This window comes from Triticum dicoccoides, chromosome 2B, assembly GCF_002162155.2.
Source record: "Triticum dicoccoides isolate Atlit2015 ecotype Zavitan chromosome 2B, WEW_v2.0, whole genome shotgun sequence".
NCBI lineage: Eukaryota > Viridiplantae > Streptophyta > Magnoliopsida > Poales > Poaceae > Triticum > Triticum dicoccoides.
In genome coordinates, this window is record NC_041383.1 from 663,845,346 (window position 1) to 663,907,479 (window position 62,134).

The following is a 62,134-nucleotide window of genomic DNA, read 5'->3' on the forward strand; positions in this document are numbered from 1 at the left end:
CGTAGGCAGGTAGCCACCACTCCCCCCCTCCCTCTTCCCTCATCCCCCTCCCTCCTTCCTCTTGCATCCTCTGTTCAATTTTTTTCCTGATTTTTTTAGTGGATGAGTACTTGATGTAGATTCGATACTGTGGGAATATAATGATAGTTATTTCTTGCTTGCTGCGTGATTTTAAGTTTTCCGAGGGAACAGTTTAATCAGTGTGCAGGGCTCAGACTTAATATTTTGCTATGATGATTGCAGCCAATATTAGTAAGTAACTATTGCATTGTGAGGTTTTTGGATTAACTAACAGGTTTAAGTTCAGAGCCAAACAGTAGAGGTCAGTAATCATAATTATTTTATTCCAAACTGCAACCAAGCTAAGGTAGTATCTTAGCAAGCATTTGATGCCTTTGATTATTGAAAGGAGTCAAACTGTCATTTTTGCCCATTTCTGTGGTTATTGGAGTAGCATCCTTTGCTTTCTCTTACCAGCAGAGCATGACTGTTACTGCATGTTTCTCAAGATATACATGCTGAAGTTTCTGTAACAATCAAGGAGAACATCTGGAAACAAAATATGATTTAAGATACACAACAAGTAGCAGGTAACATCACAAATTAGGATTTTTCTACTAGCTAGTATGCTGAAGCAGGTTGCAGGGGCCAGATTTCTACTGCCACAAAGTTAAAGTAAATGCCATTTTTAGTTCTGATGATGGGTGACAGGAAGCTGCACTTTGAGATGCAGGGCTGTACATTTGAGAGTAAATTAGGATTATTTTGGACAATGAGTAGAGCTTAGGTAAGGAAATGTTCTTTATTAGTTAAGTATATGTGCTGCTGCTCATGTTGCTGCTGGTGCTTTGGGTGATTCGACAGGCTGAAGCTATATTAGTTAAGTATATAGAGCACCACCCAAGATGTATGTACATACCCAGCTATCATCAGTAACTTAAACAAAATAGTTGGATGTTCTTGGAGTTTCTTTGTTGAATCTCAAACTGCAACAAACAAATCGGGACAAATTCCTTTTTTTACAAAAGATCGATCGGTCGAAGTTTTGGTTGCCGCTCTATCTAGTGTGAACAGTTTACAGCATGCTTCAGACTTACTTTGATGGTTGCAATATAACTTTTGATCCATCTTTGGTACTAATATCAAAGAGGTATACAGGTGGTGAGTACAGGAGCTAAGAGTCTCAGGATCAGATCAATTTGCCTATGTTGCTTCCAAGGAGTTGTTCTCTGTCTAGTCCAATTCTGCATGGGGGCTATCCAGCATGCATCAAGTGTATTAAGTTCATGATAAAACGGAGTGATGCAATTAGAATGATGACATGATGTAGACGAGATCCGTTTATCTATTGCGGCAGATATAGATCTCATCTTGTTATCCTTAGTAGCAATGATACATACGTGTCGGTTCCCCTTATATCACTGGGATCAAGCACCGTAAGATCGAACCCACTACAAAGCACCTCTTCCCATTGCAAGATAAATAGATCAAGTTGGCCAAACAAAAACCCAAATATCGGAGAAGAAATACGAGGCTATAAGCAATCATGCATATAAGAGATCAAAGAAGACTCAAATAACTTTCATGGATAAAAACATAGATCTGATCATAAACTCAAAGTTCATCGGATCCCACCAAACACGCGGCTAAAAGACTTACATCATATGGATCTCCAAGAGACCATTGTATTGATAATCAAGAGAGAGATATAGAGAGGAAGTCATCTAGCTACTAACTACAGACCCATAGGTTTACAAAGAACTACTCACGCATCATAGAAGAGGCACCAATGGAAGTGGTGAACCCCTCCATGACGGTGTCTAGATTGGATCTGGTGGTTCTGGACTCTGCACCTGCTGGTTCGATATTTCATCGACTCCCCTAGGGTTTCTGGAATATTGTGGTATTTATAGAGCAAAGAGGCGGTTCAGGGGGCACCCGAGGTGGGCACAACCCCCCAGGGCGCGCCTGGGCCTCCTGGCGTGCCCTGGTGGGTGCTGCTCCCCTAGAGCAGCCCCTCAGGTGCTTCCTTGGCCCATTGGCTTTCTTCTGGCCCAAAAAAATTCCTCCAGGAGTTGCGTTACGTTTGGACTTCGTTTGATATTGATTTCGTGCGATGTAGAAAACATGCACAAAACAGCAACTGGCACTGGGCACTATGTCAATAGGTTAGTATCAAAAAATGATATAAAATGACTATAAAATGACTATAAAACATCCAAGAATGATAATATAACAGCATGGGACAATGAAAAATTATAGATACATTGGATACATATCGATACCCTGTGTTTCGTCGAACCGCTTGTGGATGCGGTCGAGTTCCTCATCTGCCACCTGCAGCCTCCGATTGAGTTCGGAAACTTCTGCGGCCTGGGCGGTTGCTGCTAACATGGAGGCATGTTACAATAACAGCACCGTATGTTACTCTCCTGAATACTATGTGGATCCTCTGTCTGATAATTTAGGCAGCATCATATTCTCATGAACATTAGAATCATTACCAAGAAACGAAAGTACCTAAAAATTTAATTGGCGTGCGCGAGCTCTAGTAATTGGTCTAGTATATGTAGCAGTAGGGGCTATGGGTGTAACAATGGTATTGAAGTCCTCATCATCCTCCCCTTCTTGAAATGAAGTCATCCTCGATGGAAGCTCATCTTCCTCACCCAAATAAGGCTTCAAATCTGCAATGTTAAAAGTTGGACTAACCCCAAAATCTGCAGACAGCTCAAGTTTATATGCATTGTCATTTATTTTCTCTGACACCTTAAAAGGACCATCACACGTGGCATTAGCTTTGATTTGTGCAAATTAGGAAACCTATACTTACGCAAATGTAACCAAACAAGATCTCCAGGTGCAAAGACAACATGTTTTCTACCCTTATCTCCAGCAAGTCTATACTTAGCATTCATACGCTCAATGTTTTCCTTAGTTAACTCATGCATTTTAAAGATGAATTCAGCATGTTGTTTAGCATCAAATTTAACCTTCTCCGAAGATGGAAGAGGCAACAAACCAATAGGTGCACGAGGTAGAAAATCATACACAATTTCAAAAGGGCACATCTTAGTAGTAGAATGCAATGAACGATTATAAGCAAATTCAATATGAGGCAAGCATTCTTCCCACATTTTCTTATTATCCTTCAGAATAGCCCTAAGCATAGTAGACAGTGTTCTATTGACTACTTCAGTTTGTCCATCAGTTTGGGGGTGACAAGTAGTACTAAAAAGCAGTTTAGTCCACAACTTAGCCCATAAACATCTCCAGAAGTGGCTAAGAAATTTAGTATCACGGTCTAAAACAATAGTATTTGGCACATCATGCAAGCGAATAATTTCACGAATGTACAAATCAGCAACATTAACAACATCATCGCTTTGACATGGTATAAAGTGTGCCATTTTCGAGAATCTATCCACGACAACAAATATGTTATCCCTCCCCTTCTTTGTTTGAGGTAAACCTAAAACAAAGTCCATAGATATATCCTCCCAAGGAACACTAGGTACAGGCAAAGGCATATAGAAACCATGAGGATTGAGTCGTGACTTAGCTTTTTGACATGTAGTGCAGTGAGCAACAAAACGCTCAACATCCCGTCTCATCTTTGGCCAAAAGAAATGTGTAGCAAGTATATCCTCCGTCTTCTTCATGCCAAAGTGTCCCATTAATCCTCCTCCATGCGCCTCCTGCAACCATAAAAAACGAATGGAGCTAGCTGGAATGCATAGCTTGTTAGCACGAAACACACATCCATCGTTAACGACGAACTTGTTCCATGTTCTCCCTTCTTTACAATTCTGCAATACATCTTTAAATTCAGCATCATGCACATATAGATCTTTGATAGTCTCCAAACCAAATATTTTAAAGTCAAGTTGTGAAAGCATAGTATAACGACAAGACAATGCATTAGCAATAACATTTTCTTTACCCTTCTTGTGTTTAATGACATAAGGAAAGGTCTCTATGAATTCAACCCATTTAGCATGTCTACGATTCAGTTTGGCTTGACTGTTAATATGTTTCAAAGATTCATGATCAGAATGTATAACAAATTCCTTAGGCCATAAATAATGTTGACATGTTTCTAAAGTCCGAACAAGAGCATATAATTCTTTATCGTAAGTAGAATAGTTCAGACTAGGCCCACTCAATTTTCCAGAAAAGTATGCAACAGGCTTGCCATCTTGAAATAACACACCTCCTAATCCAATTCCACCAGCATCACATTCGAGCTCAGAAGTCTTATTAAAATCAGGAAGTTGGAGTAAAGGATCATGTGTCAACTTATCTTTCAACACCGTGAAGGCTTCTTCCTGTGCGGTACCCCAAACAAAAGGCACATCCTTCTTTGTAAGCTCATTGAGAGGTGCAGCAATGGTGCCAAAATCTCTCACAAAACGCCTATAGAAACCAGTGAGTCCAAGAAAACTCCTCACTTTTGTGTCCGTTTTGGGTTGCGGCCAACTCTCAATAGCTTCAATCTTGGCTTTATCAACTTCAATTCCCTGTGGAGTAACAACATAGCCAAGAAAAGATACTCAGTCGGTGCAAAACATGCACTTCCCAAGGTTACCAAACAAACGTGCATCACGTAGAGCAATAAAAACAACACGTAAATGTTCCAAATGTTCCTCCAAAGATCTTCTATAAATCAGTATATCATCAAAGTAAACTACCACAAATCGTCCAATGAAAGCACGTAAAACTTCGTTCATTAATATCATGAAAGTACTAGGTGCATTAGTTAACCCAAAAGGCATGACTAACCACTCATATAATCCAAACTTAGTTTTAAATGTTGTTTTTCATTCATCTCCCAATTTCATACGAATTTGATGGTATCCACTATGCAAATCAACTTTGGAGAATATTGTCGAGCCACTCAATTCATCAAGCATATCATCTAGCCTAGGAATAGGATGACGATAATGAATAGTAATATTATTACCTCTACAATCAACACACATACGCGATGTACCTGATACGTCTCCAACTTATCTACTTTTCCTAACGCTTTTCCTCTTGTTTTGGACTCTAATTTGCATGATTTGAATGAAACTAACCCCGGACTGACGATCTTTTCAGCAGAACTACCATGGTGTTATTTTTGTGCAAAAATAAAAGTTCTCAGAATGGAACGAAACTTTGCGAGGATTTTTTATATCAAATAAGAGAATTTCTGGAGCCAGAAGGGACCTGGGAGGGCACCTGGGTGGGCACAACCCACCAGGGCGGGCCATCCCCCCCAGGCGCGCCTTGGTGGGTGCTTCCCACCTGGTGGCCCCGCTGACCCTCAAACCGACGCTATAAAATCCCATATTTCTAGAAAAAATGAGGGAGAAAGAATTATCGCATTTCACGAGACGAAGCCGCCGCCAAGCCCTGTTCTTCCTCAAGAGGGCAGATCTGGAGTCCATTTGGGACTCCGGAGAGGGGGATCTTTGATCTACGTCGTTACCAACACATCTCCATCGCCAATTCCATGATGCTCCCCACCGAGAGTGAGTAATTCCTTCGTAGGCTTGCTGGTCGGTGAGAAGTTGGATGAGATTCATCATGTAATCGAGTTAGTTTTGTTAGGGCTTGATCCCTAGTATCCACTATGTTTTGAGATTGATGTTGTTATGACTTTGACATGCTTAATGCTTGTCACTTTGGGCCTGGGTGCCATGATTTCAGATCTGAACCATTTATGTTATCACCATTATATACATGTTCTAGATTCGATCTTGCAAGTTATAGTCACTACTACGTGTTATGATCCAGCAACCCCAGAGTGACAATAGTCGGGACCACTCCCGGTGATGACCGTAGTTTGAGGAGTTCATGTATTCACCGTGTGTTAATTCTTTGTTCCGGTTCTCTGTTAGAAGGAGGCCTTAATATCCCTTAGTTTCCAATAGGACCCCACTGCCACGAGAGGGTAGGACAAAAGATGTCGTGCAAGTTCTTTCCATAAGCACGTATGACTATTTACGGAATACATGCCTACATTGTATTTATGAATTGGAGCTAGTGCCGTATCGCCCTAGGTTATAACTGTCTCATGATGAATATCATCCAACGAGTCACTGATCCAATGCCTACAAATTTATCATATATTGTTCTTGCTAAGTTACTACTGTTGCTACTGCTATCGTTACTGCTACAATATCACTGCTATCACTGTTACCATTACTATTACTACTGCAGCTATCATCAAAACTATCATACTACTGTGCTACTAATCACTTTGCCGCAGATAATTAATCTCCAGGTGTGGTTGAATTGAGAACTCACCTGCTAATACCTTCAAATATTCTTTGGCTCCTCTTGTGTCAAATCTATAAATTTGGTTTGAATACTCTACCCTCGAAAACTGTTGTGATCCCCTATACTTGTGGGTTATCAGTACCATCCTTTTTTGGCACTAGTATGATAGGAACAACACAAGGACTAAGAGATTCACACATATAACCTTTGTCAAGAAGCTCCTATACTTGATGCATAATCTCCTTCGTCTCCTATGGATTGGTACGATATGGTGCACGGTTGGGTAGTGATGCACCGGGAATTAAGTCAATCTGATGCTCAATCCCTCGAATAGGTGGTAATCTCAGTGGCACGTCTTGTGGAAAGACGTCAGCAAACTCCTGCAAAATGTTAGTGACAACAGGAGGCAAAGAGGAAGGCACGTCTTCGAATGAAAATAAAGCCTCTTTACACACAAAAGCATAGCAAATAGGATTGCTGAAATCTAGCTCATCAATATCAGATTTGGTGGCAAGTAACATGCACTTTTCAATTTATATCAGAAATAACAGTAGATGGTTTATTATTAGGCTTCATTTGTTTCTCAAATTCTTTTGCCACAATCTGATTTTCACTCTTATTTTTCTCCTGTTTGCTTTATTAGCTCTATTAATATCATCTTTCAAAATGGAATCAGGAGTCATAGGAAGCAAAGTAATATGTTTATCCTTATGAACAAGAGTATACTGATTGTTTCTACCATGGTGTACATATTTTTTATCAAATTGCCATGGTCTACCAAGTAATAAGGAACATGCTTGCATGGGTACCACATCACAATCAACATAATCAGCATATGTAGCAATACTAAAATGCACACGAACAATACGTGTTACCTTAACCTTGCCGCTGTTGTTGAACCATTGGATGTAGTAAGGGTGTGGATGTGGTCTTGTGGTGAAAGATAGCTTCTCCACCATCTCCATGCTAGCCAAGTTGTCGCAGATCCCTCCATCTATAATGACGCAAACAGAACATTCCTTCACAACTCCCTTTGTATGGAACAAATTATGTCTCTGATTTTGCTCAGCTTGTGTGACCTGCACACTCAAAACACGTTGAGCAACTAAACTTTCATACCTGTTAGCATCTTCAGCAGCCATGTATTGTGTCTCATGATCAGAATCATCTCCACCGTGTTCTTCACTTGTAATAAGAGCCAAAGTCTCCTCATCATAGTCACTAGTGGACTCATACCCACCATCCTCAGTAGCAATCATCACACGCTTAGATGGACATTTTCTCGCCTAGTGACCTCCACCCTTGCAACGACGACAAATAATATCATGTGTTTGTCCTGTTGATGCCATGGATGAAGAAGAGCTCTGTGCAGGCCCAGAAGGTGTGCTCTTTGCGGACGGTGGTGGTGGTGCATGTTTTCTTGTATCTTGAATGGAGTTGGAGGATGAAGTAGGCGGTGTTGCAATAGGACGGGTGGAAGGAGAAGATGTACGTGGCGTCCATGATAAAGATCGTCCTGCAGAAAAATTAGTTCACGCCAATGCCTGTCGATCCTGCACTTCACATTCAGCTTTGCAAGCAAGATGGAATAAATGAGTGATATTATTATACTCCTTATACTCGAGAATAGTCTGATTCTCTTTATTTAATCCACCCATAAAACATGCAAGCATAGCCTCATCATCCTCAACAATACCACATCTAATCATGCAGTTTTGTAATTCCTGATAATACTCCTCTACATAATTTTTTCCTTGTCTCAAACGCTGCAGTTTTTGAAGTAATTCACATTGATAATATGGTGGAACCCAACGAGTACACATAGAAGTTTTCAAAGCAGCCCAAGTAGCTGGAATAGGATATAATCTACAACGTTCAGACCACCATACACATGCAAAACTAGTGAAAGCACAAACAACAACAGCAACCCGTCTCTCCTCGGGATATTGTAAACATGTAAAACATTTTTCAGTTTCTAACTCCCAAGTAAGATATATATCAGGAACATATCTACCCTCAAATGGTGGAATATTCAATTTCAGTTCAGGAATATGGTCATGATCTCGTACCTGAGGTGGTGGTGCAGGCCTACCATTGCGATTATTTGCATGTGGACGACCTGGTGCTAGTGCTGGCGGTTGCACGTAGTTCTGATTTTGATTAACCTCATCCTCATAATCGCCCATGTAATCGTCCTCCTCCGCAGCAGCAGCAGCATGATCCACAGAAGCATCAACAGCAGTAGTAGCGACACCAGAAGTTTGGCCATGCTCAAGAGGAACACGACTCGCTCAGCGGAGGGCTATTTTGCGACGTGGGGGTGGTTGTTGTTGTTGTTGTTGTTGCAATGGTGCAGGAGGGGCAGCTTGAAAGAATGAGGATGTCTCCTAGAGGGGGGTGAATAGGCGCTTTAAAATAATTATGATTTAGGCTTGAACAAATGCGGAATAAACCTAGCGGTTAATTTGTCAAGCACAAAACCTACAACAACTAGGCTCACCTATGTGCACCAACAACTTATGCTAAGCAAGATAAGCAACTATGTGATAGCAAGATATATGACAAAGAACAATATGGCTATCACAAAGTAAAGTGCATAAGTAAATGGGCTCGGGTAAGAGATAACTGAGGCACGCGGAGACGACGATGTATCCCGAAGTTCACACCCTTGCGGATGCTAATCTCCGTTTGGAGCGGTGTGGAGGCACAATGCTCCCCAAGAAGCCACTAGGGCCACCGTAATCTCCTCACGCCCTCGCACAATGCAAGATGCCGTGATTCCACTAAGGGGCCCTTGAGGGCGGTCACCAAACCCGTACAAATGGCGACCCTTGGGGGCGGTTACCGAACCCGTACACTTTGGCAACCCTTGGGGGCGGTCACCGGTACCCGTCAAATTGCTCAGGGCGATCTCCACAACCTAATTGGAGACCCCGACGCTTGCCCGGAGCTTTACACCACAATGATTGAGCTCCGAACACCACCAACCGTCTAGGGCACCAAGGCAACCAAGATGAACAAGCTCTAGGGTGCCCAAACACCCAAGAGTAATAAGCTTCTCAAACTTCACTTCCACGTATCACCGTGGAGAACTCAAACCGATGCACCAAATGCAATGGCAAGGGCACACGGAGTACCCAAGTCCTTCTCTCCCAAATCCCACCAAAGCAACTAATGCTAGGGAGGAAATGAGAGGAAGAACGAAAGAAGAACACGAAGAACTCCAAGATCTAGATCCAAGGGGTTCCCCTCACTTAGAGGAGAAAGTGATTGGTGGAAACGTGGATCTAGATCTCCTCTCTCTTTTCCCTCAAGAACTAGCAAGAATCCATGGAGGGATTGAGAGTTAGCAAGCTCGAAGAAGGTCAACAATGGGGGAAGAACACAAGCTCAAAGGATTAGGTTCATTGGGGAAGAAGACCCCCTTTTATAAGACCTCCCGAATCCAACCGTTATGTGCTCAGGTCGTGCACAAGCGGTACTACCGCTTGGAGGAGCGGTACTACCGCTTAGCATGGTCAAAACAGCCCAAACGAGAGAGAAAACACGAGATTTTGGTCCGGGGCGGTACTACCGCTTAGGAGCCACGGTAGTACTGCTCTGGAGCGGTACTACCGCTCAGGAGCAGTGGTAGTACCGCTCTGGAGCGGTAGTAAAAAAATTGCATCCGCTCTAGTCGCGGTAGTACCGCTGCAGCCTTTACCAAAACAGCCACAACTTTTGCAAACGGACTCCGAATTCAATGAAACCAAGTTTGTTGGAAAGCTAACGACATGGGCTAACACAATATTGATAGAAATATCAAGAATAAGCAAATGAGAAAAGTCCCATAAGAAAATGGTGAGAACCCTTCATCGGATAAGACCGGTAAAACCTCCAACACCGAAAACATCATAGAAGACGCATGCGAACTCCGTTTTCGATGAACTCAAGCTTGTCATCAAGATGACCAAGAGATCTAAGACTCACAAAGATAACCAAACAAGAACCAAGAAACATGATGCAAGGATGCAATGGTTTGAGCTCTCTACTAACGATACGATCAAGCTACCAACTTGAGAGCCCCCCTTGATAGTACGGCAAACGATCCAATAACTCGGTCTCCCAACTACCACCACAAGACCGGTAAAATAGAAAACCTATCAAGGGAAAACCTTTGCCTTGCACATGGTCCACTTGAGCTAGATGAAGACGATCTTGACTCCCTCAAGTTGGACCACCTTTCTTGATTGCGTTGGCTCGATGAAGATTAGATGATTGCTCCCCCATAGTTCACTATGGGTGAGCCACTCTTCGGCACATCTTCACAAGTCCATTGACACCACAATGGATGGCAAGATTCAAGCACTTGATCTCTTCGTGATGCTCCACTTGAACTTGCACACGGTAATCTTGATGACGATCACCACTTGATGTCATCCTTTCCATGGGTTGTATGATATCTTCCTCTTGACGCAAGCCCATGGATACGTACCAAATCCCACATACAACTCTCACATAGACCATGGGTTAGTACATAAAGTGTAATGGACAACGCTTACCATACCATGGGATCACTTGATCCCTCTCGGTACATCTTCTATGCTTTGTGAGTTGATCAACTTGATTCACTCTTGACTTAGTCTTGATCAACCTTGAATCTTTGCAACTCTCTTCATTTGGATGATGTCTTGAAGGTAAACATGAATGATCACACAACCTTCTTCTTCAAGACATGCTTGCAATAAGCTCAACACTCGCATGACCAATCTTTGGATAACTCCTTAATAGCACCTTGGTCAACTCAAAAACTCCTTGAAACCAACACATGGACTTCAAGAAAAGCCTATGGACAAATCCTTCAAATACAACTCAAGACAACCATTAGTCCATAGAGATTGTCATCAATTACCAAAACCAAACATGGGGGCACCGCATGTTCTTTCAATCTCCCCCATTTTGGTAATTGATGACAATCACTTTCAAGAGAGTTTATATAAGGAATTATGCATCACCATGCAATGCAACAACTAATAGTGCATGCGAATGAGATGCAAATGCTAAGGAACAAAAACAAAGCAAGAAGAGATAACTCTCTAAACTTCTCCACAAAACTCTCTGAAACTTCTCCCCCATTGGCATCGATTGCCAAAATGGGCGAAAAACTAAGAAGGCCAATATAAATTGTGGTCCTCCATAAATTTTGTATTTCTCAACAAGAGAGTGGAATGCAATACACATACCCAACTGCCAATACTTGGAGGAAGACAAACTATATTGATGCCCAAAGATTGCAACAAAAAGATATGCCACAAAGACATAACAAAGAGAGACACTAGCAATTAGAAGATACCAATTGAAGCAAGCAATCAACGGATGTCAATTGAACTAACTAGACCAATGATCCTACATGCCACAAGAATAAAGATATTATGAAAACCGCAAAGGAGTGTTCTAAGGAAACTAGAGAAGCTCCCCATGATTTGTGCACACATAAGAATTTTTGTATTTGAATACAAAGTGCACAAAATAGGATCATTGCTCCCCCAAAATCAGTAGAAACTCACATCCAGTGCAAGTGAGCATATAGGAAACAAAGCCTAGCGCTTGCAACAAGCACATGGTTGAGTAACATGTAAAAGAGGCAACTTAAGAATAGGCTCAACCAAAATGATGTGTGTGAGTCATGGCGAAGCACTTGAGAAGAGTAAGATTAGGATGAGCATTAAGCATCAACATAGTCTTGAAAGAATGAGGCACACGGTGCAAGGCCTATCATTCCCACACATAACTGGCAAATGGGTTCACAAGCTTACTAATAAGCAAAAGAGAACCTATGCTTGTGACAACCCGTGGTGAAGATAGACGAGGGGAGGCTCATCAAGACGAGGGATACCAATTAAGATGGCAAAAACCTCATAAAGATAAGCAAGAGGAAAATAATATTCACCACACAAGAGTGCAACAAGATGCAACGATAGAGGACATGCACTCAAGGCAAAAGATTTCACGGAGCCACCAAAGAAATAACATAAGAAAGACAAGGTGGACGTGAAAGAAAAGATATCAACTAGAGATGTAATTTCTCTCAAGTGTATAAGGTTCTATGTAGACGAAATCATGATGATATATATATCTACAAAGAAGGATGTACACCCGAAATAGTTACAACACGAAGGAACAAGATATCCACAAGGAAGTCATAAATATACCAATAAGATATTTGCTTGAAAGCATAGCACTTGGATAGATATGGTCTTATTGTATATAAATGAAGTCCAAACACACATCCATCAAAGGCATCACAACTAGCAACAAGAGATCATCGTTGGGATGCTTTGAGAAAGGAAACAAGTATCACAAGATATGAAATGAATATCATGCCAAGATGCAACCTACACAAGGTTGAATGCAAGAGGAGAAATCATGAATAGATACTTGTTACCGAGATATCATTGGAAGGATGTAGTAGATACCAATTGAAGGTAGATAGTAGTTCATTGATCATCCTTGCTTGACTCCAAAATGGACATGGTGACAACACCTTCCTTGTGAGTGAGCCGAGCATCCAATGCATCTCCAAATGTTCCTAGAAGAACAACACAAACTAAACGGTACCCAAACTCATCGGGACCAAATAGTTAGAAACACCAATACATAGGACAAACTCCACATAAATATGTGCATATAGATATGAAAATGAATTTCATGCACAACTCATCCAAATTGAGACTAGGTGGAGTTTCCCCTATATATTAAGTCAAAGAAAGAAAGCATGCCAAATGAAATACATGAAGTAAACATGCATGCTCAAGACTTTCAAAACCCGAAACCAAAAACAAAGAAATGCCAAGTGAAAAGGATACCAAATGGAGAAATCATCACTTGGAAGATATCATTAAAGATACATCAAGGAATGAGATATCCATTGATACACACTAAACTAAAGATGTCAAACTCCCAAAGAGAGGATGGTTCCAAACAAACCAGGCTCTCAACAAAGTTTCATGATGGCACAAAGTACCAAAAAGAAATGGCTTGCCTTCCACCAAAACACACTTGATAAGGATCACAAGAAGAGTGTTCTAAAGAAAATAGGATAGCTCCCCCACGAGTTGTGCATTATATAGGATTTGCATTTGAATACAAAATGCACAAGGTGGGATCACTACTTTCACTATATCTAGAAAACACTAGACAAGAACAAGAAATAAACAAGATCCACAAGTGGTAGGGAAGACATCGGGAGTTGACACAAACCTTGGCAAGATAAAAGGAAAATAAAAACAAAAGCCAAGGTAAAGATGATCAACAAATTCTACCACACATAAGTGACTACCAATTGTCAAAGACAAGAAGTATTTGGAAATAATTCCCGGTGGTAGATAACAAGGACATCCAACATCATCCTCACAACAAACACAAGCAAATTGCAACTTGTAGAGCTAACATGCCACCTAGGAACAAGATAATCTACAATATCAATTCTAGGTGACAATATCTCAATGTACACATTTTCTAGGCTTGTAATATGCACTTAGCATATTACTCCCCCATAATGTGATACCAATAAGAACTTAACAAGAGGCAATAAGAGGAACAAACAAGAGATAATTAATGGACCATTTAGAATTTGAATTTCTCATGAGAGATATACCACCTAGCGACTAGATAAACTTGTAATATCAATACTAGATGGTATTCCTCATGTACACACATTTATAGGATTGTGAGGTGCATAAAGCACATCACTCCCCCAAAATGGGATGTTCCATTAATCTCTCACACGAGCCAACTAGGATACAAACAAGAAGCATAAAGGCTCAACGCACGACACACACGTACATGGTGTGCAAACCAACACACACATACTTGATTGCTCAAGATAAGCAAGTTGGAATCACAACATATACAAACACATGCAAGGAACAAAACCAAAACATGCAAGGGGTCAAGTAACTTTCAATGTAAGCAATTTTAAGTACAAGTTACTGCAAGGAGGCACATTGGATATAAGATATAAACTTGATGATTCGATTGACTTGGCTTGAGACAATAAGAGTGATGAAGTCCCCTTAATTCTTCATAATGTAGCCAAGTCTCCAATGCCCTCCAACAACACCTATTGATCAAGTTTGAGCTTGTTGGTCCCCAACCAAGTTGGGTCCTAAGAGGTTAGTCACAATAGGTTTGGCTACCCAAATGGTTCTTTGCTTGACACCACTTTGAGTACCAACAAACTTGGCAAACACATTGCCAACCTTATCCTTACCAAGAAAATAGATATCATCAATAATAATTGGGTTGGATAAGTTACCACTAGTGCATGAAGAAGCGACATGACCTTTCTCACGACATAAGTAGCAACGTCTACTCTTCACTTTCTTCTCACTTGATTTCTCAATTTGAGAAGCATTAACTTGAGTCTTCTTGGGAAGAGGCCTTTCTTCAATTTGATGTTTACCATGAGATTGAACTTGTGCCCTCTTCCCTTGTTGCTTGACACTAATGGCCTTCTTCTTCAATGGGCAAGATCTAACATGATGCCCTTCGACTTTGCACTTGAAGCAAACAATCTTGGCCGAATTCTTGACTTGTTCTTGGCCCTTCTTCTTGTTCAACTTGGACTTCTTCTTCTTGTTGGAGTTGAATCCAAGTCCACCTTTGTCATTGGGGGATTTTTGCACACTCAAGATATTGTTGAGTGTGGCCTTCCCTTCATGACACTTTTCCAAGTCTTTCTTCAAAGAAGTGACTTGGGCCTTGAGCTCTTTGATTTCCTCTACATGGTTAGTCTCAACACAAGTACTAGAGGAAGTATAAGCTTCATCGTTAGAGCAACAAGGCAAGGAAAGCAATTCATCACAAGATGTACCAACATTGTGAGCAGATGAATTACAAGGACTAGCACATGGCAATATACTATTTTGACTAGAAGTAGTGCTAGTATCCACATGAGGCTCACTAGATGTTACCTTAGCAATCATGGCCTCATGAGCTATCTTTAGCACACTATGGGATACTAGAAGATCATCATGAGAGCTTGAGAGCTTTTCATGACTTTCTTCCAATTTCTCATAATTGCAAGATAGCACCTCAAGTTGAGCCCGTAGCTCAACATTCTCCTTCAAAATGGATGCTTCACAAGTAATAGAATTAGTAGCACAAGCATCATCATTAACAACAAGAGGAGAAGGCAACTTGGCAAGCTCTTTTAAATAAGAAGCTTCAAGTTGGGCATGAGACTCGGTGAGTTTGACGAGCTCACCCTTGATGACCCTTGAGCCATTTTCGAGGTGCTCAAAATCCTCAAGGAGTCTAGCATGAGAAACTTCAAGCTTAGCATTTTTAGTTTTGAAATCGTTGGCCACCTCAAGAGATCTATCATGAGATTCCCTCACTCTAGATAATTCTAGAGCAAAAGTCTCCTCAAGAGATTCGGAGGTGGTTTGTTCATGTTCAAGAGCTTGAGATAGCTCCGCGATCTCATTTGCGTAATCACGCCCATGAGATTCCATTTTCTCAATGGTGACCTCATGCTCCTCGAGATGAGATTCCAACTCCTCAATATATTTCTTGCCCTTAATGGCAATGGACATAATTTCCATGAAGTTGGAACGAGCAATTTTATTTTTATGAAGAGCTTTAAAAATCATCTCCCCCTTAGTTTTTAAGGAGGCAACATTATCATTCTCTTCATCATTATCCTCAACATCATTAGCATCGACATCATCATCAAGAGACATATTGGGGTACAAAGTAGGAGATACCTTTGACGCCTTAGCCATAAGGCAAAAAAACAATAGATGATGATGTAGGATCCCTTGAGGCACCATTAAACACCACATCTTGTTCCATGGAGTGTTTGGTTTCCTCTACATTGTTAGCACAACAATTCGAGGAAATAGATGCATTTTTATCATGGCAACAAGACATAGCAAGCATATCATCATGAGATTTAGTCAAGCAATTTCTACATGATATGCAAGGACTATCAACACAAGCATGTGAAACATTTGGAGTGCTCGAAGTGTTAAAGACCAAAGAAGGAGCATTGCAATAATATAGTGATGAAGGATCATCCACAATAAGCATACTATCACCATTGCAATGACCAACACTACTCACCATATCATTACCTTGTGGCAAACCACATGTAGGTGAAGTAGAAGAAGTTGAGAAGACTATACGACCGGAGGTGGAGGGGAAACAATCATCCCCACAAATATTGGACACACCATATTTATCTTGAAGCTTTGTCCACAACTCATGAGCATCCCGGAACGGCATGAGTTGAAAAATAACTACATTGCTCAAAGCATCAAAAAGCACATTAGAAGCTTGAGCATTGAGATAAGAGTTTTTCTCATCCTCTAAAGATAATATTTGGGGATCCTTTGGAGGAGAAAAACCCATATCTACAATTCGCTCTAAATTTGGGTCCATGACCCTAAAGAGATTAAGCATGCGAATTACCCAAACATCAAAATTTGTGCCATCGAAACTAAGAGTGTCAGAGAATCCTAATCCCCTAGTCGACATCTTTACTCTATAGGCGGTTAAGCCTAAAAAAGAGAGACGTGGCTCTGATACCAATTGAAAGAACGAGGATGTCGCCTAGAGGGGGGGTGAATAGGCACTTTAAAATAATTACGGTTTAGGCTTGAACAAATGCGGAATAAACCTAGCGGTTAATTTGTCAAGCACAAAACCTACAACAACTAGGCTCACCTATGTGCACCAACAACTTATGCTAAGCAAGAAAAGCAACTATGTGATAGCAAGATATATGACAAAGAACAATATGGCTATCACAAAGTAAAGTGCATAAGTAAAGGGGCTCGGGTAAGAGATAACCGAGGCACGCGGAGACGACGATGTATCCCGAAGTTCACACCCTTGCGGATGCTAATCTCCGTTTGGAGCGGTGTGGAGGCACAATGCTCCCCAAGAAGCCACTAGGGCCACCATAATCTCCTCACGCCCTCGCACAATGCAAGATGCCGTGATTCCACTAAGGGACCCTTGAGGGCGGTCACCGAACCCGTACAAATGGCGACCCTTGGGGGCGGTTACCGAACCCGTACACTTTGGCAACCCTTGGGGGCGGTCACTGAAGGAAATATGCCCTAGAGGCAATAATAAAGTTATTATTTATTTCCTCATATCATGATAAATGTTTATTATTCATGCTAGAATTGTATTAACCGGAAACATGATACATGTGTGAATACATAGACAAACATATAGTCACTAGTATGCCTCTACTTGACTAGCTCATTAATCAAAGATGGTTATGTTTCCTAACCATAGACATGTGTTGTCATTTGATTAATGGGATCACATCATTAGGAGAATGATGTGATTGACATGACCCATTCCGTTAGCCTAGCACTTGATCGTTTAGTATATTGCTATTGCTTTCTTCATGACTTATACATGTTCCTATAACTATGAGATTATGCAACTCCCATTTACCGGAGGAACACTTTGGGTACTACCAAACGTCACAACGTAACTGGGTGATTATAAAGGAGTACTACAGGTGTCTCCGAAGGTACATGTTGAGTTGGCGTATTTCGAGATTAGGTTTTGTCACTCCGATTGTGGGAGAGGTATCTCTGGGCCCTCTCGGTAATGCACATCACTATAAGCAATGTAACCAATGAGTTGGTTACGGGATGATGCATTACGTAACGAGTAAAGAGACTTGCCGGTAACGAGATTGAACTAGGTATTGGATACCGATGATCAAATCTCGGGCAAGTAACATACCGATGACAAAGGGAACAACGTATGTTGTTATGCGGTTTGACCAATAAAGATCTTCGTAGAATATGTAGGAACCAATATGGGCATCTAGGTTCCGCTATTGGTTATTGACCGAGAATAGTTCTAGGTCATGTCTACATAGTTCTCGAACCCGTAGGGTCCGCACACTTAACGTTACGATGACAGTTTTATTATGAGTTTATAAGTTTTGATGTACCAAAGTTTGTTCGGAGTCCCGGATGTGATCACGGACATAATGAGGAGTCTCTAAATGGTCGAGACATAAAGATTGATATATTGGACGACTATATTCGGACACCGGAAGTGTTCCGGGTGATTTCGGAGAAAACCGGAGTGCCGGAGGGTTACCGGAACCCCCCCGGGAGAGTTAATGGGCCACATGGGCCTTGGTGGGAAGAGAGAGGGGCGGCCAGGGTGGGCCACACGCCACCTCTCCCTCTGGTCCGAATTGGACTAGGAGGGGGGGCGTCCCCCTCTTTCCTTCCCCCTCTCCCCCTTCCTTTTCCCCTCCTAGTAGGAGTAGGAAAGGGGGAGTCCTACTCCTACTAGGAGGAGGACTCCTCCTTCTTGGCGCGCCCCAAGGGGCCGGCCGGCCTCCCCCTTGCTCCTTTATATATGGGGGCAGGGGGGCACCCTAGGACACACAAGTTGATCTACGGATCGTTCCTTATCCGTGTGCGGTGCCCCCCTCCACCATATTCCACCTCGGTCATATCATCGCGGAGTTTAGGCGAAGCCCTGCACCGGTAGAGCATCATCATCGTCACCACGCCATCGTGTTGACGGAACTCATCCCCGAAGCTTTGCTGGATCGGAGCCCGGGGATCGTCATCGAGCTGAACGTGTGCTGAACTCGGAGGTGCCGTACGTTTGGTACTTGGATCGGTCGGATCGTGAAGACGTACGACTACATCAACCGCGTTGTCATAACACTTCCGCTTACGGTCTACGAGGGTACGTGGACAACACTCTCCCCTCTCGTTGCTATGCCATCACCATGATCTTGCGTGTACGTAGGAATTTTTTTGAAATTACTACGTTCCCCAATAGTGGCATCCAAGCCAGGTTTTATGCGTAGATGTCATATGCACGAGTAGAACACAAGTGAGTTGTGGGTGATACAAGTCATACTGCTTACCAGCATGTCATACTTTGGTTCGGCGGTATTGTGAGATGAAGCGGCCCGGACCGACATTACGTGTACGCTTACGCGAGACTGGTTTCACCGTTACGAGCACTCGTGCTTAAAGGTGACTGGCGGGTGTCTGTCTCTCTCACTTTAGCTGAATCGAGTGTGGCTACGCCCGGTCCTTGCGAAGGTTAAAACAGTACTAACTTGACGAACTATCGTTGTGGTTTTGATGCGTAGGTAAGAACGGTTCTTGCTAAGCTCGAAGCAGCCACGTAAAATTTGCAACAACAAAGTAGAGGACGTCTAACTTGTTTTTGCAGGGCATGTTGTGATGTGATATGGTCAAGACGTGATGCTATATTTTATTGTATGAGATGATCATGTTTTGTAACCGAAGTTATCGGCAACTGGCAGGAGCCATATGGTTGTCGTTTTATTGTATGAAATGCAAACGCCCTGTAATTGCTTTACTTTATCACTAAGCGGTAGCGATAGTCGTAGAAGCAATAGATGGCATAACGACAACGATGCTACGATGGAGATCAAGGTGTCGCGTCGGTGACGATGGTGATCACGACGGTGCTTCGAAGATGGAGATCACAAGCACAAGATGATGATGGCCATATCATATCACTTATATTGATTGCATGTGATGTTTATCCTTTATGCATCTTATCTTGCTTTGATTGACGGTAGCATTTTAAGATGATCTCTCACTAATTATCAAGAAGTGTTCTCCCTGAGTATGCACCGTTGTGAAAGTTCTTCGTGCTGAGACACCACGTGATGATCGGGTGTGATAGGCTCTACTTTCAAATACAACGGGTGCAAAACAGTTGCACACGCGGAATACTCGGGTTGAACTTGACGAGCCTAGCATATACAAATATGGCCTCGGAACACGGAGACCGAAAGGTCGAGCGTGAATCATATAGTAGATATGATCAACATAATGATGTTCACCATTGAAACTACTCCATCTCACGTGATGATCGGACATGGTTTAGTTGATTTGGATCACGTGATCACTTAGATGACTAGAGAGATGTCTGTCTAAGTGGGAGTTCTTAAGTAATATGATTAATTGAACTTAAATTTATCATGAACTTAGTACCTGATAGTATTTTGCTTGTCTATGTTTGTTGTAGATAGATGGCTCGTGTTGTTGTTCCGTTGAATTTTAATGCGTTCCTTGAGAAAGCAAAGTTGAAAGATGATGGTAGCAATTACACGGACTGGGTCCGTAACCTGAGGATTATCCTCATTGCTGCACAGAAGAATTACGTCCTGGAAGCACCGCTGGGTGCCAGGCCTGCTGCTGATGCAACTGACGACGTTAAGAACGTCTGGCAGAGCAAAGCTGATGACTACTCGATAGTTCAGTGTGCCATGCTTTACGGCTTAGAACCGGGTCTTCAACGACGTTTTGAATGTCATGGGGCATATGAGATGTTCCAGGAGTTGAAGTTAATATTTCAAGCAAATGCCCGGATTGAGAGATATGAAGTCTCCAATAAGTTCTATAGCTGCAAGATGGAAGAGAATAGTTCTGTCAGTGAACACATACTCAAAATGTCTGGGTATAATAATCACTTGATTCAACTGGGAGTTAATCTTCCTGATGATAGTGTCATTGACAGAATTCTCCAATCACTGCCATCAAGCTACAAGAGCTTCGTGATGAACTATAACATGCAAGGGATGGACAAGACTATTCCCGAGCCTTCGCAATGCTAAAAGCCATGGAGGTAGAAATCAAGAAGGAGCATCAAGTGTTGATGGTTAACAAGACCACCAGTTTCAAGAAAAAGGGCAAAGGGTGGAAGAAGGGGAACTTCAAGAAGAACAGCAAACAAGTTGCTGCTCAAGAGAAGAAACCCAAGTCTGGACCAAAGCCTGAAACTGAGTGCTTCTACTGCAAGCAGACTGGGCACTGGAAGCGGAACTGCCCCAAGTATTTGGCGGATAAGAAGGATGGCAAAGTGAACAAAGGTATATGTGATATACATGTTATTGATGTCTACCTTACTAATGCTCGCAGTAGTACCTGGGTATTTGATACTGGTTCTGTTGCTAATATTTGCAACTCGAAACAGGGACTACGGATTAAGCGAAGATTGGCTAAGGACGAGGTGACGATGCGCGTGGGAAATGGTTCCAAAGTCGATGTGATCGCGGTCGGCACGCTACCTCTATATCTACCATCGGGATTAGTTTTAGACCTAAATAATTGTTATTTGGTGCCAGCATTAAGCATGAACATTATATCTGGATCTTGTTTGATGCGAGACGGTTATTCATTTAAATCAGAGAATAATAGTTGTTCTATTTATATGAGTAATATCTTTTATGGTCATGCACCCTTGAAGAGTGGTCTATTTTTATTGAATCTCGATAGTAGTGATACACATATTCATAGTGTGGAAACCAAAAGATGCAGAGTTGATAATGAAAGTGCAACTTATTTATGGCACTGCCGTTTAGGACATATCGGTGTAAAGCGCATGAAGAAACTCCATACTGATGGGCTTTTGGAATCACTTGATTATGAATCACTTGGTACTTGCGAACCGTGCCTTATGGGCAAGATGACTAAAACGCCGTTCTCCGGAACTATAGAGCGAGCAACTGATTTGTTGGAAATCATACATAGTGATGTTTGTGGGCCAATGAATGTTGAAGCTCGCGGCGGGTATCGTTATTTTCTCACCTTCATAGATGACTTGAGCAGATATGGGTATATCTACTTGATGAAACACAAGTCTGAAACATTTGAAAAGTTCAAAGAATTTCAGAGTGAAGTGGAAAATCATCGTAACAAGAAAATAAAGTTTCTACGATCTGATCGTGGAGGAGAATATTTGAGTTACAAGTTTGGTTTACATTTGAAACAATACGGAATAGTTTCGCAACTCACGCCACCCGGAACACCACAACGAAATGGTGTGTCCGAACGTCGTAATCGTACTTTACTAGATATGGTGCAATCTATGATGTCTCTTACTGATTTACCGCTATCGTTTTGGGGTTATGCTTTAGAGACGGCCGCATTCACGTTAAATAGGGCACCATCAAAATCCGTTGAGACGACGCCTTATGAACTGTGGTTTGGCAAGAAACCAAAGTTGTCGTTTCTTAAAGTTTGGGGCTGCGATGCTTATGTGAAGAAACTTCAACCAGATAAGCTCAAACCTAAATCGGAGAAATGTGTCTTCATAGGATGCCCAAAAGAGACCATTGGGTACACCTTCTATCACAGATCTGAGGGCAAGATTTTTATTGCTAAAATCGGATCCTTTCTAGAGAAGGAGTTTCTCTCAAAAGAAGTGAGTGGGAGGAAAGTAGAACTTGATGAGATAACTGTATCTACTCCCTTGTTGGAAAGTAGTTCATCACAAGAACCGGTTCCTGTGACAACTACACCAATTAGTGAGGAAGCTAATGATATTGATCATGAAACTTCAGATCAAGTTTCTACTGAACCTCGTAGGTCTACCAGAGTAAGATCCGCACCAGAGTGGTACGGTAATCCTATTCTGGAAGTCATCTTACTTGACCATGATGAACCTACGAACTATGAGGAAGCGATGATGAGCCCAGATTCCGCAAAATGGCTAGAGGCCATGAAATCTGAGATGGGATCCATGTATGAGAACAAAGTATGGACTTTGGTTGACTTGCCCGATGATCGGCAAGCCATTGAGAATAAATGGATCTTTAAGAAGAAGGCTGACGCTGATGGTAATGTAACTGTCTATAAAGCTCGACTTGTTGCGAAAGGTTTTCGACAAGTTCAAGGGGTTGACTACGATGAGACTTTCTCACCCGTAGCGATGCTTAAGTCTGTCTGAATCATGTTAGCTATTGCTGCATTTCATGATTATGAAATCTGGCAAATGGATGTCAAAACTGCATTCTTGAATGGATTTCTGGAAGAAGAGTTGTATATGATGCAGCCAGAAGGTTTTGTTGATCCAAAAGGTGCTAACAAAATGTGCAAGCTCCAGCGATCCATTAATGGACTGGTGCAAGCATCTCGGAGTTGGAATAAATGCTTTGATAGTGTGATCAAAGCATATGGTTTTATACAGACTTTTGGAGAAGCCTGTATTTACAAGAAAGTGAGTGGGAGCTCTGTAGCATTTTTGATATTATATGTAGATGACATATTATTAATTGGAAATGATATAGAATTTCTGGATAACATAAAGGGATACTTGAATAAAAGTTTTTCAATGAAAGATCTAGGTGAAGCTGCTTACATATTGGGCATCAAGATCTATAGAGATAGATCAAGACGCTTAATAGGACTTTCATAAAGCACATACCTTGATAAAATTTTGAAAAAGTTCAAAATGGATCAGGCAAAGAAAGGGTTCTTGCCCGTGCTTCAAGGTGTGAAGTTGAGTCAAACTCAATGCCCGACCACAGCAGAAGATAGAGAGAAAATGAAAGATATTCCCTATGCTTCAGCCATAGGCTCTATCATGTATGCAATGCTGTGTACCAGACCTGACGTATGCTTAGCAATAAGTTTGGCAGGGAGGTACCAAAGTAATCCAGGAATACCTGAAAAGGACTAAGGATATGTTTCTTGTATATGGAGGTGACAAAAAGCTAGTCGTAAATGGTTACGTCGATGCAAGCTTTGACACTGATCCGGACGATTCTAAATCGCAAACCGGATACGTGTTTTTATTAAACGGTGGAGCTGTAAGTTGGTGCAGTTCTAAACAAAGCGTCGTGGCGGGATCTACATGTGAAGCTGAGTACATAGCTGCTTCGGAAGCAGCAAATGAAGGAGTCTGGATGAAGGAGTTCATTTCTGATCTAGGTGTCATACCTAGTGCATCGGGACCAATGAAGATCTTCTGTGACAATACTGGTGCAATTGCTTTGGCAAAGGAATCCAGATTTCACAAGAGGACCAAGCACATCAAGAGACGCTTCAATTCCATCCGGGACCAAGTCCAAGTGGGAGACATAGAAATTTGCAAGATACATACGGATCTGAATGTTGCAGACCCATTGACTAAGCCTCTCTCACGAGCAAAACATGATCAACACCAAGACTCCATGGGTGTTAGAATCATTACTATGTAATCTAGATTATTGACTCTAGTGCAAGTGGGAGACCGAAGGAAATATGCCCTAGAGGCAATAATAAAGTTATTATTTATTTCCTCATATCATGATAAATGTTTATTATTCATGCTAGAATTGTATTAACCGGAAACATGATACATGTGTGAATACATAGACAAACATATAGTCACTAGTATGCCTCTACTTGACTAGCTCATTAATCAAAGATGGTTATGTTTCCTAACCATAGACATGTGTTGTCATTTGATTAATGGGATCACATCATTAGGAGAATGATGTGATTAACATGACCCATTCCGTTAGCCTAGCACTTGATCGTTTAGTATATTGCTATTGCTTTCTTCATGACTTATACATGTTCCTGTAACTATGAGATTATGCAACTCCCGTTTATCGGAGGAACACTTTGGGTACTACCAAACGTCACAACGTAACTGGGTGATTATAAAGGAGTACTACAGGTGTCTCCGAAGGTACATGTTGAGTTGGCGTATTTCGAGATTAGGTTTTGTCACTCCGATTGTCGGAGAGGTATCTCTGGGCCCTCTCGGTAATGCACATCACTATAAGCCTTGCAAGCAATGTAACCAATGAGTTGGTTACGGGATGATGCATTACGTAACGAGTAAAGAGACTTGCCGGTAACAAGATTGAACTAGGTATTGGATACCGACGATCAAATCTCGGGCAAGTAACATACCGATGACAAAGGGAACAACGTATGTTGTTATGCGGTTTGACCGATAAAGATCGTCGTAGAATATGTAGGAACCAATATGGGCATCTAGGTTCCGCTATTGGTTATTGACCGAGAATAGTTCTAGGTCATGTCTACATAGTTCTCGAACCCGTAGGGTCTGCACGCTTAACGTTACGATGACAGTTTTATTATGAGTTTATAAGTTTTGATGTACCGAAGTTTGTTCGGAGTCCCGGATATGATCACGGACATAACAAGGACTCTTGAAATGGTCGAGACATAAAGATTGACATATTGGACGACTATATTCGGACACCGGAAGTGTTCCGGGTGATTTCGGAGAAAATCGGAGTGCCGGAGGGTTACCGGAACCCCCCCGGGAGAGTTAATGGGCCACATGGGCCTTGGTGGGAAGAGAGAGGGGCGGCCAGGGTGGGCCGTGCGCCCCCTCTCCCTCTGGTCCGAATTGGACTAGGAGGGGGGCGGCGTCCCCCTCTTTCCTTCCCCCTCTCCCCCTTCCTTGGAGTCCTACTCCTACTAGGAGGAGGACTCCTCCTCCTTGGCGCGCCCCAAGGGGCTGGCCGGCCTCCCCCCTTGCTCCTTTATATACGGGGGCAGGGGGCACCCTAGGACACACAAGTTGATCTACAGATCGTTCCTTAGCCGTGTGCGGTGCCCCCCTCCACCATATTCCACCTCGGTCATATCGTCGCGGAGTTTAGGGGAAGCCCTGCGCCGGTAGAGCATCATCATCGTCACCATGCCCTCGTGTTGACGGAACTCATCCCCGAAGCTTTGCTGGATCGGAGCCCGGGGATCGTCATCGAGTTGAACGTGTGCTGAACTCGGAGGTGCCGTACGTTCGGTACTTGGATCAGTCGGATCGTGAAGACGTACGACTACATCAACCGCGTTGTCATAACGCTTCCGCTTACGGTCTACGAGGGTACGTGGACAACACTCTCCCCTCTCGTTGCTATGCCATCACCATGATCTTGCGTGTACGTAGGAATTTTTTTGAAATTAGTACTTTCCCCAACAGTCACCGGTACCCGTCAAATTGCTCGGGGCGATCTCCACAACCTAATTGGAGACCCCGACGCTTGCCCGGAGCTTTACACCACAATGATTGAGCTCCGAACACCACCAACCGTCTAGGGCACCAAGGCACCCAAGAGGAACAAGCTCTAGGGTGCCCAAACACCCAAGAGTAATAAGCTTCTCAAACTTCACTTCCACGTATCACCGTGGAGAACTCAAACCGATGCACCAAATGCAATGGCAAGGGCACACGGAGTACCCAAGTCCTTCTCTCCCAAATCCCACCAAAGCAACTAATGCTAGGGAGGAAAATGAGAGGAAGAACAAAAGAAGAACACGAAGAACTCCAAGATCTAGATCCAAGGGGTTCCCCTCACTTAGAGGAGAAAGTGATTGGTGGAAACGTGGATCTAGATCTCCTCTCTTTTTTCCCTCAAGAACTAGCAAGAATACATGGAGGGATTGAGAGTTAGCAAGCTCGAAGAAGGTCAACAATGGGGGAAGAACATGATCTCAAAGGATTAGGTTCATTGGGGAAGAAGACCCCCTTTTATAGGACCTCCCGAATCCAACCGTTATGTGCTCAGGTCGTGCACAAGCGGTACTACCGCTTGGAGGAGCGGTACTACCGCTTAGCACGGTCAAAACAACCCAAACGAGAGAGAAAACACGAGATTTTGGTCCGGGGCGGTACTACCGCTTAGGAGCCACGGTAGTACTGCACTGGAGCGGTACTACCGCTCAGGAGCAGCGGTAGTACAGTAAAAAAATTACATCCGCTCTAGTCGCGGTAGTACCGCTGCAGCCTTTACCAAAACAGCCACAACTTTTGCAAACGGACTCCGAATTCAATGAAACCAAGTTTGTTGGAAAGCTAACGACATGGGCTAACACAATATTGATAGAAATATCAAGAATAAGCAAATGAGAAAAGTCCCATAAGAAAATGGTGAGAACCCTTCATCGGATAAGACCGGTAAAACCTCCAACACCGAAAACATCATAGAAGACGCATGCGAACTCCGTTCTCGATGAACTCAAGCTTGTCATCAAGATGACCAAGAGATCTAAGACTCACAAATATAACCAAACAAGAACCAAGAAACATGATGCAAGGATGCAATGGTTTGAGCTCTCTACTAACGATACGATCAAGCTACCAACTTGAGAGCCCCCCTTGATAGTACGGCAAACGATCCTATAACTCGGTCTCCCAAATACCACCACAAGACCGGTAAAATAGAAAACCTATCAAGGGAAAACCTTTGCCTTGCACATGGTCCACTTGAGCTAGATGAAGACGATCTTGACTCCCTCAAGTTGGACCACCTTTCTTGATTGCGTTGGCTCGATGAAGATCAGATGATTGCTCCCCCATAGATCACTATGGGTGAGCCACTCTTCGGCACATCTTCACAAGTCCATTGACACCACAATGGATGGCAAGATTCAAGCACTTGATCTCTTCGTGATGCTCCACTTGAACTTGCACACGGTAATCTTGATGACGATCACCACTTGATGTCATCCTTTCCATGGGTTGTATGATATCTTCCTCTTGACGCAAGCCCATGGATACGTACCTAACCCCACATACAACTCTCACATAGACCATGGGTTAGTACATAAAGTGTAATGGACAATGCTTACCATACCATGGGATCACTTGATCCCTCTCGGTACATCTTCTATGCTTTGTGAGTTGATCAACTTGATTCACTCTTGACTTAGTCTTGATCAACCTTGAATCTTTGCAACTCTCTTCATTTGGATGATGTCTTGAAGGTAAACATGAATGATCACACAACCTTCTTCTTCAAGACATGCTTGCAATAAGCTCAACACTTGCATGACCAATCTTTGGATAACTCCTTAATAGCACCTTGGTCAACTCAAAAACTCCTTGAAACCAACACATGGACTTCAAGAAAATCCTATGGACAAATCCTTCAAATAAAACTCAAGACAACCATTAGTCCATAGAGATTGTCACCAATTACCAAAACCAAACATGGGGGCACCGCATGTTCTTTCATCGCTGATGGTTGTGGTGGACGCGCGAGTACTTCATCAAACTTGGCATCCAACTTGGTGTCAATTGTCTTCTCAATGTCATCAATCCTCTCTAGTGCATTTCCAAAGCTGGCCATCACGTCTTCCACCTGTTGACCTAACATTTGCTGAAATTTATCATGAAGCTCTTTCTTCGTCATGTTCTCCCAGTCAATCTCGTCGGCTTGTGATTCTGCCATGGTTAGCAACAATAGACACACACAAGAATATGATCCTACAGACTACTAGAAATTGGAAGTGGTGGGGTGTCACAAATCCGCCAAGCAAATCTCAAATTCTTACCAGTTCTTACCCAACAGTAGGTGGTGATCGGCAACCGTTGTAGTCAAAACTCTCAAAGCTTGGATAGAGCGATTACCAGGGAGAGTCAAACGCACTACGTAGATGTATATGGAGCTGGGAAGGCTTATGATATGGTAGCAAAAGGGTCATCAATAATCAATTGAAAGATGCAAAGTTGAATAAACGCTCAACGACGGTATTGTATTGGTCCTAGGCTAGACCGTGCTAGAGACGCGAGCCTAGAACACAAACAAAATCATGGCGCAACACATAATCAAGGGAGGAGCACACTCTAATTTTTTTTCACATTTTTTGCACTTTTTTTCCTCTCTTTTTTTGCTTCACAACAATTTTTTTCCGAAAAAGTCTACAAACGGTCTAAAAACTGCCTAGCCAGAATTTTCCAGACTTAGTTTTTTTTGAGTTTGGAACTTTTTTTGACTGCAGGTAGCACAGAAGTTGCGGAGTCCGACTTGCTCACGACTCGTAGTATCGCGTGATCTGGAACTCAAAAATAAAGGAACAAATATTGGACTCGGACTGGTGGCGGAGATGAATCTAGTGAAACTCGGACTGGTGATGATGGTATATGATGGGCGGTTGAGCACAGACTGGTGGCAAATCTATGGTGGAGGTGGACTCGGATTGGCGTGATGGTGACCTGAGGGATGTATATGACTCGGATTGGTGGCGGATATGCGGTGGATGTATATGGACTCGGATTGGCAGCGGATATTTGGTGAAGGTATATGGCGGTGGCGATGACGATGGTGTGGCGGCGACGTGAAAACTTGTGACCAGAACTCGAAACTCTAAGGTAACTAGATGCTAAGACCAGCAACTCGACACGACAATGCAACCGCAAATTCAACAAAGCAAAACACTAAAAAGATTATGCAAAGGCTCAGATTGGTTCGGATATGATGAACTAACCCTATTTTTTTGTCTTTTTCGTGGACTGTAGGTATGAAGAACATACTCGATCTAAACTATGAAAAACTTGAAAATCTCATCGAGCAGCCTAGAAATCTGATACCACTTGATAGAGGCAAAGGTGTCCCGATGTTTCGATGAGATGGTGGCTATCGTTTTGTGTGGGAGTCAACCTTGACGATCCGACTACGAACGTGCAAGACGTCACGCCTTAGAAATTGCTAAACCAATTTTCGAGGGGTTATTGACCACGCCGGAGCACGATCAACCTGACCATGAGGGTCTGTTTTTCTGCGAGCAAACGAAGAACAAGCAAGAAACTGAGATTACAATCTGGATATTGCGAATATAAGAGGAAAGCTTTATTAATGAAGGTAGGGTTCTGTGACGCCTTTGTCTGGTCGTTGAACACAAACGAAGTATGCGAAGTTGCAGCTATGGTGAACTTTTAATCAAAACAAAACCCAAAGTCTAAACGGTGCCCTAAGAGCTATATATTTGGAGGAAGAGGGGAATTTCGTGGCCCTTGGGGGAGGGGTCCGAAACTAACCCTATCTCTTGTTTCCCCACACATACGGACTCTAAAAATAGCCTATACTTATGTATTTCGAAAATACATGGGCCTGGCCTAATAATAAGGAGACACATCACCTTGAATAGCCTCTGGACGAAATTTATGAAGTGACATCTTGTATATTTCGTCCAAGGCTTCATGCACTCATTATGGTGGCTTCAAAGTCCCGAAATCATCACTTGTAACTCTGTTCTTGTTCCCCTTGCGCATGTCACCATCTGGTCTTGCTCCAGTGTTCTTCCCTCTTATCCATGCCATGCCCTTCCTTTGTAAGCAAAACAAATGTATCCAATTTAGGCAGCATCATATTCTCATGAACATTAGAATCATTACCAAGAAATGTGCCCGAGCTCTTGGAATTGGTCCAGTATTTGTAGCAGTAGGGGTTGTGGGTGTAACCATGGTATTGATGTCCTTATCAATGTTGAAGTCGCCACACCAATAGACAACCATAAGCTCTTCTTGAAAGACACACAAACTGCCAAGATCTGAAGTGAACCAACGGATTTGGGGACACAAACTCTCACAGGCCATTCGTCAGCGCCGGATCGGAAGTAGTCGAAGTAGGGAGAGACCGAAGAGATCTTATTTCAACACGCCATTGTCGCCACCACCTCGTTGATGTCGCCGGAGAAGCAAAACCTACAAAAAAAGAGAGAGATGGATGGACCCCGGCTGCTGGACAGAGAACAAGAGGCGGCGCGAAAGCTGCGGTGACGCCTAGGGTTGGGAGGCGGCGGCTGTGTTCGAACGGAATGAATCACTTCAATCTCTTCTAACGATTTTTAATTCTTTGACCCAGTATAGATGAGAAGCGAGAGATAGACTCTTGGTACTAGAGCCGAGCAACACTCTTGTGTCTCCTCGGGGCACAGGGGCATTACCCTCACCGTCTCCGGCGTATGTGTCATGTGATGTAACCTAAATCTGTACTTGCTGTTTTGTTTTCTATCAATGAAAAGATACACAAACTTTGCATATTTGCAAAAACGAAATATTTTAAAACGGAGGGATTTTTTTTTAAAAGGACAACTGGAATGACACATATAGCCGCCAGCTCAAATCTGATGGTAGTGGACCGCAAATCGCCGAGATGAGGACGAGACGAGCAAAAGGTGTTCCGCTGGAGGCCAGGCCAAGCCAACGAACGAACGGACTGGAAAAAAAGCTGAGCTTCCACAGTTTACCTCTTCCCCCTCCGGACCCGATCTCGGCGGATGGCCATTTACTTCGGCCCCTCTCCTTCTCCCCACGGATGGATGCTTCCCTCTCTCTCCACCCCCCAAATTCCCCAACCCCGTCGACAAGGCCAGCACGGGCGGCTTCAGGTGAGCGACTCTCTGAATCCATCCGTATTCTCCGTTTCTTCCCTCCTCATCGAATCAATGCGACCTCTCTGCGGATTAACATGGCCCGATTGCACGCATGGTTTCTTTTCGCTGATCGGCGTGGCGATTTGGGGTGTTATGGGCACGAAATTGTGCCCGCCTCTGTATATCGGGCTGCTGGGATTGGGTGGATTGCTGAATTCGGGGGCGCTTGCAGCGTCGCGGATTTTGGCGGCGAATGATTGGTTTTGTTAATAATATATAGTGGGTGATCATTTTTCTGTTGCAGAGTAACGCCAGCGCCCCTTTGATTCGAGGGTTCTTCGGCGACATCCATCATGTCTATTTCTATGAAGAATTTGGATCCGGCTTTCCGCGGGGCTGGACAGAAGGAGTATCCTTTTCATTCATGGCTTCAATCATCGCTATTTCTACGAATTTTCGTGGCTTGGATATTGGATTATCCTCCGGGACGGGGAAAAGAAAAAATGGTTTAGGTCTTCTATCATGGGATAGAACTGTTGGTAACAGTAAAGTTGTTGAGCACCTCCTAGGCATTTCTGATGATTCTTCAGTAACCTGCTTTAAGTGCTGGATTAAAATTACAGGGGGTCGCTTAGGCATTTATATTTCGAATATGAAATATGTGCACAACAAGTAATGCTTATTTAAATATCTTCGGGGTTTGCCACAAGTCATAGTTCTTTTATTGTTAAAACGTTACAAGCCTACGAAACGCTAACACACAATTCAGTTATTACCATCTAGCAACATGAATGATTTGACCTATCATGTACCAGTGCTCATTGTTTAGTAGGAAAAAAGGCATTTTGTATAAGCTTTTCTGAATATGAAGATGCACAAGCTTTTCTGTATTACACGGAAGAAGTAAAAAAATGGTGGTACCCTGTATTGGACGTTCAGTAAACAAAACATTATGGATGATGAATCTTGCAAAGATCAAGCAAACTGTAGTGAATAAATGTGACAAGGGATGCAGATTTTTCCTTTCAAATTTCCTTTGTTTTATCTATCATAGTACTCCTTAATCACGATTCAGCGGTTTGGAAATATGGCGTATTGAAAATTTCAAGCCAATTCCTGTACCGACATCTTCATATGGTAAATTTTACATGGGTGATTCATATATCATACTAAAGGTACGGACGTATTTATGCCTGGTTATGCATGCATTTTTCATTTGGAACATTGTCGCTGTATAATTGCAAAAGTTCACAATACACTTATTTCATCGGATGTTCAGTTTGTATATGCCTCGAATTCAGCTCTCATGTTCTTTTCTCTCCCTACAGACATCAGCCTTGAAAAAGGGTTCCTTCCGCCATGACATTCATTATTGGCTTGGTAAAGATACTAGTCAGGTATATTCTCAAATTATTTGGCAATGCACACTTGATTTAGCTATTCTGAGCTGCTGCTACCCAGGCTTTGTGTCACCTAATAATTCACCAACTTGCTTAATATTTCTCCACGAAGGATGAAGCTGGAACTGCTGCGATTTTAACTGTGGAGCTTGATGCTGCCCTTGGAGGGCGTGCTGTCCAGTACCGGGAATTGCAAGGCAATGAAACTGAAAAGTTACTCTCATATTTTAGACCATGCATCATGCCACAGCCAGGAGGGATAGCTTCTGGGCTCAATCACGTAGAAGTCAATGAGCAGGAGCACGTTACTCGGTTATATGTGTGCAGAGGAAAGCATGTTGTTCATGTTAAGGAGGTAAGCTATCTAAATCACTGTCCTTTTCTGTTTATGGCCAGTTCATTTCTTGATTGTGCTGGCTACTTCATGAACCAGGTTCCTTTTGCTCGTTCTTCCCTCAACCACGATGACATATTTATTTTGGATACCAAGTCCAAAATTTTCCAATTCAATGGCTCCAACTCATGTATTCAAGAGAGAGCAAAAGCTCTTGAAGTTGTGCAGTATATCAAAGATACTTTCCATGAGGGGAAGTGTGAAGTCGCAGCTGTTGGTAAGTAACTCTGATAATATGCCTTGACTATTTCAAATCATGGTTACAAGATCTGACAAGTGGGAATCCTCTGTAGAGGATGGAAAGTTGATGGCTGATGCGGAAGCTGGTGAATTTTGGGCTCTGTTTGGTGGCTTTGCTCCTCTTCCGAGGAAGATACGTTCAGAGGAGACTGGGGAAGACATGGAAGCTGCGGCGAAATTGCTATGGTAATTAATTACCATTAAATACCCATAGCACATGAGCATCAGTAGTCAATAAGAGTAATTTGCTATCGGCATCTCATCCATGAGTATGAGATATATTAACTCTTGAAAATGTCGAACTGAATAGCCGATTTTTGTGACTTCTCAGTTTTAATCAAGGACAGCTGGAGCCTATTAGTTTTGAATCCTTGACGCACGATTTGCTTGAGACAAACAAATGCTACTTGTTAGATTGTGGTGGTGAAATGTATGTTTGGATGGGCAGAAGTACTTCTTTGCAACAGAGGAAAGGTGCAAGTGAAGCTGCCGAGGTAATTTGTATGCCTAGATTGATTCTACTTATTAAATACATCTATGCAAAAATATTATACAAGCCTGAAGGCTCTGCTGATTAGAATGTGATTTTTTTTTTCACTAACTGGGAACATGACAGTGACCTGTTGGTCGGGGGAGGCTGCTTAACCTCCTCACCCACCTGGGTTGAGTTCTAGGAACTTTGGAGTGCATGTCTCCTTGAGAGCTCTTGAGTCTTGACATTCTTTGAATATGAATACTCTCACTTGCTAGCTGATACTGTAATACATCAAGTTGATTCCCATCAGTCAAATATAGTTCTGCAGAGAAGTATGATCATATTCTGGAGATACTTGGATGCATTAATACATGCTCTTTCTGAATGTTTACTTATTTCCGTCACAGAATGAAAAACAATACATTTTATACTCAACTGATTTTAGAAAAGGTACCACTTTTGTGAAATACTCCCTCCGTTCCTAAATATAAGTCTTTGTAGAGATTGCACTATGAACCACATACGGATGTATATAGATGCATTTTGAGTGTAGATTCACCCGTTTTGCTCCGTATGTAGTCCATAGTGAAATCTCTATAAAGACTTACATTTAGGAACGGAGGAAGTATTATATAGCATTCGCTGGAAATATTTTTGTAATCCTAAATCAGAGCATGCTCATGTTTTAAACTTGTGTTGCTGCGTGCTCAGTATGCTTTACTTTTGTACAGAAATTGCTCACTGATGATAGCCGAACAAAATCACATGTTATGAAAATGATAGAGGGATACGAAACAGTAGCGTTCAAGTCAAAATTTAATGAGTGGCCACCAACTCCTGATTTGAAATTGTCATCTGAGGATGGAAGAGGCAAAGTTGCAGGTAATACTCTACAAATTATCAGTTTCGGTACAGTGGATTGCTAAAATGTTCTCTAAACCGCTCATATTTATCTATTATTTTCTTCGTACAGCTCTCCTAAAAAATCAAGGATTAGATGTCAAGGGCTTGATGAAAAGTGCACCTGAAACAGAAGAACCCGAGCCTTACATTGACTGCACTGGTAATTTACAGGTATTCTTTTCGATGACTTCTTATGGATTTGTATTGTATGAGTAATGGTCACTGGTAGTCTGTCTTGTGCATACACATTTTAAGGTGCTAGTCTGATAGGTATCTTTGAATAGTCCACATACAAATTAGTCATCTTGTAACTCCCTAAACTCAGCCATGCCATCGGTATGCACTCATTTATCTTTAGTGCTCCCATCCAACAAAAAATTCTTTGCATAACAGCATCCGTCCATTTTATCTTGGTCCATGTTTGATGGTGGTTTTGTATTCTACATCTTGACATCAGGTCTGGCGTGTAAATGGAAATGCCAAGACTCTTCTGGCATCAGCTGAACAATCAAAATTTTACACCGGAGATTGCTACATTTTTCAATACACATATACTGGAGAGGACAAAGAGGAATGTCTTATTGGAACATGGTTTGGGAATAAGAGTGTTGAGGTACTATCTATTCGCAAAACCAAATCCAGATACGAGTTTGGAATTAATATGCATATTTATATCTGTTCTGAATTTGTTAGCTTAAAGTAACTGAAGATTAGCAATCATAAGATGCTAGCCGTTTCCTATTTTCCATTGACAAGAACAGATTTCTGGACAAATACTTGTGTATCTGCCTATGTTAAATGTGAGTTTGTGCATTCGAATGATCTTAATTGCTTTCAGGAGGAGAGGGCGTCGGCAATTAAACTGGCTAGCAAGATGGTTCAGGCTGCAAAATTCCAGGCTACCATGGTAACCCATTATTTTTTCATATGTGAATCTAGTTTCCACTCTCTAATTTGTTCTTATTTGTGTGCAGGCTCGTCTTTATGAAGGGAAAGAACCAATTCAGTTCTTTGTCATATTTCAAAGTCTCCAAGTGTTTAAGGTTTGCTTCTGACAGACTGACGTTGTTAGATAGATAATTCGAGTTGAACGTAACATCTATTTTCTCGCTGAATTTTGAATGTAGGGTGGTCTTAGCTCTGGATACAAGAACTTCATTGCTGAAAGTGGTCTGGATGATGATAGTTACTCTGAAGCTGGGCTCGCGCTATTCCGGATTCAAGGCTCGGGATCAGAGAACATGCAAGCAATTCAAGTTGATGCAGTAAGTTCATAATCATAAATTTGTTTGTAACTAAGATTGTATCTTTCATATCATCTGCTTCATCTCTACCATCTTTTCACTAGGTGGCTTCATCATTAAATTCGTCATATTGTTACATTCTACATGATGGAAACAGTGTGTTCACATGGATTGGGAACCTTACGACCTCGCTGGATCACGAGTTGGTTGAGAGGCAGCTAGATGCAATTAAGGTATGCCCTAGGCGATTTTTTTTTGTATTTATCTAACTTTCCTCATGCTTGGTACATTGGTTTATGTCTGCAGTAGTTGTAGTTTTAGTATTTGAGCTCATTAGCCTTGAAGGAACAATAGAGGCATAAGATGAGCTCTCATTCACATTATATAGTATATATTCTCTAATTGCCATGGAAAAGGAAAATAGAAGTGCCCATGAGAGTAATTGGCTCCTATTAATAATGTTTATTATCATGATCTATTTAATTCTAATAACCATCTGTGGTTATCTGATAGTTTTAGTCATGCTGTTTGGTTATCACCATTGTCATCACCATCCTTGCTATCTTGGTTGATTTATTAAAATATTGTTCGATTATGCTCTGAAATAGCTTTGACTTTGGTTTGCCATCCATTGGCTTACGTTTTAATTTGTGCTTCCCTTTTTGGTTATACAGTCAGATCTGCCATCCAGGTCACTAAAGGAGGGCAGAGAAACTGATAAATTCTGGGAATTACTGGGTGATAAATTGAAGTATTCGAACAAAAAAATAGAAAGAGAGCAAGAAAGTGACCCTCATCTTTTCTCATGTATCTTATCCAAAGGTAGTCACAAACAAGTCACTCTATGATGTCTTGCTCAGTAGAGTTTACATTCCAACATGTACTGACACTTCTGTTTTTGCCGTGCCAATAATATTGCTATTGGGGGTTCAAGATGGGAACTTGAAGGTAAGAAAAATAGCAATGTGAAGGTTTTATACCTGAGAATGCTATCCATTTGCATGTCTAACGCCAATTCTACTTGAACAGGTCAAAGAAATACATCACTTTACTCAGGATGATCTGATGGCAGAGGATGTTTTTGTTCTAGATTGTCACTCATACATATTTGTTTGGGTCGGGCAGGAGGTTGATGCTAAAGTGAAAACACAAGCCATGGATATTGGAGAGGTAATAACAAAATCCTGCATGCTATAATTAGAAATTACATTTCCTATTTGCTCTCTTACTTCCGTTTTCTCACTGCAACTGTGCCAGAAATTTCTTGTGCGTGATTTCCTGATGAAAAATCTCTCACGAGAAACAACGATTTTCACTGTTTCGGAAGGAAGTGAGCCTCAAATTTTTACGAGGTTCTTCACCTGGGACTCCGCAAAATCTTTGGTATGTTTTTCTTTTTTTGTGAGGGTGGTTGTTAGTTGGTATATAAATTGTATGCGCTTGCTGTGAAATTAACAGCATTTACTGTTTTATATGATTGCACGGTCACCTAATCATCCCTTAATCCTTATTTAGTTATAGAATAAAATGCATCACAATAACTCTTGTTTTTGTTACAGATGCATGGCAGTTCATACCAAAGGAGGCTCGCCATTTTGAAGGGTGGAGCAGCTAAATTGCTTGATGTAAGTCTTAATCTAGTCATCTTCCAGTTCTCGGCGGAAATCTTAGGTTCCATTGCTTGTAAACGATACTTATAGTCTGTCCTTTCTTTGCTTTCTTAGTGGCTGGTTGAGTCTCTTGATGTTTTATGATGTACTCCCTCCGTAAAGAAATATAAGAGCGTTTAGATCACTGCTTTAGTGATCTAAACGCTCTTATATTTCTTTACAGAGGGAGTATTTGCGGTTACTGGTGCTGAAGTGTGCATATATGCATGTGACCACTGACTAATCATCAACGGTCAAGTCGTATGAATGAGCCCATTGTTCAGCATATTTGTAGAGCCACTTTGTCATCTACATGAACGAGCCTAAACACAATACTGCGCATTATAGTTTGAAAGAGAACTGAGCATCGCTTAGTTGGATGCCTGTCCTCGCTCAGCCCACCCAGGGTCGATGCCTGGCCTCCCTGCGTTCTTGGTTGTTTGTTCTAAATAAAAATGCCACAGGTGGGTAGTGCCTGGTGGCGAGTTTATTATTTTACTTTGAAATAAGGAGTACGAACTGGGTAACAATAACCCTTCAGTGGATAACTGTTTTTTGTCTTGTTCAATTACATTGGCACTGATCATTACAGTTTAACTTTTGGTCATGTATGGTGGCACTAGTATCTTTCAACTACATTCTAAGTAGCATGCGACTTGGTATTATTTTGTTTTACTGATAAATTGCTTTAACGACCCTCTGAAAAACATCTCTACTCTGTCGTCAGAAACCAAAACGCCGAACACCAGCAGTTTCAGGAAGAAGTGCAGCACAAGATAAAGCTCAGCGCTCAAGAAGCATGTCCACCAGCCCAGAGTGCCACCGTATTCGAGGCAGATCTCCGGCCTTTGCAGCATTAACTTCTGCCTTTGAGAAACCTAGTACCAGGAATCTTTCCACCCCTCCACCTGCTGTTAAAAAGCTTTTCCCTAAATCAACCGGACCTGATACGTCGAAAGAGGCAGCTATCAGTGAGCTCACCAGTTCTTTGGAGGGTCCCTTGAAAAGAACAATACCGAAGTCAGTAAAAGGTATTGTGCAATACAACTGCTTAGACTTTGTGATGCCAATTGTGATAGGACCTCTTTTGCCTTACATATCTCCTTTCTGGATCTTTGCAAAATTAAGCGGGCCAAGAGGCAGGGAAGGCAATACAGGAGGAAGATGGCGCAGGCGACGACGAGCCAGAGGATGACGAGGGGCGTACAGTCTTCCCGTACGAACGCCTGGTAACCACATCCGAGGATCCTGCGCCCGACATCGACATCACCCAGCGAGAGGTGATTGATGAACTGTTCCTCTTCCACTCCCCACCCCTTCGTGTACTGCTACCTGACATGTGCTGCTGCTTCTGTAAACTGAATACAGATCTACTTATCGGCGGCCGAGTTCCGCGAGAAGATCGGCATGAAAAGGACAGCGTTCTACAAGCTCCCCAAGTGGAAGCAGAACAAGCTGAAATCTGCAGTGCAGCTCTTTTAGCCCCGTCGAATGCCGACCAATTTTGCGGGTTCTTCTCTTCACCTAGCTCGAGTCAATTGTTTTCCTAGGCTCTACTTCTTCCAGTAAATATAGGTCTTTGAGGGGTGTTCTTCTCTACTGAACCAGAGCTCAGGCAGGTTCTTTCTGTTGTGGGGCTCAGCGTTTTTGTATTCTTTTTATTTTTTTTATATAAGGTTGGTCGTTTGTGTGCCTGCCGGGCAGCAGAGATAAGCATGATTGAAATGAGTTGTAGCCTGGCGCGTCAGAGGTTCAGGTGCAATACAACGGCGCCAAAGCATATATGTACAGCAGACTGTTGAACCTGCTCAGTCGCCAAATTCGTTTTGTTTATTGCATCAATATAAAGCTTTATTGCGTGGGTAGCTGCCATTAAATCCATCTATGGTTAACTCCTGCTCCATCTGTGGTATTTGGGCCGTTGGATTGGAAAACGATGGACAAGACGCACACTTTGTAGAAGTAACCATGTATTCATCAAAGCCAATCTGTGCTCCGATTTCCGCTACAGTTTCATTGCTGTTTCTGTGTTTCAAGTTGCTCATGCACAACATTTCAATTTAAGTGTGGCTTTCAAATTTTTTTTTTGTAAGGTTCACAAAGATTAGTTGAGTCTTAATTTAGGATTCGGTTATTCATTATATGTCCCCTCTTATTGATGCTTAGCTGAAATTTAGCTGAGGTTCGAAAAAAAGGATCAAGTGAGGGTTCAACTATTCATTGTGCTTTCTCCTCGTTGTCGTCGTCATTTCAATGATGTTTCCCACAACTAGTGAGATTTCAAATAAGTTTCAAAGTCTAAGGCGAGGTTTGACAGAAACTCGGTAAAACTCAAACCACAATTTTACCATAGTGAAACCCATATGAATCCGAGAAATCATCAAGCAATCCTGAAACCTAGTGAAACACAATTTGAAACTCCATGAAGAAATGTGTGGTTTTAGAAAATTTCATAGTTGTCAATCAAGTTGCAAAAAAGTGAATATTTCAAACTTCGAAAACATATGTGGCATTGGTGTTGTTTCGAAGATGATGGTCAAAATGGATTGAAATTGGACATTCGGTTCAAATTTTATGACTTTTTTGTTTGGCCAATACAAAATAATACATTTATTGATGGGATAGTGAGGTGCGTTCCACGATTGCTTTTGATGAAATAGAAGGTCTATTTTGAAAATGTGCGCTACTAATACTCTAGCCTCATCACAGCCCTCTATATTTTGTCCAATTGCTCAAATGTCATGGGTGAGGAGTAGTCCTGACCATGGGAAGCCCGGCCCGACGCTGCCCCTGGGCCGGGCTCGGGCCGCTGCCCCTGGGCCGGGCTCGGGCCCAGTTTTTGAGCCCGAAGGCTGGCCTGGTCCGGGCCCGGGCCCGTCATTTTTGCAGTTTTCCGAAGGTCGGGCCGGGCCGGGCTCGGGCCCAGTTTTTGAGCCCGAAGGCTGGCCCGACGGGCTTTTAGGTGTTCGGGCCGGGCTCGGTCCTAGAAACACAGGCCCGATGGCCGGGCCGGGCCGGGCCCAGGCCTGGGTTTTTTGTGTCGGGCTTGGCTAGGCCCGGCCCAAAGCCTGGCCCGGTCCGAGGTTTGGCCAGGTATAGTGAGGAGTCCTTCATGGGCGAGCTCGATACACTATGTCCATCAGCCACACCTTTTGCTTTAGGTGCGCAGTGTCATCTCTATATGTATGATGACTATATAAATGGACAGAGTTGTGACACTTGAAATTTATGTACTGACATTAGGGGATAGTGTGGAGTTATGAGCGATGCCCCACAGGCTATAAACATAGGTACAACCCGTTGCCAAACTTCACTTGAGGCAACTTGGTTTTCCAGTGTTATAATTGGCAACAAGTCAATTTTGAGTGAGCTAGATTGGGTTTAGCTCAACTCATAACTTAAAAAAGTGAGCGAGATGGATTCGACTCGGTCTACACAATGTAAAATTTGAGTTCAATGTGGTTTGTAATGTAAAATTTCTATGGTCCGCTTATTGTTGCACTGCACAAGGGCTGCGGTCTTACAAATGAGAGGCCTATGCAAGTACTCTCTCCGATCCATTTTTGTCCGCCCATAATTTTCCCCAAAAAATCTGCCATGGTCTGCACGGTTAGATCTTTTGTCTATTCTTTCCAAGAATGCCCCTCCACTTCTGCTTCCCTTCCATCGCATTGATTACGCCAGCTCGCTCGCCTCCTTTCTTACTCGTACGCTATGCCAGCCAGCACACATACCTCCTCCTCCACCTATATATTTGCCTTCTACGTCGGTCTCTCTCCTTCCAAGCTCATCCTCATGGAAGATAACCTCTTGTGGGAAGACCGCCAGCCTCTGGAAGACTTCGAGATAGCACTAGCTCATCGCATGCATGCGTGTGAGGGCAATTTTGTCCACAAAGCATGCAGTGGAGCTTGTCTTGGTACGCGTGTCTCCTATGCGCGAACAAAAAAGGATTGAAGAGAGTACTTATTGCCTTAGGCCTCTTATTTGTATGACTAGCTTAGCATGCATGAAAGATATTCAAACTGGCATGGCAGGGCCAAGCAATATACGAGGGTAAAAGTGCAGGTCTTGATCAAACTAAGAAAACAAACTTTACGTAGTTCATATGAGTTGAGAAAATATTCCATGACGAGGGATTGGATTAAGAGCCTATGGGAAATATTGTATCTCTACTTATAGATGATGTAACCATTATTTCTAATTAATAAAGTGGTTGATGTTTTTCAAAAAAGGTAAGTACAATGTACTAAGCTACATCAACTACTTGTAGACCCAAGCAATGTGAAAGACATTTTTGTTCATGAAAGAATAAACGAACTACGCCAACGATTGAGAAAAACCGCTAGGTTAGGAATGTGCCTTAGCTTAGAGGCAATCATGTGATGAACTGATGATCAAGTTCAATGTGCCTTTGCTTAGAGGCAATCATGTTATGATCAAGTTCCTTGTATTCATGAGATATTAAACGCCAGCCCTTGAATATCATCTTAGGCATAGAATACATGATTAGTTTGCGAAACTCTATATTGTACCATGACATTACTCTAATATCCCTAGTTGTGGAGGCTATGGGGGGCACATATCCAAAGTGTAGCATGTCTATCAGCTGATGATCATGTTTGAAGGGTCACAGTGAAAGCACAAGTGCTCCCTGGGTGATTTTGGTAAATAATGTCAACATATCTCTTGTTGGACTAATATTTCTACCTAGTATATTTCAGATAAGTTCAACATTGGAGTGGCATGGACAAGAGGATGTGGAACCCCTTCAAGAAGCTAAGGACAAACATTGGCAGTAGCTCAAGACTCTACATTTCCATTTTTAGTGATCCAAGATCACATTGAGTCCATAGGAAAGACAATACTATTAAAAGGGGATGAGGTGTTGCTTAATGGCTTGCTTGCTCAAAGTGCTTAGTGATATGCTCCAAAGCCCTCAACCACTTTCTTATATTCACATATGTCCTAAACCTAAAAGTCAAACTCGGCCCTACCGATTTGATCTATCCGGCGCCACCGAGTTCATCTAACATAGCCACTGCCAAACCCTAATCAGTCCGGTCTCACCGATGGGATCTCGGTCTCACCGAGATGGGCTTGCAAACTTCATATTGCCTGTTGCAACAATTTCGGTCCCACCGAGATTATGCAATCGGTCCCACCGAGTTTGCTTGACCAATTCTCTGTTTGCTTATTACCAAAATCGGTCTCACCGAGTTTGTGTAACTGGTCAAACCGAGTTGAGGTTTTACCCTAACCCTTGCACATCGGCCCCATCGAGTTGACCTTGTCGGTCTCACTGAAAAGCCTAACGTTCATATTTTGACCTGAGTCGGTCTAACCGAGTTTTACCGTTCGGTCTCACCGAGTTTGGGAATCTGTGTGTAACAGTTAGATTTTGTGTGGAGGCTATATATACCCCTCCACCCATTCTTCATTCGTGAAGAAAGCCATCAGAACGTGCCTACACTTCCACTACTCATTTTCTGAGAGAGAACCACCTACTCATGTGTTGAGACCAAGACATTCCATTCCAACCACAAGAATCTTGATCTCTAGCCTTCCCCAAGTTGCTTTCCACTCAAATCATCTTTCCACCATAGCCAAATCTATGAGAGAGAGTTGAGTGTTGGGGAGACTATCATTTGAAGCACAAGAGCAAGGAGTTCATCATCAACACACCATCTATTACCTTTTGGAGAGTCGTGTCTCCTAGATTGGTTAGGTGTCTTTTGGGAGCCTCCGTCAAGATTGTGGAGTTGAACCAAGGAGTTTGTAAGGGCAAGGAGATCGCCTACGTCGTGAAGATCTACCCAAGTGAGGCAAGTCCTTCGTGGGTGATGGCCATGGTGGGATAGACAAGGTTGCTTCTTCATGGACCCTTCGTGGGTGGAGCCCTCCGTGGACTCGTGCAACCGTTACCCTTTGTGGGTTGAAGTCTCCACCAACGTGGATGTACAATAGCACCACCTATCAGAACCACACCAAAAATCTCCGTGTCTCCAATTGCGTTTGCACATTCCAATCACATCCCTTTATTTTCTTACAAGTAGCATGCTTTACTTTCCGCTGCTCATATACTCTTGCCATGCTTGCTTGAATTGTATTGTGAATGATTGAAATTGTGCTAATTTCCAACCTCAACTTGAAGAACTTAAAAACTACTACGTTTACTTGTTGAGGGTCTAATCACCCTCCCCCCTCTAGACACATCTTCTCGATCCTTTCAATTGGTATCAGAGCATTGGTCTTCATTACTTTGGTTTAATCACCATTGGAGGAAGATGGATGAGTCTTCGTTGGGGAGTATTAGATGTAGAGTGCCTATGCTTGATGGAGAGTTCTTTAGTGAGTGGAAAAATGAGATGCTTGGAATTTTTCATGAATATCACTTGAACAAGTATATTACTACTCCTTGTGAACCCCTTGTTGACCCCTTGCATCCTACCCATGATGAGACTCTTGACATGATTCACAATCTTAGAACTATCAATCTTATCACTAGAGGTTTGCCTAGAAATTTGATTGGACGCTTGCCAACTCTTGATTGTGCTTACACTATATGGAGATTTCTTGAGGAACGATTTCCAGACTATTCCTTGAAAAACTTAGATGAGATTATTCATAAGTCTATTGCTTTGAATAAGATGAATCCCAATGATCCTAAGTTTGGAGATGGTTTATTTGAGCTTAATAATCTTATGCGTGCCAAAGGAGATGTTGGAATCATTAGCAATATCATTTTTTAAGCTATTAGAATTCATAGAGATGAACATTGTCAAAATCATATATCTAATGAATCCCTCTCTCTAGGAAATGATCATTTGCAAGACGATGTTGAACATGGATACTATGATGAGGATGATGATAATGACCTTGATCTTGAAGAGTCTATGAGACACTTTGGTCTTATGGCTAACCTTCGCAGTTACATGGCTGGAGGAAAGGAATGGGTCCTTGATAGTGGATGTAACGATCACATGACCGAAGACAAGGATATGTTTCTTGAGCTTGCTGAAAACGACGACCCTCGAAAGTGTGTCACTTTCGGTGATAACTCAAAGGGTAAGTTGGTTGGCCTCGGTAAGGTGGCCATCTCACATGACAGCTCCATACAAAATGTTATGATCGTTGAATCTCTTGGCTATAATCTACTTTCTGTATCTAGACTAGCTGACTTTGGGTTCAATGTCCTTTTTACTAAAGTAGATTGCCAAGTGTTTCGAAGAGATAATCATAAAATGGTCTTTACCGGCATACGTAGAGGTGATCTATACATTGTTGATTTCACTAAAAAGGCTCAACCTAGAACTTGCTTAATTGCTAAATCTTCTAAAGGCTGGTTGTGGCATAGACGGTTAGGTCATGTGGGCATGCGAAATCTTGACAAGCTTATTAAAGGTGATCATATCCTTGGTGTTAAATATGCTATATTTGATAAGGATAGACTTTGCAGTGCTTGCCAAGTAGGAAAACAGGTTGGAGGAAGTCATCCTGTGAAGAACATCATGACCACGAGAAGACCACTCGAACTACTTCACATGGATCTTTTCGGTCCCAATGCTTACAAGAGTCTCGGTGGTAACTCGTTTGGATTGGTCATTGTTGACGATTTTTCAAGATTTACGTGGGTATTCTTTCTTGATGACAAATCGAAGGTCCAAAAGATCTTCAAAAACTTTGCTGAAGGCCCAAAACCAATTTGAAGTGAAGATCAAGAAGGTTCGCAGCGACAATGAAACGGAGTTCAAGAACGCCAATGTGGACACCTTTCTTGATGAAGAAGGGATTTCACATGAGTTCTCGGCTACGTACACACCTCAGCAAAATGGAGTTGTTGAGAGGAAGAACCGGACGCTCATCGAAATGGCGAGAATGATGCTTGATGAGTACAAGACGCCAAAACACTTTTGGGCAGAAGCGGTTGAGACAGCTTGTCACACAGCGAATTGTCTATATCTTCACAAGCTACTCGGCAAGACGGCATACGAGCTTCTCACCGGTAACAAACCCCAAGTTGGATACTTTCGAGTATTCGGCTCAAAGTGTTACATTCTTGATAAGCATCATCGTTCGAAATTTGCTCCTAAATCTCATGAAGGTTTCCTACTCGGTTATGGCTCAAACTCTCACACTTACCGTGTCTACAACAATTTCACTTGAAAGGTTGAAGAGATGGTAGACGTGAAGTTTGATGAATCTAACGACTCGCAAGTAGAGCAACTACCAATTGATGTAGGTGACAAAGATCCTTCGGAAGCAATTCAAGACTTATCTATTGGCAAGATTCGCCCAATGGAGGTGAAGGAGAGTACCTCGTCTGTCCAAGTGGAAGCCTCAACTTCACGCCAAGGTGAACCACAAGTTAACTTGGAGGCATCCACTAGTGGGACACATCAAGACGATGAGAAAGAGGATGTACAACAAGATGAACCTCGACGACCTCCTTCTCCACTACCACGGGAGAACAACAACGAAGAAAGACAAGAGGAAGAACAAGACAATGAAGAGGATGTTCCCACTACAAAAAAAGACACATCCGTGACATTTTGGGCCGAACAATTTTTTTTCTGTCATACATATGACACTTCTATGACGATAATTGTGACAAAACCCGGTATCATCATAGATGTGGTGGGATCCTACTTCTATGACAAAAAATCATGACAGAAAATGGGCTTTTCGTCCTGGGTGGGCCGGAGACGCAGCTGCATGACATTCTTTGGGCCGTCCATGATGGAAAAAACCGTGGTAGAAGCGAGGGCGAGGAAAATTTCGGGGAGTTCCCAGTTACGGTGGGAGGTCGGGGGCCGAGCGATGCGTGTTTCTCTTGTACACGTACGCGCGTGTGTGCAAGGCATTGGCTCTAACTGAACCCGAGCGAGGCGTTGGGCTCTAACTGAACCCGAGCGATTGCACTGCAGGCTACGCGTTACTGAACCCGAGCAGTTGATCGATGGCTGTTAACTAAACCCGATCGAGCGATTCCTTTGCTACTGCTGCTAACTGAAGCTGATCGATTGGATGAACAGTGAGCGTCGCGGGGGGAGGGGGGGTGGATGAACAGTGAGCGGTGGCGTTGCCTGGATGAACAGGACCTTGTGGTGTGGAGGACTGGATGAACAGTAGACGGTGGAGGGGTGCCCGTGGAGGGGTGGTTGAACAGGACCCCGTGGTGTGGAGGGCTGGATGAACAGTAGACGGTGGAGGGGTGCCCGTGGAGGGGTGGTTGAACAGTAGCCGGTGGAGTAGCGCGCGGTGGAGGCTGGATGAACAGGAGCCCGTGGAGGCTGGAGGAGGTCGATGGTAGCCCGTGGAGGCTGGAGGAGGTCGACGGTGGAGATGAACAATATCCCGTGGAGTCCCGTTTTGTGGTACGCCACACCCCTCCCGATGAACAGGACCCCTGTTCTACCGTAGCACTCCAACACAAATTCGTTCCGTCCATTTTGCGGTACGCCACACCCCTCCTGATCAACAAGACCCCCGTTTTGACCGTAGGAGGTCCGTTTCCTCCGTTTTGCGGTACGCCACACCCCTCCCGATCAACAGGATCCCTGTTTCGACCGTAGGAGGTCCGTTTCCTCCGTTTTGCGGTACGCCAGACCCCTCCCGATCAACAGGACCCCGTTCTGAACGTGGCCGGTCGAACACAAGGCCGTTTCCTTCGTTGTGCGGTATGCCAGGCCTCGTTTCCATCGCCTCTTCCGTCCAAGCCCTCCCGATGAACACGACCACGCATTCCGTTTCGACCCAACCGGTTGGCTCCCCATGAACACGACGACGATGCTGTTTCTCCATTCTGACCCAGCCATGTACATGAGTCCTGGCCGTACGTATGCGTGAGTAGGCGTTCGAGACCCTGCCCGTATGTACGTATGTGGTCGTATTTCTTTCTTGCACCCTGGCCGCTGTACGTACGTGTACATGCTACGTGCGCGCCTCTACTACGACACGTACGCGCCTCTACTACGACACGTGCGCGCCTCTACATCGACCAGTATATATGTACATACACGTTCACAACCAGAATGACAACGCTACGTACGCTTCGACCAGGTGGGTCCCGACTGTCAGGCACTTCCTTGCCTGCGAAGATGTAGCTGGTGGGTCCCAGCAGTCAGGGGGGCGAATTGTTTTGGTTTTTTTTTGCCCGGACGCACTTCCTTGCGTGCGAAGGTGTAGCTGGTGGGTCCCAGTAGTCAGGGGGAAACTTTTTTTTTCACGAAATACGGTGGCCCGTCCGGTGGGTCCCTGCTGTCAGGTGGAGGAATAATTATTTTGCGCATAATAAGGAGGAACTTCCTTGCGGCCGCCGTGGACCCAGCTGTCAGCCTCTCCACGCACAGTACTCTTCCGATGGAAGTCGGTCATTGACCACATTGACCACGCCGCGCCGAGAGCACTACGGCGGTGGACAACGGCAAGGCCTAGGAAGGGGACGGCACGGAGCCGGGGAAGACGTAGCAGTGGATGCCCACGCGAAGAGGAGTACGAGGGGTCACTGGTTCGGCTGCGGTGTGAGGCTATCATCGCCGCAGAATAACAGGGGGTGTGGGTGAGTAGAGGGATGGCCTGGCCAGCGGTTTGAGTAGTAGGGGCAGTGAGGCCTCCGCGACATCACAGCCGGCCACGGGAGGCAGGAGCATGCGGCACGACCGGCGCTGCTTTGGGCGGCTGGAGCACGAAGACCAGAGGTTGAAGAAGCACTACGGCCGTTGGATGGACATCGTACGATTACTGGAGCTAGAATCGTTCATATTGACTAAGTTGACAAAGCCCTCCGTCCCCGTAAACTTAGTAGGCCCACAAGTCAGCCTCCCACCAAGGTGAGTCCCAGCTAGCAGGGGGAGTATTCATTTTTTTGTGCGTAATAAGGAGGCATTTCCGGTGGGTCCGAGTTGACAGTGGGGGGAACTTTTTTTCGTGAAATACAGAGACCCTTCCGGTGGGTCCTAGCTATCAGGTGGAGGAATCATTATTTTGCGCGTAATAAGGAGGCATTTTCCTATGTGGGCCCCTACTGTCAGCCTCTTCCGATGGATGTTGTTTGTTGACCATGTTAACCTCGTCGCGCCAAGAGCACAAACGCGGTGGACGAGGGCGAGGCCCAGGAAGAGAACCACCCGGAGCCGGCGAAGCCACCGCAGCGGATGCCCACGCTGAGGGGAGAACGAGCGCTGACTGGTCGGCTGCGGGGTGAGGCTGACATCGCCGGAAAATAACAGGATGTGTGGGTGGTTAGAGGGATGGCCTTGCGGCAGCACAGCCAGCCACGAGAGGAGGAAGAAGGTAGTCCCACCGGCGCTGGTTTGGGCGGTTGGAGCAGGAAGATCAGAGATTGAAGAAGCATGGCGGCCGTTGGATGGACATCCCACAGTCACTGCTGTGTGTTGACTAAGTTGACAAAGCCTTGCGTACGCGTCAAAAAAAAATTAGGACAGCGTCATCGTCAACCTATTAGGCCCAGAAGTCAGCCTCCAAATCTGTGGAAAATAGCATACAACCCATTAGCCATTATTTTCAATAATTTACAGCCCATTTGCTAATTCTTAAGGATATTTGAAGCCCATATTCTTTTTATTAGCATTACAGACCATATATTCTGGGCCCTGCTAAAACATTCAACAAAATTTTGCATATTTCGGTGGGGTCCGAACTCTTTTAATCACGAAATTTTGAGTCACGTTAAAAATAATTTCCAAAAAATTATATCAAAATAAAATTCAAAAAACAATTCTCTGCAAAAAATGAATGAAATTTAGAATCTTAACTAGCAAGATGCCCGTTCGTTGCACGGAACATGATGATGCCAGTTGGCTTTGGTTTTTATAAGAGTAGAGAGTAGAGAAATCCTGAAAAAATGATATTTTAATGCAATTGCCGGTTGGCTTTGGTTTAAAAATTTACAGCCCATCTCTTACAACTTATAGCCCATTTTCTAGGGAAGCCCATTTCTTACTACTTACATCCCTCCTCATCTTGAAAGATTTGCAGCCCAGCAGGGCTGAGAAAAGCAAGTAGGCCTCAGTTTTGGTGTTCTCCAAAAAAAAAAGAACTGGGCTAGCCAATTTTAGAAAGAAAAAATATATCAACTAGGCTCGTCATGTGCTTAATAAAAGCGTAAGCGTGGGCTAGACGGGCCACAGCCCCCGCACAAACATGCAGTTGAGCTCCGTCTGTGAAACTAAAAAACAACTGGGCGAGCTGCTGGGTCCCTGGTGTTATCCGCTCGTTGTGTAATTTTCTTGTTTATTGACTACATTGACAATGGCGTGGAACCTAGTTGTCAAACAATTAGGAGGAAGTATTTTTTGGCTTGTAACAACGAGGCACCTGCTTGCGAAATGCAATGACCCTGGTGGGTCCCTACTTTCAGCCTCTCCATGTACAGTCATCTCCTGATTCCTCTTGGTTGTTGACCATGTCGACAACGCCAGACGGCGGCGGGCACAGCGAGCTAACCAAATCGGAGAACGACGGCAAGGCCTCGGACGGGAATGAATAGCAGCCATGGAAGATGCGGCAGTGTAGTGGCAGGTGGAGGGGAGTACGAGGGCAACAACATGCAAGTCAAGCATACAAATGGTACAAAAAGCCCAAGGATTAATTGTTCATCAATTTTTTAGACAAAACCCAGATTGAACATGACAGTAACATCTAACCCAACCACTCTTTTTTGCAATCACAAACAAATGGGTCGGTCTGATCCATAAAATCAATATCCTGTGCAAAAAATTTTATTTTAGGATGTCTACAACTTATTGTAAATAGAAGCCGAGCATGTTTAGAAGCCCATTTGTCCACCTGAAACTTCTTTTTTTGTTGTTCAACATGTTCGTCCGTGAGAAATCTCTTGCTGTAAAAATTAAGCCTCATGGACAATAGTAACCTCGCATTCAACAGGAAGAATGTGACAAAGCTTCTGTTTGCCTGGTTGGATGCATATCATCCCATCGTTATTGTCCTCAAACGAATGTCATGAGAACTGAGAAAATCCTCGTGATTATTACGCCAACAATTGGTTATATGTTTTCTCCATGTGGTTCTGCCTAAGTAGACATGAAGATTGAAAACAGTTAAGGTCCGAAAAAGAGTATGTCGAAAGAACGACAGCTGAACAGTTAATTCTAGTACAATATATACGGGCTTTCAATGTGCATGAAATCATCACCTCTATGTATAAATTTTCCAGAGATCGAAAGCATCGTAGCAAGCCAATAATTATGTTCAGATCAAAACTATACATTCTGATATATATGATCTTGACAGAATCCAGCAGCATTGATAGGCTATCAATGGACGAACTCTTCATTGAGCATATAACATAATATTAGTACCCAAAGTGTACTCCAAGATGATATAAAACTTATGCGCACAAATGAAAAATGCAGCATATGATTACAAATGTGTAGATAATAATATACGGTACCTAAAAAAGTGAGGAGCCAAACACCAACTCCTTGTGATTATTAAACGGGTCACGAATTACACCCAAGGTCTCCAGTTTGGGCGCACAGATGACAGTTATTTCTGAAGGTGTATAACAATTATGAAGGAGCAACCTTTCAAGTGAAAGGGCATCTTCGATGATGAGCTGCTGTTCTTTTGAAACAAATTCCAATGCTTTTAAGGTGAGGCAACTTTATTTGGAGACAACTGATACCGATTTCTATTCCCAAAACAATCAGCAAGCGCTCCAGGGCAGGGCAACTAGAGTGGATGATGCTGTGCAGTGAGGCCTCCGACAGATAAACCACCACAAGCGAAAGTTTTTTTTAGCAATGGGAGTCGAAGCATTTGTACCAAATCGTCTGGTAGATGGCACCGGGCGAAGGTGGCGGTGTGGAGAGAGGAGGAAAACTGCGAGATGGACAAGGTGGTGTGGGCATGAATTCTTGGTATGTTCGTGGTATGAAACTTTCGTGGTAATGGTAGAACTCAAACTGCTGGAGTTTTCCGAATTCAGGGATGTCAGCCAAGCGTCCACCTTGCCGGGTATGGATAACATGTAGCTTGTTGGGATGCAGAGGCATTGAACCGGGCCCTGCTGGTGAGAAGAGACGATGGCTCTGAGGAGATCAAATTCAGGAAGGACAGATATCTGACGACAGTCGAGATTGAGGGGCGCCATGCGCCACAGAGGGCGCCACCGAGTTGAGAGGACTTGTGTGCGGCAGCAATCCTTGGTGGGGAGAAGCGAGATGATCTCCTCAAGGATGACGCCCAGGAGATCGCTGATGGGGTCCACCGGAGATTCTACCGGTTCCTCAGATCTGGGTGGGAGGGGGGCTCGCCGCTTCTCCCCACGCTACCGGGTGCGGGATCTACAACCGGCGTCGCCGCTGGCGGGAGCCTCATCTTCTTGGCGCTGGGGCCAGCCGACTCCATTTTCCTTGTGGGCGTCGCGTCGAGCTCACGGGTTTGAGCAGAGTAGCCAGAGACGAGCCTATAGTGGGGAAGAAGGAGGGCTGGGGATTTCTGTAGGAGTGGAAGAAGAGGAGCAGGTGTTTTCTATACGAGTGAGGAAGAAGGTGAGCGGGGTTTTCTGTACGAGTGAGGAAGATTGGGGAGCGGGGGGAATTGGGTGGGGAGATGGAAGCGGGAGAGCAAGCTATTCGTGTTTATAAGGCCCGCTGCACTAACTACTCGCTTTTTTCCAAGAACCGCTCTCTTCTTTTGCGTTGCTGCATTGGAGCTGGCGCATGGGCTTGGCTGATTGGCCATGCATGCAGGATGCATGTGCCCGCCGGCCACTGCATGCGCCTGATTTGTTACTAGGCCTATTTATTAGGGTGGTTATGGAGTAAATTAAGGAGATTTATTTTCTCTGTGTGCATCCACCAAATTAGAGGATGCGGTATTGGATGCAGACACTCACATTAAACTAACATTCAGAAGAACAAAAGTTCAACATGTCTATGCATCTCAATGATTCACCATACTATAACCAATATACAAAGCTGTGAGAAGGTGTGGAAATAAAGAAAATCGGTCGATGCTTCTCTGAGCAAAGGGCCTCCCTGCGCACGCACTAATTTCCTGGGCATGCTTGTTTCTTCTCAATGTTGCGAGCACTTTGAGCATGTTGGCAACTCCACAGCTAGCTAGCCGCCTCATCTTGCAATTGATGCTGACACATTTGCAGCAAACACATGGGGCAATAGAGATGACTCAACATGGGTCCATATTGCGCAGTTCCCCTGATATCATATTCATTGTCTTGAATCTGAAAAGATAGGAAAACAATAGCTATACTTAAACGGTGTTGCAAAACAATAGCACATATCAATAGCTCGGCATGACAAAACACGATCATCTGGAGGAAGGGGATACTGACCTGCCTGAGGAAGATTACATATAATTTCATAAGTCCTTGGTTGATTTCCACCTTCGGTTGCACTGCTTGTTTGCTCCTCCACACATGACAGGATCGTTCTGCACTGCATCCAGCAAGTCAACGTACGAATAAGCTAATTTCATCTTGCGGTGGTCATTGTACCTAGTTACGAATGTAGGAATACCTGGAGCACCATGAGGTTAGCTGGCAGCAGGTAGATGCAGCCATATAAATTTTGTGCGGTGCTACCAAAATTGAGCTTTGTATCCCTTCCCATTATGAGAATTCTTCTTGAAGTTGGTAGAATGTCATAGCTTGTTCTTTGCATCAAACTTGCCTTTCCCCTGAGATTTGTTCTTGTTGTTTTGGGGCTGGTTGGGTTGGAAGTTCTTCTCGTGTACCATGTGGGCACTAGAAGCTCCCTCAGTGACCCAAGCACGTGTGTCTTTTGCTCTCACCTTCTCCTCAAAATCAAGAGTGCTAATGAGATCCAAAACAGAAAACTCATGTCTCTTGTTTTTCAGAGAAGTAGCAAAATCGTTCCACAAAGGTGGAAGCTTGGCAATGATGGTCCCAGCAACAAATTTGTCCGGCAACACACACTTAAAGTACTCAAGTTCCTTAGAGAGTGACTGTATCTCATGAGTCTGCTGAACAATAGAGCGCTCATCAGTCATCTTGTAGTCACAGAATTGCTCCATGACATACAACTCGTTGCCAGCGCTCGAGGGCCCAAATGTGGCCTCGAGCGCAGCCCACATGTCTTTGCTGCTGTCAAACAACATATGTGAATCCACAATGGAATCGTCAAGAACACTTAGCAGGGCGACTTTGAAGAGGGTGTCCATGTTCTGAAAAGCTTCTTGCTATGTAGGATTAAGATCGCCCTCAGGCTTACCCTTAGTGGCGTCATAGCAGTACATGGTCTGAAACCAATATACTGCTCTTGTGCGCCACCTTTTATATTGCACCCCCTTAAAAGTAGGCGGCTTCAAAAGCGCAACAAAACCACTCGGAGTAAATTGCCTGTAATCAGGTTTTTGGATTGGATTGTTGAATATATGAGCAATTTAGTATGAGACTTAATCGGAATCAGCAGTAAATAGATCATGACGACAATTGCAAACATCAAAGTAATGATGCGGACTAAACCAGGAGGACAGAATCACATACTGTACAACGGGAGCAGAACCGATGTGGTTGATGTTGTCACTCATGTCGTTGATGAAGAGGTTATCGAGGTCGGGGAAGAAGGCTGTCATTGAGGAAGTCGTCGCTGGCAGCAGTCACAGGAGTGTGCTCCCCAAAAACCTGATTGCCCCTCTCCCGTACAGGATCACGAAAGGCGGGGTTCGGAGGATTGCTGTCCCTTCTCGCGGTGCACGCCGGAAGGAGGGCTGGAGAAGAATTACGTGGCGGCACTAAGATCTGGAATGGTGCGAAACCATATGATACAACAGCGGCTAGGGTAGAGCATGTCAGGTCGGTCGTGCGAGTATAATAGTAGGCCTTTGGCCCCCCAAACCCCACGTCCAAGTCAATAATAGCTCAAAAAAAGTTAATAATAGCCCCACCAAGGTTTGTCTCGAAAAAACCGGAGTAATTAAGGCGTCCGTTAGTCCCTTTAGTATAAATACAATATCATTAATAATGGCCCCACCTTTTGTCTCACAAAGTATGTTGGAGTACAACCGGCTACACATTTACAATCCGCTTCTCTTCTCTCTCCTCTTCTCTCTCCTTCAACTAAGCACAAATACTATATTTAAATCCTTATAGCCTGCTTATGTCATCTAATTGTAGTACTTGCTCTAAAGTTACTATCCACTGTGTAGTCTGAAATGTCGGGCGTGCAGCGGGCGGTGCCCTCGGTCGGTGCACCGCTTCAATGGCGGAAGCAGTGAGAGGTCGCGTCGCCCTGACTTGCCATCAATGTGGAGCGGCGGGCTCAGCTGGCGCCGGGCAGGAAGTGCGCATGGGAGGGGGGAGGGGTTTTTGTTGGGCCAAGAAGGTGAGAAGCCAACTTGGGATGGGTCCGGACGGGGAAATATCATGTGCTCCCATACTCTTCATATGACACTAGTCTATGTTACTACTCCCTCCTTTCCGGTTTATAGAGATGTTTAGAGTAACATAGTAATATGTTACAGTAAAAGTTACTCCCCACTATGGCCAGCCTTGGCCTCTTCCAGTGCTCCACCATGTATAGCTGCTAAGCCTGCCACGTAGGCATAAAATATGATGTGGCACCAATAAACTAAGCACCTATGCATTGAAGACTTGAGTTACTAAGCCATTTAATGCACTTAGCACCTCATCTAAAGAGCATTAATAGTATAGCCAGTTGCTGGCTATAAGCCAGTGCCATGTCATCTATAGCCCATCTTATAGTCAACATGTACAATAGTAGATCAAAAGAGTGTACTACTACTTTTTTATTTTGTGGCCCACCTTTCATTCTCACAAAGTGCCTAGGAGCATGTGCTAGAGCTGGCTCTTCACGAAGAGCCCACTTACCTTCTCTCTCCTCTTCTCTTTCCTCCAACCAAGCAGAAATATACTAGTTTATTCCTTATAGCCCGCTGACTCAGCTCTATTGTACTTTCTCTAAGCACATCTAAGCACTTACTAGCACCCCCTTGACCGTGGACCTTGACGGTGTACGTCACCTTGTGCCTCATAATTTTCCTTGTCATCATCTGAGTCATAGAAGATCTCACCCACATCATCATTAGCATGCAGCCGCCTTGATAGACAACGTGCGCAGGAGGAGTAGAGGCGACTGGGGACGCACCACCACCATGTCGTGGGCACTCTGTATGTGCTCGTGTGCGTGCAGCGTGCGTGTTTTTCCATCGGTGCTAGCTCTAAGGCCGAGGCTACGGTCATCTTCGTCTCCGACTACTACTTGAGCAACGACGGCAAAGAGGTGCTGCAAGAGATGTGTATGCGCCATTGCGTGCGAGCTTCGCCGTAGCACGACAAATCGGACGTCGCCGCGGATGGCGCACGCCTCCATGCAGCCGAGTGTCTGCGCATGCATGTGTTATTCACGTGCATTCTGTGGCCGAGCGTGTGTGCATGCACGTCTTGTGTACGTGTGTTGTGTGCTCCATGTTGTGCGCGTATGTGCATGAGTTGGACCGGATGGAGTTAGTGCATTGGCTTGTGTACATGTGTGGCTGCATGCGTCCTGTACATGCGTGGCTTGTTGCGTGGTTATCAATAATTCAATATAAACTACTCCCTGCATTCCTAAATATAAGTCTTTCTAGCCATTTCAAATAGACTACAACATACGGATGTATGTAGACATATTTTAGAGTGTAGATTCACTCATTTTGTTTCGTATGTAGTCCCTTATTGAAATATCTGAAAAGACTTATATTTGGGAATGGAGGGAGTATAAAACATCTTCAACTTAGCATCCTGATGTACCGTTTCTAGTGGTTAGCGAAAAGTTCATGTTCTTTTATTTGTTTATAGGTGGGCAGGGCGGAAAAAAATGGGGGAAAACACGCAAGGTTCCTTGCAGACGCTCCACCACGAGGTTCCTTGCTCCTCCTCGGTCATCGGGAATCTATGCTCTTCAACTCTTTTCTTTTACGTGAGCTTTGTTCATCCTTTCCCAACACGCGAGATATCTGGCATCAAGGTGCACGTGTCATGCAAGAAAATGGAGATAATCAGATAAGCAGTGCGTAAGTGAGTCGTGTGGGGGGAAAGTGGGGGGAAACTCTTTTTTGTAAGTGAGTCGTGCACTTCGATGGCACCTACGCAATATTTTTTCTCCTCGATGGCACGTGAATAGTGCACGTACTCAACGACGGAGCACGGGATGGTAGCAATGACATGGTCAACCCTTTTTTGGAGATAGTACGTACTACTAGTAAATAACTTTGATGTGTCCCATCAACTCACAGAATGACGAGAAGCTTGATTACACCTTCTCCCTCGTCAACGCGTGTGCGGTGGCTCGCAGCATGAGGAGAAACTTTTGCTTACAAGTGATGGACGTGCAACAGTTCATTTGGTGTCAGATTGCCAGAAGCACTACTATAGAACCATCGACTTCCGGAAGAGGCGAAGAGCCAAGCGCAAGGTCACCTACTAACCTTAGGCTAGGCGTAGTGGGAATAACATAAGTAGGGGTACCTCCTTTTTTTATTCTAGAAACAACCACACGTGAATATCAAGGTGCTGGTTACGTAGAACAAATTTCCTGCAGTCCATGCTCATCCCTCCTCTATCTCTCTTCTCAGCCAGCCAGCGGACGCGCGGAGCCCATCGTCTGTTTGCTCACATGCGGCCCCACATGTCAGTGAAAGCGTAAGAGGACCCACTGAACCTGCACATCTTTCACCTCGACATGCTGGTGATGAAAAACAAATCCAATAAAGATCTTTGGTGGCCGCTTTTGGAGTTATTCAAGAGTAGTAAGATTCTATTTACAGTTTAACCCAAGATGCACATCTCGTGGCTTCAACTACCACTCTATTTTCTTTCATGACACGACCTGGATGCTGGATGTCCCACGTGTCGGCAAAAGGAGGAAGAACCCGACCAAATCTTCGGTTGTGCTCTCGGATTAGACTAGTTGTGCTAACTTAAAAATTTTATTGTGTACTCCCTCCGTTCCAAAATACTTGACTTCCATTTGTCCAAAAATGGATGTACCTATATACTAAAACATGTCTAGATACATATATATTTTGACAAATAGAAGGCATGTATTGTGCAACGGAGGGAGTAGAATGGATGCAAGTTTTTGTATTGGGAAGAAGAGTACATCCATATATTGATAGAGCGTTGGAGTTGTCCTTACAAGTGGGACCGCAGTTGAGGAAACCGACTATCGGCAAACCCCCACCTCGCCTGCCGTGCGATGGCTGAGTTAGAGAAACGATGAGGTTGAAGAGATTGCTCTAGCATGGACTCCAAGAAATATGGTGTCAGATGGAAGTCGTGCTGGTGGCGTGTGCCGTACTCCTGGACGTGAATGCTTGTTCTGGACCATGCCACCCTACTACTCCTACTACTTACTATATAGTACTAGTATCGAGGATTCGAGGTGCTGGTTACGTACAATATGGCTACAGTAAAAGCACCCGCACGACGCGCGAAGCATGTGAAGCTAGTACAAATAGTGTACTACTATTGTTGATTGGCCTCATCCGATAACCTGTTGCAATGCACGTACAATTATGTATTCGGAAAATATTTTTTTGCCTAGTCGCACCACTCACTCACAGAAGCAACTTGAAAGCCATTCATAAATTTAGTAAGTTTATCACAGGCATATCATTTTATTACATACAACAGGTCATCAACCCACATCGACAACGAGGATACATTATAAATACTAAAGTTTTCACCACACAACAAATAACAAGCAATGAAATGAACTTCAAATCAACCATTCCTCGGCATTGGAAACGCTTGCTTTGAACCACAAGTGATTCTTTGGGACGGGCCATCTATTGTCGATCTCGAGACCAATGCAGGACTGATCATCCAGGCCGAAGCGGCCTACTATATCAGTACCAGGGTAGGGAACCACCCTAATGTCCGAGGTATAGACACAATTGCTTCTCATAAATGGTACTAGTAATGTTGTGTCAACAACAGTTGGATCACCTTTCACCATCATCGGATAGTTTTGTCCAAGGAAGAGCGAGTTTTCTCCAAGACTATCAATTCTGTACCAGGGAGAAGGTGTTGGCGCTAGCACACTAGTATCCATCCCGAATACCATGCAACGAGTGTTGGAATAGGTCCGGAGAGTGCGACCATGGGAGACAACACGTGCTCCCTCAGTAGTAACATCATCAGTGGGCTGTATACACATAAGAAGAGGTGATCCATCGGAATTAGTTGCCAGGCGCCACTGAGTATATATGTTCTGCTCGTCCTCATGCTCGTGATCATCACCACCACCATCTCCCCCTTGGTTATAAAATTTTTCAAGTATAGGTGGTGGAATGTTCATAGGACCTTGGAAACACAAGAAGAAGGTTAATTAGTAAAGGGAAACTTGCTAACCCGCATGCATGTGGATGAAACAATTATAATTACGGTGGAAGACAAACGTACCAAAACTACGAGGATCCCATGCAAAAACAGTGCCATGAGCGGTGGAAGCAAACACAAGACCCTCGTATTGAATTGCATCACAATACACATCCGTGTATAGAAACTGATTTTTGAGTAATATCCATCGAGTCAAACCACCAAGGATGGCAACAAGCTTGTCGAAGATAGCAACAACTTCATACTTGTTGTAATTCCAACAACGGTTGGGAACTCGACAAATTGCTATCTTCCGTAGAAGACAGTCACCATGATCGTATTTGAACGTGCATACAATACCGATGTGCTCAACTTCTAGGCAGTCTGCTGAGATTTTTGGAAGTGGAACCCGGTCACGAGTGTACACATTCACAAGTTCCCACTCGCAGTTGGACCCAATGTATACAAACCAATCTCCATTTGTGCCTGCCCAAGCCGTGCCCTCAAGTGATGGCATCTTAACATCATACATATCATTATCAAGCGGCATCAACTTGCACAGGGAGAGGCCTCCATCATGCCGGCGCTAGTCACCAGGGTCACGGCGAAGAAGATAGGGGAGATCAAACCACTCCTTGACTCTTGGGTTCCTTGTAATGATGTTATTAGTTGACTCAATAATGGGCTTGAACAAACTTGCCATGCTAGCCGAGGTGATGACGTCACATCGATCAATGAGTTCCTCCACCACGTCATCTTTCAGATCGGGGCAAGAATAACGAGGTCATTTCCGGCCTGTTCCCTCCATGGAGAAGATGATCGAACAATGGCAGAAGAAAGGGTGAAGGGCTGAAGGAAAATGGAGGAGGGAGAGGAAGAGCGTGCGACAGCTGTTCCAAATCGAGAGGGAAAGGCGAAGAGTCGGTGGACGGTTGCCAGTTTGCCACGGTTCACGAAGAGACGCCCCGGCCTACACGTCCGTTCGGAAATACTCCTACTACTCACCGCCATCTCACTGATATGTTGGAACAGGACCACATGTCAACGAAACATGGTGTGTAATTTCTCGTGCAAAATGTGATCTCGCCGCGTTGGCCCGAGGTGTCGCATTAGTTTTTTTTGAAAGTTTGCCGTATTAGTTATCGACCTTTATTTTTTTACCATGCAATCTGAATGGATAGCTCCTGTGGTCATCACACGTGAGCGGATATAGTGATGGTTGATTCGCCTGAGCAACTTATTACTGTGGGAATATGGGAGTACCAGCGGATTCAAGGAACAAAGAAATGATGGTTGCTTCGTCCGAGCAACTTACTGTGGCAAAGGTGGGGCTCTGTGATTTGACTGGTCACTATTCATTACTACTGTGGCGCAACAACAAGGGTGAATCTTTCCCTGAAGTTGTGTTGTGCACTCAGTATTGCTGCATGGCAGGTGGAGCCGGATGAAGGATGTCCAACATGTCAGCGAAACAAAGTTGAATTGTTCCTGGCATTGCTATCAATCCTTCAGGATTTGTTTATATGTACGCATAATTTTGATGAAATTGTACTGTGATGCTATGAAGGTTTCAACTTTGGTTCCCGCAGGAAAAAAAAGGTTTCAACTTAGGATTCATGTGTCTTGCCTCGAGATTATCTCGTTACAACATTCAATCAAATACAAATGAAACTACCATGGCTAATGCATCTCAATGGTTCGCAGATCAGCGCCAATATTCACATCAGAACTGAAGACAAAGTTGTGAGAAGGTGTACAAATAAAGAAAAAATATATAATTGATCGATGTTGTTCGTAGGCAGGGCTCCATTTCCTTGGCACAGTGTTCATTTCTTGGCAGCTAGTTTCACCCAGCCCTGTAGCCAAAAAAGAGCTGTATGAAGGACACCACAACCCGATCATTTTGTGCAGCTCCACTAAAATCGAGCGGATCATCTCTGTTTGCAAAGATATCCAGTCAGTGTGATTACAATAATAGTGGAACTAGATGCTGAAACATAACACACATAAATAGAAGCCGATCACCTTCACGATCTCTCTTTAGGACTAACTTCTTGTTGGAGAAGATTAGGCACAGAGTTGGATGAGGAGGATAGCAAAACCAATCTCCCTTTCCGCAGTCCCACAGAAATGTAAAAATGTTGCTCGTGTGATGTTTTGGCGGAACTGCACAAAACACTCTTCAGAAAAGTGATTTGTGCAGTTCACCAAAAGGTCGCAATAGCAACGAGGTAAAAATGGATAGCCCTGTTTGCAAAAGGAGGTCGAAAGGAAACAATTACTACCCAATAACACGAGTTGAAGACACATAAGCTGACAAAAAATAAGCATGTTCCATGTAAAAAGGGAAAAATAGCATATGGTGGTTTATCAAAAATGGTTTGAGGACGAGATTGCAAGATGGAAAGTACGCCGGTCGAGATACGATTTAAGCAAACAACTAAAGAAGACCCACATGCAGCAACATGGGAAGATGGGCAGTGGAGCAAGGCCAGAGGAAGATGTACCTAAGGGTCGTCGGGATGTTACTAGGAGGGCGCCGGCAGTCGGGATCTGCCCATACTACGGCAGCGAGCAAGTGGCGAAGGCCCTACTGCGTCGGAGCTTGGTCAGAGAGAACGGCGGGTACCGCAGATCGGGATGAGCTGCCTCAATGCCGTCGAACGGAGAGACGATGCACATCCTCCCTTTCCGCCGGCAGATGGGATGTGGCCGGATCACTGACCAACGCTGAGAGAGAGTGGCCACGGCGGCCTTGTATGAGATGGTGTGACGAGATACAAACCCATTTTTCCATTTTCCCCACGGCAATCGTTTATGTTCTAGGCGTGGTACCCGACCCTCCTTCGAGTAAACAACCGCTACACGCGTCAAATTATCACGTGGGCTGCCTTTTCATATAGAAACGAACTCCACCGTGTACCCGCGTGGGTGTGGCCGGGAAAGAGACGTGAGTACATGTGTCCTGCGCGCACTTCTTCTTTAGGTGCAGGTACGTACGTGGGTGGGTGTGAGACATGGTTTGTGTGAAACAGAGGCAATGTGTTGATGATATCTCAATCAGAAAACCGTAACATATGCAATGTGTGTGGAACGGAGTCATGGACGTGAGATATCGATAGAATTGAAAATAGGGATGAAGTGTGTGGCTGTGCGATCGATAAAGAGTGCATCGAATTTGTGTTCGCACACGTCAAAGATACAAGGCGGCTGGCCTACTGGAATTTGAGAGGGCAGAGGTGCAGTTCTTCTCCATGGCATGGATACCTACCTACAACGTTCGA

General features: G+C 43.7%; 1 protein-coding gene across 1 annotated transcript; it reads left to right on the forward strand.

The window, feature by feature from the left end:
• Positions 1-31,014: 31,014 nt before the first annotated feature.
• LOC119365472 (villin-4-like) lies at positions 31,015-39,381 on the forward strand. The gene is made up of 23 exons (XM_037631112.1): positions 31,015-31,208; positions 31,498-31,602; positions 32,269-32,368; positions 32,522-32,590; positions 32,706-32,948; positions 33,027-33,204; positions 33,281-33,413; positions 33,559-33,721; positions 34,434-34,584; positions 34,676-34,776; positions 35,063-35,218; positions 35,444-35,512; positions 35,580-35,648; positions 35,733-35,870; positions 35,954-36,082; positions 36,524-36,671; positions 36,784-36,797; positions 36,879-37,019; positions 37,107-37,232; positions 37,409-37,474; positions 38,226-38,529; positions 38,627-38,778; positions 38,867-39,381. Exons 2-23 carry the CDS (start codon positions 31,547-31,549, stop codon positions 38,978-38,980), a joined length of 2,820 nt encoding a protein of 939 aa, XP_037487009.1. The 5' UTR covers positions 31,015-31,208; positions 31,498-31,546; the 3' UTR covers positions 38,981-39,381.
• The last annotated feature ends 22,753 nt before the right edge of the window (positions 39,382-62,134 follow it).

Coding starts and splice junctions, on each gene's coding strand:
- LOC119365472 (XM_037631112.1), top strand. CDS start 31,547: ATGTCTATTTCTATGAAGAATTTGGATCCGGCTTTCCGCGGGGCTGGA. Junction 35,871..35,953: donor AAGCAATTCAAGTTGATGCA/GTAAGTTCATAA, acceptor TCTTTTCACTAG/GTGGCTTCATCATTAAATTC. Junction 37,233..37,408: donor GGGACTCCGCAAAATCTTTG/GTATGTTTTTCT, acceptor TTTTTGTTACAG/ATGCATGGCAGTTCATACCA.